Genomic DNA, 70126 nt, shown 5'->3' with positions numbered 1-70126 from the left:
GTGGTTAAACGTAGAGCTCGTCTATTAGTTAGTTGGTAGGGTCGTAATAGCAGGCGTATTGGTGCTATTAGTTGGTCAATATATCGTATGCATATCGGCACGATTATTGTCTGTGTAGGTAGTAGTACGGTACCAGCGCAGGGTCATTTAGGTAGTAGTATAATGCCAGCAACGGGGTCGTATTCGTAGGCGTATCGGCACGAATTCTTGTCTATCCGTAGGCGTATTGGTACGGCAGTTGTCTTATTCGTAAGTTACAGGCATTTAGGGGCGCACGTAGCCACGTAACCTTTATCCATACATTCCAACACTGGCAGTTCTTTCTTTATGCTTGTGGCGCTGTAAAAAGGCAGTAAGGTAGTAGTTTAGCTACAGGTAGAAGCAGCAAAAATCTATTTAGGTGGTAGTACGGTACCAACGGCGGTAGTAATAGTAGTCAAGTATAGAGCTTGTCTATTAGTCAGTAGATCGCAAGCGTATAGGCACGATTATTCGGTTGGTAGATCGCAGGCGTATTGGCGCAATTAGTATCATAATAGCAGGCATAGCGGCGCTATTAGTTTGTCTATGGTATGTGGCAGTATAGTACTAGCGTTAGATAGATTGCAGGCGTAAACTAGCAGTTCTTTCCTTATGCGTAAAACAGCTATCCTAGCAGAGCTTGGTCCGTATCTAAATTCCCGTTTACATCCTTTAGACAACAACATCCCTAAACGTGCTTATAGAGGGTAGTACTTAAGGGGAATATAGATCCGCACTTAGTATATTGAAACGGTTAACAATCTGGCAAGTGTTTAAAGAGCGCTTAACCTAAAGGGAACGTAGTAGAGCACTTTTCGCAGGTTTAAGGTTACGGGGGTTTGCATAAGCCCGGCTGCCGTAGCTCCTTAGCTTTAGTTAACAGAGAGGGTAAATCTGGCAAAGCCTGCGCGGACGGAGCTTATGCGGACAAAGCTTATATAGACGGAGCTTATACGGACGGAGCTTATACGGACGGAGCTTATGCGGACGGAGCTTATATAGACGGAGCTTGCGTAGACAGAGCTTATACTAGTATAGCTTGTTATTGCTATAATTGCTAAACTACACTTTATAACTCCTTAATCTCCTCCTTTTGTTCTTAATATACCTTCTAGACTCTTTCATACTATCGTCAACGTAGGTCTAGAATATCCTGTATATCCTAAATCTGTTTTTAATAAGCGGCTATAGTTAGAAACTCCCATTAGGCTTTATTATTATAGGTGTTAATATAGTAAGGCCGCCCAGTAGCCGTACAGCTCTCGCTTTTGTATCCTTCAGGAAGTTAAGGTAGTGCTATTAAGGGCTTATAGCTGTCGCAGGCGCCGGTAGATTCAAAAGGGTAGAGGATGGGGAGCGCGCTAGCGTTGTAGGCGCGCTATTAGACGTAGTATTCGACGTAGCAGATCTACAAGGAAGCAGACGGTGTCGGGGTTATAGGATAGTAGAGGGTGCCGCTAACGCAGCTAGGTTATTAGATGCTGCCGAAGCTACTAGGTTATTAGGTGCTGCTAACGCTACTAGATTATAGGATACTGCTATAACGCTACTGGGTTGCTATAACGCTAGAGTACTGCATAAGGCTATTAGATGTTGGTTTATATACTAAAACGCGTACTAAATATTAGTTTGCTGCTAAGTTATATTACTACACTAGGTTACTACGTAAAGCTATTAGGTAATTAAATACTACGTAAGGCAGTTAGGTTGCTGTAACGCTAAATACTGTATAAACTGGTATACTATATACGGCTAGAGCGCTACCGTAGTACTACTAGGGTAGCTACTAAGGTAGCTGCTAGGGTACTGCCCGAGGGCTATTAGGTGCTGGGTGCTATTAAAAAGCTAGGGGTACTAGCACTTAGTAAAGAGGTCGTACTGGGTATTAATTTGCGTGCTATAGAATATCTCGCGATATTCTAAACTGGTTGGGGTTGGATACTACCAGAGCTACTAAGTGCTAGTTTTGCTACTAGGTACTAGATTGCTACTTATAATTAAAGCTGCTAGGGCGGCAGTGAACCTTATTACTCTATAGCCAACCAGTAAGGTTAACTATTAATTAATATCAGTATCACCCAAGTACACTTAATTGGCCTATTAACTGTTAAATTAATTTTTATCTAATAGGTATAGAAAGCAGAGGATTATAAGGATCGCGGTGCCTAAGTAGGGGGTTAATTAGTCACTATAAGGGTAACTAATTAAAGACATAACCAACAATACGTAACTACGTAACTTCTGTCTATATATTCCGACAATATATTTTATAATTTTAATAATTTAATTATAAATTAATTATTACTTAAATTCTAATAAAATAAAAATCTTTATTTTTAAAAATAGTATAATTATATAGTTAAAAAAACCCCTTCTAAATTATATTGTATTATATAATTTTAAATAAATATTACTCATTTTTTAAAGTATATAAATTTTAAGCTAATATAATAATTATAAAATATTTTTAAAATATTTATTTAAATAATATATATAATTAATTATAAAATTAGTTAATATAAGACTTATTATTATTTTTAATATATTTTAAATTAAGTATTAACTAATAACTTTCTATAGGTAACTCTATTTATATATATAAATAAGGCTTAAATATATAAATAGTAAAAAGTAAAAAGCAAAATAATAATTTTTTATTAAATAGAATAAAGAGGTATTAACATTTCTTATAGTCTTTTTTTCTATTTTTTTACTATTTAATAGTTATTAGTATTTTGGTATTTTATTAAATAACTATAAATTCCTAGTTAAAAGATTTATAAATTATTAATATATAATTACTAATATATATTAAGTTGCTTAAAATAGATATATATATATAGAACTATAGCGCTATAGTCTAGAGGCTATATATATAGTATTATATATAGTATTAGATATTATATAATTAAACAAGTATAAAAAAAGGCCTAAATATAAGTATATTTTAATAGGAATATAATAGGAATATATTTAGAATGTATTTTATATTTAGTATACTTATTTTTATATACAAGCCTTTATTACCTCTAGTTAAATTCTTTTTTCTATATTCTCTAGCTCCTTTACCTCTAATTTAATCTCTATTTTATAAAGTTTAAGCCTTTAGTATCTTTTCTAAATATCCTAGTTATTACTTAAAGCCTAACGCTTTAGTAACTGTAAGAGACCGGTGCTAATACGCCTAGAATATATTAGTAACTAGTTATATATACGTTAGAATATAAATATGCCTTATAATTCCTTAGATGCTATAGAGGATAACCTAAAACGCAATATAGATCTAGATCTTAGCCCCCTTAAATATTAAGCAGAATTAAATCGTGACCTTACTATACCTAATAATAATACACGGAATAAAATATTATCCCCGCTATTATTAGCAGCGGCCTACTCTAATTCCCCTTAAAGTTATTAACGTTTTTATTTTAAACGTATTAGGAACTAGTTTAGAAGAGGTTCGAAATAAATATATACTCTTTCTACCTATATAGTTTGTATACTAGGCCGATATTAATTTTTTTTTAATATATATTATATTCCAAACTAGCTCTAAATAAAATACTAATTAATATCCTATTAATCTAGTTTTTATACGCTAAATATAATATAAGTATATTATAAACGGGTTAGAAACATATTAATACCTTATAACAGTAGAAAGAAGAAACTGCCGATACTAAATATATATAATTTATTTATTATTTATTCTACTGCATTTATATAGTATCTTAATCTATTAAATAGCTCGTAATTAATTAGAGAGCAGTGCTTATTTAACCCTAAGGCAATAACTAGGTATCTCTTATATCTTACCTAGTTAGTAACTAATTAAGATTTATATACTATGCTATTAATACCTTCTAAACGCATTATAAACGGGTTTAGAATTGCTTACTAATTAGTAAATTATAGAGTTCTTTATATTCTAACTGGCTCCTATATATAAAAAGAGCTTTTATCCGTTTATATACAGAGTAGGCCGTTTTATAGTTACCCGTGGCTTTTAAGATGCTTTATAAGAAGTATACTTAGTAAAAAACTAGTGTTTTCCTAAGATGCTATATCCAATCGCGCCTCTAAGAATTAATATGCTGTAGATACCGCCTAAACCCTTTTATAACATATTAGAAAGGCGTTTTAATTGCGTTCTAGGTATCCTACTAGCTATTTACTTACTATCTATATTAGATATAATAGCTTTAAAGCCTCCCTTATTACTATAAATATATTTCTAACAAATCTGCTTCTAAAGATATTTAGAAAGTAATTAAAAGACTTACTTAAAGTATAACTAGTAAGTACGCCTTGTTTTTATATTAGTAATAATATATATAAGTATAAAAACTATTAAAATATATTAGTATCGCGTTCTAAACGGGTTTATATTATATAATAATACTTTTACTATACTCTTTAAGCTAAACAGTAAATATAATCTCGTTTATATTTCTTTTAATAATACGTTTAAAAGACATATTAACTTTAAATATAGTTTAGGCTAAGAAGATCTTAACTTACTCTTATAGAAAGCAGATTATTATAACTTCGTTTTAATTATTATAGATCTATTAGTGTCGGAACGTTAATCACGTGACGTAGTCACGAGACTACGAGGCGAGGTTAACTAGTCTGACCTTGGAGCAACCCCTTACTTCTAGATATTAACAATTAACTACCAACTTTAATACCGTATACGTACCACTACAAGTGATATTTGTGCACGTTGATAAAGCGAGTATACCGACACTAATTAGTGTCGGTATACTCGCTTTATTAACGTGCACGAATATCACTTATAGTGGTACGTATGCGGTGTTGAAGTTGGTAGTTAATTGTTAATATCTAGAAGTAAGGGGTTGCTCCAAGGTCAGACTAGTTAACCTCGCTTCGTGGTCTCATGACCACGTCACGTAATTAACGTTCCGACAATTAGATATAAGCCTATAATATATTAGTAAGCCTATTAAAACGCGTTTGTAACATATTTATATACTATTTTAAGATTTTAATGCTTTTAATTAAACTTATATACTACCTCTATTAGTCCTTTTCCTTCTAGGTATAGAGTAAGCTTCTCTTTTTAAATTAATCTAGTAATATAATCTATGGTAGTAAAGCTTATATAGATCTGTGCTAAAGAGGCCTTCCTATGCTCTATATAAAACTATTTAACGGCAGGACTTTAAAGAAACTTTCTTATAAAGACGTTAGGTATTTATTCGCAATTAGTTTAAAACATATTTATTAAGAGTAAGATCTAGATTACGCATTTAACAAACTAACTTAATTACCTTATTTAGTATCTCTAGAGGCGGCTTATTTAGGGGGGTAGTGTATAACTATATACCTTATATAAGGTAAAATAAATATAAGGAGTTTCTTCTAAGTCGTTTAGAATAAAAACGTAAAAAGTAACCTCGCAGTCCTAATAGATAAGTTTCCCTAGTCTCTAGGGGTAGTTAATTCCTAGAAATACGTTACAGATATATTATAAACGTAGTTAAAACGCATTCTAAGTAGGTTATATTTTTCTTACTACAGTCTACCCTCCTATAGAGATTTGGTTTAATAACTCCGCATTACTCCGTTACTTTATTACCTATATTACCTAGTTAAATAAGAGATGTTAAATACGTAGTATTATATTTCTTATTTGCTAGTAATGCTTTTTAGAAGTACTCTAAATGTATTTCTATAGTAGCCTACGTATAGGTAAGAAATAAGTACTAAATATTAGTAATATCCTAATGTAATTGGTTCTAAATGTAATTTGGTTAGGTTCTAAATATATTTAGGTAAGATAATTATATATAGAGTATCTTTATTACTTAATTATTAGTATATAAGCCTCTATTTAAGAGCTATATACATTTTTAGCTTAAAATTATCTTTGGGCTGCTAAAAACAAGCTTATATATATTAACTTAAGTACTAAATAGATTTAGAACCAGTTCTGTACCTATTTATATTATATTTATAAATATCTAGGTTGCTTCTATCTAGGGCTGCCCGCTCTCTCTATATTAGACCCTACGTCTCTTTAGAAACCATAGTATATCTTAAAAATTATAACAAATTCTAAAGATATTTGCACTATTTTACTCCTAAATAACGCATTATATATTTTTTACCTCTTACGTTTAAGAGAGCGGACGTTATAGACTTAAAAGCATATACTTATCTAGTTCCGTATTAGATCTAAATATATTATAAACTAGTTATAAATATAGTTAGAGTATAATTTAGATTTTTATTAACTTACCTATATATATTTTTGTGCATCTATGCCTCTTAAGTTAATACAGTAAATATAACCTTTATTTAGCGTCTATAGGTACTCTAAAAGGCTTAAACAATCCTTAATTATAAGTATAGTAAGAGAATTAGTAGATATCTTAGTAAAAAATATAATATAAGGAACTTCGGGCTAAATATATTTAGAACTAAACCAGAACGTATTTAGAATATATTAAAAACTTACCTTAATCTAATCTTGTAGCTATATTTAACTTTCTTCTAGTATATAATCTTCTAACCTAAGAACACTATCTTTTAAATTAATTTTAAACTTATTTTTATTATTACTAGAGAAATCTAGTAGCTAGTAATTATTAGATAGATCTATTTAAATTAATAATAAATTCAATTTACCGCCCGTCCCGGTCCCCCTAGTGGGTCCACGCAGGCTAATACCTTCTATAGGAAAAACTCTACTTAGAGAAAACCCGTTCGCGGGCCGCGCTAGAGAGACAACAGCGTTCCGATATTGGAGCGCCGGCTACTCACCTTCTACCTGTCTAAAAGTCTATATAATAAACTAACTAACCGCGCTTTACGGACGATCTTACTCTACCCCTTCTTCCCTTATCCTTTTTACCCTTATTCTTTTACCAGTCTTCTAAGCTTTAGAAAGGCTAATATCTACTTATATCCTCTATATCTATTACCTTTATAGCCTAGAACTAGGTTAAGGCGCCTAACTATACTAGCTATTTTACAGCCGCTTAAGCGCTCCTTTTATTACTTAAAACTTCTTAAAGGCGTTTAGAGTTGCATTTTGCTATAAAGTCTGCCCTTTAGTAGTGTGGGTACTAAAATAGCATATAGTGGACTGTCTGCCTAATCTAGCTACATTCGCACCGTGGGAGAATTGCTAGTACTCCAATAGATATAAGCCATATATTAAGCCCTATTACCTCTATACGAAGAAGAAATAGTGCTATAGCCTCTGCTTTTATTAGGTCTTTATATAGTGGGATTATAAGACTCCCCTAAGGGGTCCTCCATATAGTTTCTATGCGGTCTTTGGCTTTTACTTGCCACCGTTAGCGCCATTCTAGGTCTGCCCATTTCGCGATAAGGGTAGTTGCCCGCTAGCAGTACTAGTGACCTCCTATATAGTGGCGGCGCTCCGTTTACGCTCTGCCGGTATTCCGCTAGCCGTGCCTATAGGGGTTTATTATAGCTTCCCGCTTTACACAATCCTTCTAGTATATAAGGAAGCCCTATATCTCGTTTTTATAGTCCCTTACGCGGTCTCTAAGCGCTTCTAATAGTGCTAATAGCCGTCTTGTTTTTCGCTAGCGCTTTACTAGTATATTCTAGATACCGTTAAGTACCTCTGCTAATTCTTTTTTTACCTTATTAAGAGCTATTTTAGCGGCTCTTTAGAGGGCTATCGTTTTAATATGGAGCTGGATTAGGGGAATGGCCGCTTCCTTCTCTATTATAGCTATTAGTGTTCGCCGGTATACGCCCGTAACCCTATAGAGGCACTTATTTTGGATCTTCTATAGCGGTTTAATTAAGCTTTTAGCTAGCGTTCCGCCGTTATCCTAAACTCCCCACACTTAGGCTCCATATAGCATCGCTAGTTGGACGGTGGCCGTGTATAGGAGGCGCGAGCGGCGCATTAAGGGGCCCTATATAGACGTAGTGATTCTTAACATTACTTTAAAGGCTGCTAAGCCTTTGCTTGCGGCTTTCTTAACCTATTCTTTCTATTAGAGCTTAAGGTCTACCTAAATCCCTAGGACTCGTATACTGGTTTTCTAGGGAGCTGTCTCGTAGCCGGCGATACGCATAGTAGACGCAAGGTCTGTAGTAGCGTAGCGCCGTCATCTTATAAAGTGCATAAGCTAGTACTTTTTAGGGGCGAACGCCGCGCCGTGTCGGTTTGCCTATACGGCGTAGCAGTTATAAGCGGCCTCTAATCGTCGACAGTTCTCTACCGCGGTATCCCCCTAAGTAATGAGGTTTATGTCGTCTATAAAGCTAAACCCTAGTATGCCGCTATTAGGGCTCTGGAATTCCTAAGAGCTTTAATATAAAGAAGAGGAATAGAATTAGTGATAAGGGAGACCCCTAGGGGATACCTGTTTGTATTTAAATCTAATTACTCTTATAACCTGTAAACTTAATACAGGTCTTACGTGCTGTTAAGAAGCTTTATATATAGTTTATAAGCCACTTTAAAAAGCCTTTTATAGGAAACATTGTTAAATGCCCCTACTAAGTCTAGGCTTAGCATTAATACCACGCATCCGCGACGCGTTCGCCACGCTATCTATACGCAAGAGCTAAGCAGTCCTACCGCTAATAATGTAGATTACTTTCGCCTTACTCCTATCTGGTTTTAAGGGAGTAGCCTATATTCTTCCGCTGCCTCTAATATAATGTTGGCTATATACTTCTTTAGGACTTTTGCTAGCGTATTTTTAAGAGTAATTAGTCTATAGCTACCTAGGAAAGAGTAGTCTTTCTTTCCCTCTTTATATAAAACTATAGTTATAGATTCTTTAAGGCTTTCTAGTATTGTTCCGTTGGCAAAGTAATAGCTAGCTACTTTTACTAGGTCTTTTATAATAACTAGGGCAACTACTTTAAGAACCTTATTTGGTATGCCGTTTAGCCCTAGGGCTTTTCTATTTAGAAGGCTCGTAATTAGCTTGCTAATTTCCTCTATTAAAATAATAGGGCTAATATTAAGCGTCCTTTGTTCCGTTATTACCTCTATCTTAATATCCCTAAGATCCGCTGTTCCGGTCTTAGGGAAAAACTTAGCTATAAGAATATCCGCTTTTATGGTATTATTATCTATTAAGGGGTCCTTAATAGACCTCCTAAGGTCTAGTAAATAGGGGTCCGCCTTTACTACGCTTACTTTTCTACTCCATTTTAATAAGATCTAGAGTCCTTTATTATGCAGTTTTAACTAGTCCTTAGTAAGTTTATGGATAAAGCGCCTTTAGTTATTTTAACTAACTTTTCTAGTCTCTTTCTAGAGCTAGTTGCTTAGTACTAAGTATCTTTAAAGGTCCTAGGGGTTGTTATAGGCCTAGTACTATCGTCGCGCCTAGTGGGCGCCGGCGTGGAGCTATGTGGCGTATAGCAACCATTCTTAGCGGGCTTACTAGCTAGGCCGTGCTTATAGGCAATGTTTTTTAAGTACTTGCTTAATCCCTTCCTAGAGGGCATAAAGTGGATTTTTAGACGTAGCCTAGTTAAGCTGCTAGATACTTTGGAGGAGGCCTTATAAGTCTAGCTTCTTAAGGGCAAGGCGCTAGCGTTCCGCTAGCGGACAGCCGGCGTTATTAATTTAGATATAAATAGGTATATAGTCTCTTATAAGGGCCTATTTCTTAACTATACTACAGAAGTTAACTTATTTATATAGATCTAGTAATATAAATATAAGGTTAATTACACTCTCCTATTATCCTCTTTTCCATATAGGCTCTCCTTTTAGTGTCGCGAGTATAAGACCTCTAGCATCCGTTTCGGCCAGAAGGCGTTCCGCCTGCTCTTTGCTAGCTATGTGCACTCCGCTCTATATTAGGTAGTAGACGTTAAAGTTACCTAAGAGTATAACTTCTCCCTTAGCTTTCTTAATAACTATTTTAACCTTAGGCTATACCCTAATCTAGGGGCCACCTCTGTGTAGGTTATATACGTTAATAATTATAACCTTTAGCCCCTTTAGGTGTAGCTAGAGAGCTATAGTAAATAGGCCGTACTATCTGCGTTTCTAATACGCGGTATTAATATTTTAGCTGATTATAAAGCAGACCTTTATTATAGGGAGGGCGTTATATATAAGCGTAAATCCCCTAGGGCAGTATATTAATTTAGTATACTTATTATATACTAGCTCTTAGACTATAAGGACCTAGTAATCCGCTAGCATAACGCTATTAAAGAAGGGGTAACACGCCCCTTAGTTTACATTTCCGTAATTATACTAGATAATTATTGTAACGGAACCTTGTAGCAAGAACTACGGTAGGCTCATTATTAGGCTAGGTGTGTAGGAAATGCAAGTACAAAAGTCAACAACGTAATAACAACTGGTGGAGTAGTTGCCCAATAGATTAACTCCAATTATATTCTAAGAATTACTATAAGGAAGGAACTATCTAGGTAGGGACTAAGGGTCCTTAAATATATAACTGTACTCCTATAAAATCCTTCTTATACGTAATATACGTCTTATACATAAGGTACGTAAGTTCCTCTTATTTCTCTTATTTAATATATAGCACATTATATAACCTTAGTTACTATTCCTCGTTATATAGTTCTATCGGCTCTATCCTAGACCGTGCCTAAATTAACCAACTAGCTTCTTCCGTCTCTTCTCCAAGTAGTCGTAATATTATACTTAAAGCGTCCGTAACACCATCTCCCTCCTCTTTATCTTCATCCTTAAAGATTTAAAATATCTCTAAGTCGTTTACTAGAGGTATAATATCCATCTAATTAATTTAGTTAATATTATTGCTCATTATACCTAAAGCAATTTCTTCTTCATACGCCCAACGTCGTGCTCGCACTGTTACTGCAATATTATCTCTTAGTAAGATTATACCGTCTTTATATTCTCGTTATTTGAAAGAGGGGTTAGTTTATATTGCGTTAGCGAACCCATCTTCGCAATAACCGTCCTCTTGCTCAGAGTATACTAAAGCGAATGTTCGTTCGTCCTATAACATTCGCTCTACTTCTAATACTAAATATACGCGACCTATTACTCTTAATAGTCATCTAATTCCCTAATTAATTTGTCTTAGGGTTTTATATTTAATCTGCTGCTACGCGGCTAAATAGTAAACTATCGCAAGCCCTTACTAAGTTGGAACGTTCCCATAACGCGGAATAGAAGGCTCTAAATACTTAAATTGCGGCGTCTACTCGTCTGCTTTGTCTTAAAAAGGTTCGTAAAAAGGTTTATTCTAAGGAGTAGAAACTTATAAAATAAGGTTTATAGAAACTAGGCGATAAAAAAACGGATTCTCCTTTAATAGAGAAGGAAATAGATCTAAGTAGTTTGGCAACTGCTCTTTTTAGGTCCCCCTTAGGTAACTCGTTCTTTAGCGATCCTTCTTTATTAATACTACCTAACCTAATCTCTTCCAATACTCCTGTACCTTTCCTATAGCGTTCTTTAAATTCTCTAGTAGCTCCCAGGTAGTCTTAGTATAGCCTATCTACTTAACCTCGTACCATGTTTCGTCGTTAATATCCTTATAATTAACGATCTTCAATACTTACCATTTATCTTCTTCTTATCCTCTATACGTGTCTGCTTTATAAACCAGTGGCTTAACATTCCCATATACTAGCTCTAGTATTGCGATATGCTATATAGGGTAGATCTTTATTTTGGCTAGTAGGTTTAACTTAAATATAACTGGTGAAATCCTCTACGTAATTTTAAAAGGTCCTAGTTTAACGTGGTCTAACTTCTTACTTAGTCGTTAACTTTTAAAATTTTTATATAGTAACTACACTTTATCTTCCTCCTTAAGATCTAGTCCCTTAGATCTCTTAGCATTATAGTACTTTTTTATTCTCTCTTATACTTTCTTTACTAATTCTATAAGGTCTATATAAAGATTTATTAANNTCTTTATTCTNTCTTTNGCTNTACTACTCNTTTTCTTTNCTTACCGTNGTAATAATAATNTTCTTNGCTTATATCCGTAATTTGCCTTAAATGGTAATATACCTATTCCTTCTTAAGGTGTTATATTATATGCAAACTGTATAACTAGTAATAGTAATACCTAATTATTCTATACATAATTAACATAATGCCTTAGATACTGCTCTAGCGTCTAATTTAATCTTTCTATTTAACCGTCTATCTGCGGATAGTATGCAGTAGAAGTTACTGCTCGAACTCCTTACTCTACTAAAAATACTTCCCAGAATACTACTACAAATCTTAGATCTCTATCCGATATAATCTTACTTAGTACTCCATATNTTATAAACACTTCTTTAATATAGATTCTAGCGACATCTTCCGCTAAGATTTCTTCTATACATGCTATAAAGTATCCCCACTTCGTAAGCTTATCTATTATTACTAAGATCACGTTATAATCTTATCCGGTAATAGGATCTTTTAATTTTAGCAATTTAATAATAAAGTCCTATAATATAACCTCCTATAGTCTTTCTGGTATTTTAATAGGTTGTAGCCCTCCATATAGCTTATACCTCATTAGTTTATTCCTTTAGCAATCTAAATATTCCTTTATAATTTTTTTAGCTATCCTCCAGATTCCATTAATAATGTACTCCTCCTAGAGTCTCAACACTAAGCCCATAGCTCCATTATATCCTTAAGTTAGTTTCTTATAAAAGTCTTCTATAAACTACTCTGCTATACTTCTTAGGATATACTTTACTTCTCAATTTTTGTATATATCCGTCTGTAGATCTTCTAGCTATACTTCTAGAATTCTTTATACCTAAAAGCTTTCCAGTATCTCGTAGACTTTCTCTAGTTTATCATCTTCTTAAATTGCTATAATTCTTAGATAATTATACCTAATTAATCCGTCTGTATCCTTTTATAATAAAGCCCTTAATAGCTTCTCCTTATTTTATAGTTTAGCTTTACAGCTTAGAGCATCTGCCCTTATATTATCTGTACCTTTAATATACTAAATCTTAAAATAGTATTCCGTAAGCATCTCTGCCCATCTAACCTATCTTTAGTTAAGTTCCTTTATTATTAAGAATCCTATTAGGTTCTTATAATCCGTCTTAACTATAAATAGTTTCTCTATACCTTATAAGAATGCTCTCTATTCCTTTAATGCTGCAACTATACCTAATAACTCCTTATTATAGATGTTATAGTTTAACTCTAGTAGTGTTATCTTTCAACTATAGTATGCCACTGGGTGCTATCTATCTTAATGCCTTTACATAAAGCATGCCCCTAGTATATAGTCTAATGCATCCGTCTCTATAACCGTCTCTAGTCTTAGTTAATAGATTTTAAGAACTGGCTCTTAGGTAAATAACTCTTTAACTTTCTTAAAAAGTTCTCTTTACTCCTCTCCCTATACCTATAGTTCTTCTTTCTTTATTAACCTCGTAAGTGGCTTAATATCCTTTAACCACTGCGCTATAAACCTTCTATAGTAATTACAAAACCCTAAAAACAATCTTAACTATATAACGTTCTCTAGTTCCTACTAATTTACTATAGCCTCAATCTTCTTTAGATCTATACTAAGTTAGCCTAGTTTAATAATAAATCTAACAAAATCAGTCTTCCTGGTAAAGAACTCACATTTCTCAATTGCTACTAGCATCTATTCTTCTTATAGTCTCTTTAAGACCCATTCAACGTATTCCCTATATTCTTCCTTAGTTATTAAGTAGATAATAATATCGTCAAGATATACCATAACAAATTCATCCAAGTATTCTCCTAATATATTATTAATACGTTTTTAGAACATTACTAGTACGTTTATAAGCCCAAATTATATAACTAATAGTTTATACAGTCCTTCCTTTAACCTAAAGACTGCCTTCCATTCGTCGCCTTCCTTAATCCTAATCTAATAGTACGCCCATCTTAGATCTATCTTCGTAAAGATTTACGCATTACCTATTCTGTCTTAGATTTCGCTAATTAAGGGTAAAGGATACCTATCCTTCCTAGTAATGCTATTTAACTATCTATAGTCGATACACAGCCTTAGTTTGCTATTTTTCTTTAGTACGAATAGTACTAGATAACCCACTGATAACTACAATAGTCTAATGTATCCCTTTCGTAGATTTTCCTGGATAAACTCTTTTAACGCTCTACCTTCTTCTTTAGTAAGTTTATAGATTGGAAAAAACTTTAAACTTATTTCTGGTTCCAACTCTATCTTATAGTCCCATGCTATATATTCTAATAGCTTCTTACTTCCTAGTAACTATAGTTTCTTACCATACTTATAGTATCTCTTTAGTATATAACTTAGTCCTTTTTCTATTTCTTTATAGGTTGCTCCTACTTAGTACTATACCAACTTAGCTTATTATCGCATCTTACGGCATTAAGTATCTCTAATATTGACCTAACCTATAATCTAATTAATCCTTAGATTGTATTCCTATAACTAAGGTATACTTAATACTGCCTCGTCCCGTCCTAATAGTAGGATATTAAAAGACATCTTAATTTATCTCCCTTTAATAGTTATCNNAATAGGTCCTATTTTAAGATTAATAATCCCTCCTCTATAGGTTATTAGATCTCCTAAAATCATAACTAATAGGTAAGATTGCTCCTTTTGTTTATAAGGTAGTCCCATTCTCTTAACTACTACTAATAAGATATAGTTTCGCGTTACTTTACTATCTATTAGCGCTTTAAACTGCTAATCTTGCTAATTAACTCGTAAATTTAAGTATCATCCTTAAATTCCTTTAAGGGTCTAAGGCTCTACCACTAGCTCCCTCTGGTCCCATAGGCCTCTACTTTTCCTAACTATTAGCTACTTAATCCTAGTGCACTTAGCTTACTCTTTAGCTAATACCTAGTTCGCTTTTTATCTTTAATATACCATAGACACGTATTTTCTAGGCATTCCCACCACTATTATCCGTCTAAGCATTCTTCCGTAAGGAATCTTCCTAGTTAAAATACTAAACTTCCTTCCTCTTAGACCTCTACTGGATGCTATCTATATATATATTTAGTATTCCTATACTATTACTCGTCCGTTATTCAGTATATCCTTATAGGGTATTTCCAATTCTTTTCCTTTAGATTCTTATATATTTCGCATATGTCATCCACACACGCAATCCATAATAATGTGTAGTGTGCTAGGTGCTTTAGGTTAACTCTTAGCTCATCTTTATTCTTAAGTTTAAACCTTTATCATACTAATCTAAACGTTGCGACTTCATTCGTAGGTACTAAGATGCGCCTCTTACTTCTCTAGTCCTCTAAACGTTCCTTTAGATCCTTTAATATTATAATTAAGGCTCCTTTAATATACGTTATGGCCTTCTCTATAATTAGGTGGTCCTAGATAACTTTTTTATCCAACCATATATAGAAATCTTCCCACTTATTATTATGCCTTTGCCTATACCACTTTTAGTACAGCTGCTAAAGTATATATAGTCTATCCATAAGGAAGTATCTTCTTATTACTGCATTATAATAACCCTTTATATGTCATTCCTCGAACCTAGTTAGAATCCCTAAATCCTCTTTATCTTCTAGTTTGGTAAGCTACTTAGCTCTTAGTATATCTGCTCTTAGTCTATTAGTAATTCTTTATACTAGTGCTCTATCCTTTATACGTCCTAATATACTAGATCTCTTATCTAGTTTCTGTTCTTGCTATGCAATAATTCTTTATCTAAACTCTTCTATAGTTTCTTTTGGTTTACGCCTTACGCTCTAATCCTTAAAGTCGTCTTGCTTCTTAATCCTAGTATTAATTTTTCAATCTTTAGTCCAAACACTTTATTTAACTAGTAAATCCTCTAGGTCCATATATTCGTCTCCTAGTCTAATTACTATTTATACCGCAGATTCTCTAATTTATAAAGAAGCTCCTTACCTCTTATCTATAAGTGTCCTAATTCATACTCCAAATTCTTAACCCCTTAGGTTCTTTAATCCCAAGCTCGCTTCTAACTTAAGCTTAGCTCCAGCCTTAGTCTAACTAGGCTTACTTAGTGTTCTTATCTTATCTTAAGAGTCTTAAATCTCACTTATCTCATCTTAAGAATCTTATGCCTGTAGGAACTTCTATCCTAAGCTTATTTGTATATTTTTAAACTAAGCTACTGCTCTGCTCTATCGGTTATTGTTTATTATAGGTCCTTAAGCTTACCTCATCTTATTTTAAGAATCTTAGTTATCTCTTATCTCGCTATAAGAATCTTAAGCCTTTAGCCTTTTGCCTTTATTAAGTGCCGAAGTGGTTCGCTATCTTACTTCTCTTACGTCTTGTAAAGCGATAGACATCGTGTCTAGTAGGGTTTTAATCCCTACTAATGTTCCCTATTCTATAGTGGAATCATCCTCTACCTTTAGTATAATATCTCCAAGGTCTACTTGTTCCTAGTAAGCGGCCCTTATTACCTTATCGTTACGGAATATTTCGCCTAGGTCGAATTTATTATTCTTAATATCCGATCTATAAACTGGTTCGTTAGTTCCTTTATATCCTATAGGTACTAGCTCTTATAGCCAATAGCTTGCGCTATACTTAGCATCCTTATAAATTTGGCATGCGTTATTATAACAAAACGCAAAATTTCTAATTAAACATTCTTTTATTTCTTGCAGTATATTATTATCCCTTTATATATATATATTGTCTACTAGTCTCGTACCTTTTACTATATAATAACTCTACCTACTTTTATAATCTCTAATATAATAACCCTATTTTCCGCAATTTATATAAGCTCCTTCTTTAAACCATTTCTCTTACTATAGAGTCCACCTAAATATCTTCTACTAATAAGATCCCTAATTTAGCCTCTACTTCTTAGACCTTTAATCACCTAATCCTTGTCCTCTAGGTTTCTATAGTTTACTTTATCTCTTATAGGCTTCTTTAGTGCCACTTAGGTCTATTAGCTTTACGCCATACCATAGTTTTTAACTTAGCTTTTGTTATTACGTACTCTGCGCCTTATATAACTATAAAACTCTATCCTAGTCTCTCTTAGCCTATTCCCTTTAGTAGATCCAATTATTAATCTTAATCGCCTAATCTATTAGTTCCCTTAGGGTGTCCGCATCTTCTATTAGGATAATTACGTCCTAGACTTTAGCCTTAAGTCCCTATTTATACTGTGCCTTAAGCGCCCTATTATTCCACTCTACTTATATTGCTAGTGTCTGGAACTATATTATATACTTAATTACTAAAGTTTATTACACGAGGTTCTAGAGTTTTCTTTCCGCTATAGTTATTTCTTCTAGGTCTCTAAATATCTACATAAGTCGTTCTACGAATTCTTCCTAACTTAAGAACATAAATCGCACATCTTGGTTAGTAGTCGTTATTCCATTTGCCTGTATCTCCGTAAGGTAAAGTTTAAACTACTTAAGTGCTCTTCCTAATAAGAATAGTCCTGTGTAGGCTATCCAATCCATAGGTATAGATAACTTTACTCCCTCTTATAAGACCTTAAAGTGTATCTACGTAAGGAATCCTTTAAGCTTTAACCTCTTTCCTATAAATCTCTTAATTAATAGTAGCTTAATCTTTACTGCTCCTATCCCATTAAGTCTTTCTTCTAATACTATATTATTAGCTATTAGCTAGTTAACTATTTCCTATAGCTATCTAACCGTCATAGGTTGCTATAAGTTAGTATCTACCATACTAGTATCACCTCCTGTCCTTAAAGTAGTTGCTACCGTCGATGGCGTCATGGTGGCTGCTTTTGGTGGCATGTTGTTTGACTTCTTATATTAATACCGTAACTAGGTAGTGATTATGTAACGGAACCTTGTAGTAAGAACTACAGTAGGCTCGTTATTGGGCTAGGTGTGTAGGAAATGCAAGTATAAAAGTTAACAACGTAATAATAACTGGTGGAGTAGTTGCCCAATAGATTAACTTTAATTGTATTCTAAGAATCACTATAAAAAAGGAACTATCTAGGTAGGGACTAAGGGTCCTTAAATACACAACCGTACTCCTATGAAATCCTTCTTATACGTAATATACGTCTTATATATAAGGTACGTAAGTTCCTCTCGTTCCTCTCGTTTAATATGTAGCACATTATGTAACCTTAGTTACCATTCCTCATCACATGGTTTTATTGGCTCTATCCTGGACCGTGCCTGAATTAACTAACTAGCTTCTTCCGTTTCTTCTCCAAGTAGTCGTAACATCGTACTTAAAGCGTCCGTAACAATTATACACCTACTTATTTAGAGTGGGTATAGGCTTATCTATATCTGTGTCTTATTCCTTATTATTTTCGCTAGTTACTATTATTACTTAGTTAGCGCGAAGCTAGAGCCTTACTTACGGTTTATCTTTACTTACTATTTTAATAAAGGATAGTTTACCTAGTCCCCGTTTAAGTGGTTATTCTTAAGTCCCTAGGTAAGATAGTTCTTAACCTCTCTTTTTATTAGTAATAATTATAAAGTTACCTAGTATTGGAGGTTAGTGTGGTATTACTTTTATAACTTCTTATATGCGGAGCAATTGCGTTAAAAGGGCTATTCTTTTTATTTAAATGCCCTTAAGGTAGCTCTGGAAGGTCCTATACTCCTTTTTTTACTATACCTTATAGGCTTTACCGCAGTTAATATAGGATACTCTCTTCTTAGGGCAATCTGTTGTGCTATATAGTCCCGTATATTACCTATATTTTATTTACTTTCCACATACGCTTTATATATATCCCCACTAGTTATAGCAATAATATTGCTTTATAATTAGGCTGTTCTTAAATAGCCTAATCTTAAATAGCTAGGATTTAATAACTATCCCACTTTTTATAATCTTTTATTAAATTGCCTAAGTTAGGATACTAATTATAAGTGTTCCTTTAGTCTTCTTAGGTTCTCTTTAGGCGCTGCTAGGGTTTACCTAGCGTTTTGCCTACGCTTTAGGGTCGTATAGCTATTAGATCTAGTTAAGAGCAACCCTAGGCATAAGGCGCTTTATAGCTTTATAGATAGATTAAATTAATTCTAAATTATCTATATTTCTTCTGCTATTAATTAAGATCTTAAGCGGGACCCTAGGTACTTTTAGGAGGTAGTCTTTCCTTAGTATCTTAAGTCCTAGCGTGTCCGGTCTATTTAGGATTTAGTCCTTTATTATTTAGGAGGGGATATAGACGTCTATATCCCCACTATTAAGGGTACGTACGGCGTATGCACTTAGTATTAACCTCTAGATGGTCTTAAGGAGCTCCCTTAGTTTATAGCCCTGGGGCTCCTTAAGCCTAACGCGTATGGTTGCTCTCTATAGTGCCGCGACTATATTTACTGTGCGGGCCACCTACGCAGCGACTGCTGCCTAGGTCTGGCCCTATACTAGGGGAACTCTTAGACCTAAGGGTCCTCCTTTACGCGTTTCCTTTTAAATTTCCTTAATACTAGCTTTAATCCGGTTAAGCTGGGCCTCAGTCTCCCTTTCCTGGGTTATCTAGGGGGCTAGACGCGTTAAGAGGGCTTTAACGCGTTAAGAGGGCTTTAACGCGTCATATAACCTCTTAAACAGCGGTAAGTATTTAGTGTTATAGAGTTTCTTCCTCCTCTTTTATAAGATTGTCTTTAATTTATCTAAGTGTTTCCTTTAGTTTTTGCCATTGCTGGTTAGGCTGGCAGCTGTCCTTTTCGCGTTATTGCCCACCTGGTTCGTAGTTCAGCTCCCTCACATCGCGATTCTCGCGACTCCGGCGGGAAGCTTGCGCCCCGCCGTCGTCCCCTATGCCTTGTAGATGGGGGCGACGTGGTTTTATGGGGTCTCTTGGTGCGGGGAGTAGGGTTCCGATATCGGATCGTTTTATTAAGTCGTTTTTGGGCTGGTTTCGCTGCTGTTGCCGCTTTTAGCGTATAATAGGCCTCATCTATTTAAATTAAAATATATTCTAAACACGTGTTTTTCCTCTCATTGATGTAGTACGGATGCTATCTGGAAGTATTACCTCTCATGTTTCCCCTAGAGGTTTTTTGTACACCTAAAAAATGGGGTTTTTCTCAGATAAGGAGGTTTTTTCCCATAGGAATTAGTCTGTGTGGACCCATTAGGGGGACCAGGTCGGACGGTAAATTGAATCTATGATATTCTAAACACGTTACAAATACGTTATAACTAGTTACCCATAATAGTTGGTTCTATTTTGGAGCCAGGAGGTAAGTTATGTGGTGGGATGAGCGATTTGGGCTCGGTTGACCACGTAATCCTATATTTTCAGCTGAGGCTGCCCCGTGCAGGGATTGTGCATTAGCGCTTATGGTAGACCCACCCTTTAGCGTGGTAAGACCGACCTGCATCCACCATCCGACCAGTGCTTATCACCATCAACCCCACATTTGATTTGGTTCTCTACAGAGCAGAGACTTGTAGAAATTGGAGAACACATCTTACGTTGAGGACTTTTTTAGAACCGAAGGAATAGAGAACATGGCAGTCGCAGTAGCACCCTCCTCCGTTCCCACTTCAACCGACTCGACTACATTAGATGAAGCAAGATCAGGAGCCAGCGCCTATCTACAATCTCGACTCTCGAATAAATCCACGTCATTAGATGATCTATTTGAAATTCCCATAATCGACATCTCTCCCTCTTTTTCTCCTTCACTGTCCGATCGTCAAACTGTTGCAGAAAAAATCCGCTCCGCTTGCATCAGCAGTGGCTTCTTTTATATTACCTCTCACGGTGTTCCACTCTCCACGTGCTCTGGAATTCTCCATGAAGCTGAGCGCTTTTTCAAGATACTACCTAAGGAGAAGAAAGAGCTGATGCACCTCCGTAACTCGAAACTGGGCTATGGCTGGGAGCCATCAGAATACACGAGTATTGCTGGGGATGTTGAGACTAAGGAGGGGTTCAACTGGGGCTACGAGGAAGGCTTAGATAAAACCGGGGGTGATGGTAAATATGTGAACCTGGATGGGACTACTTACAAGGGGAATTTTTGGCCGGAAGAGTCAGATCTGCCGGGATTCTATGCTGTTGTAAGAGATTATTATAGTGAGGTACACTTTTTAAATGACTTCTGTCATTCAAGCGAACCGTCGGAGTTCCCCCTTGATATTCTCTATAATATGAGATTAACCTATTCTAGGTCCTCCAACTTGCTCGTCACCTCTTTCGCCTTTTCGCCCTTTCCCTATCTCTTCCTGAAGACCACTTCGACCCCATGACAACCCACCCTGGTGGCATAGCGCGCCTGCTCTACTACCCGCCTGCCAAGAATCCTCGGCTCTTCGACCCCTCGGTCACCGAGGAGGAGATTGGCCTTGGTGCACATTCCGACTACGAGTGCTTTACGCTCCTCCTCTGCTCCTCCTCCCCTGGCCTGGAGATCCTCAGCCCTTCCGGTCGTTGGACGCCTGCCCCACCAGTGCCAGGCAGTTTCATTGTGAACGTCGCAGACTTTCTAATGCGTTGGACAAACGGGGTGTACAAATCGACCGTGCACCGCGTGGTCAATAGGAGCAAGCAGGAACGGTATAGCGTACCGTTCTTCTTCAGCATAAACTATGACCAAATAGTTGAGGTATGCAACGCAATTTTGAAATTCTAAAAGAAGTGACAAGAGAGAGGGTGTTCTGAATTTGATGTAGACTCTGCCTAGTTGCATATCTGGGGATAACCCGTCTAAATATCCGCCAATAAGAGCGGGAGCGTACATTTTGGAACGGCTGAATACGACGACAAAAGATGGGAAGGGATATTATGGGAATTCAGCAGTGCATGAAAATTAGACCCACATAGACGCTAATGCAAGGGGGATTTGAGATGAGCCATTAGGACACTGGAATGAGGTCAAAAATTGAATCTCTAGCATACTGTTGTGGTCCTGGTATGAAAAGATGAACCGGGGGAAGAGAGGGTGATGGCGAGGTGGGTGTAGTGCTATGTGCGGCTGGCTGAAGAATCTCAATTCGACTTAAGAAACCAGGAGAGGATTCTATAACATAATTACTTATCTATAGACTAGAACCAGCGGTGCTGTAAGACGTAAACCACACAGACAAACCATGCATCCAGCCTAATCTGGGTATACCATACTACCCAAAACAGTCTCTCGTGATTCTCCATACCCTTAACCTAAAAGCAAGCGCCTTCACAACACCCAGCATGATGCAACCGGTAAAATTAAGCTCAGACTCCACTCCGATATACCTGCGCTCCCCCATGCCGGATCTGCACTGTCTCCCTTCTCTGTAACACCACTAGCGCCCTATTAAGTGCTTGCTCCGTATACCCTCTGCCGTCCACAAACTCTCTCTTCAGTGTTGCAAGACTCGTGCTCCATCCAATCGGCAGCCGCCTCCTCAACTCCTCCTCAACCTTGTTGGCCTCATCCATCAGCTCCTTGCTACCTTGACCCTCGCCTTGGGTCACTGCGTCCATAGTCGATGCAAGGAACAGACGGATTGCCTCATCGACGTGGTCCTCAGTCGCAATGGGTGAGAGTGAGAGCTTGGCGAGCGATTCAGTGATACGGATGATGGCTTCGAGTTGGCGGACAGTAATGGGAATGGAGGAGCGAGCATTGGCGGATAATTCAGCTGCGTGGACTTGGCGACGGATACTGACGAAGTGGGAGGAGAGCTTTTCTGAGGCTTCTGGCGAGAGGCGAGGGGCACATTTCCTAATGGGAGTTAGCTCTAGATGATATGTGCAAAAGTGTAGTAAGAAAATAAAGCTTGGTAGTAGGGAGGTTGAAAGAGAAATTGTTGGGGACGTACTGTTTGCAGTAGGTAATATATCGCTTCATCTTCTCAACTGGAATTTCAGCTTGAACCTGCTCTTCAATACCACGCCCACCCATGTGGATACCCATAACGTGCTTGGCGATACGCTCGTCGCGGCCTCGTTCGTGCTCGTCTCGTACGATGAAAATCATATCGAAACGAGATAGGATAGTGGTCTGGAAATCAATATTCTCTCCAGGCGTCTTCAGATCGTCATAACGACCAAAAATAGGATTAGCAGCAGCAAGCACTGAAGTTCGCGCATTGAGAATTGTGGTAATGCCTGCTTTTGCGATGGAAATTGTCTGTTGTTCCATAGCTTCATGAATAGCCACACGATCTTCGTCGCGCATTTTGTCGAACTCGTCGATGCATACAACGCCACCATCTGCAAGCACCATAGCACCACCTTCTAGGTAAAACTCGCGTGTGTTATGATCACGCTGCACAGATGCCGTCAAACCGGCTGCCGAGGAGCCTTTGCCAGATGTATAAATAGCAATCGGTGCTACTTTTTCGACAAATTTGAGGAGTTGTGATTTTGCGGTACCTGGATCACCAAGAAGGAGCACATTGATATCGCCACGGAGTTTCATGCCATCAGGAAGGATCTTCTTAGAACCTCCCATTAACAAGCACGCAATAGCCTTTTTGATATCTTTGTTTCCGTAGATTGAAGGGGCAATGCAGTTTGCAAAAACTTCATAGAGGTCCGGCCTCCTGCTCATTTCTAAAAATTCTTGTTCCTCCTCTTCCGAAAAGATTGCGTTTCCTTTCATGGTGTGGTCGACGTCGCTGTGGATGCCTACAGCGCGAAGGTATGGGTTTCGAATCGCTACTGCTGACTTTTGTGCCTGTTTGGACCCTTTTGACTGATAAATGGAGAAGACGCCAGCGATAGTACATCGTGTACCGGGCACTACACGGTTCGCGAGGTATCGGTCTGCGGAGATCAATATATGTCGTGGTAGTTCACCCACTGGAACTTGGTCTGGTGCTTCCTGAAGCTTGAGGATTTGCTGATCGATGAACTGGCATTTCTCATGNACCACGAAATATGGATCCATCGGACATTTCTCTGTGCTTTCGCCCTCAGTCCTGATTCTGCTGCATGTTCGGGGTAGCGAAACACCGGAAAATCCCCCTGTCACGGGAATGTTTTTCTCGTGGCCGCAATTCCTACATTTAATATGTAGTGCAGTGGCTTTGGAAGATAGTGTAGAGGCACCGATTATGATACCTGGAATTCGGACCAGATGAGACACATTCATCGCATTCAGATCGCGGATGGATATTTGAGAGGCGGAAGAGTGGAGAAGGAGTTGGTGCTCAGGGAGAGAGATCGTTTTCTGAGAAGGGTATACGATTCTTTGGGTGCATGTCTTCAATGCCGCTTCAAACTGCACATCAATGGTCAAATTATGATCATGGGGTGGGCTTTCAAGATACGTACAAGGGGTATTATCTCCGCTGGCTCACTTGTCAACCTATGCGCCAACTCTTCGTTGTAGGAGATGAGATGTGCAATGTCAATGTCGCAGTAGTACTGCTTAACAAGAACATTTTCTCGTATCTGATCTCTACAGGAAGGTCAGTAAACCTCATAGGTGGAGTGGGGAGCGGTATACCTGTAGACAAAAATGTTGTCGAGGTGAAACTCCATTACGAAATCAACGAGCGCCTGCTGAATCCGTGAGGGGGAGGCTGAATCCGGGGCATTGTCATCTCTCTGGCTGCCAAAGAGGCTAATAGAGTATGCTGATTGCCTATCTACCGCCATAGTTTCATATAATGGTCGAGAGAAGCTGTGGCGTTGGTGCTTTTGTTAATAGTGCTAATAGGGAGATGGGATGCAATCGCGAAATCGACGTTGGTCCAAAATCGCGTCAAAAACGTCGCGTCGAAGGTAGCGTCGCTTAGCGTGATTTTTCCACTTACGAAGTTTACCCGAATTTACGAAAGGGGGTGCAACAAGAACCGCCAGTCTGCATTAAACACCCTAGGAGGGCTAAACTACATCAATCACTTGATGGACCTTTCATCCTATCCCACCTATGCCGTGACATCGTTAGAGCTAGGAGGCCTTACTAATGATCATACGCAGCTTGACCGGGTGACAAGGGCGAAGGTTCCTCTATGAGTGAGAATCTGCGTCGTCATTGGTATTGCTTACCCAGTGTCTGGATACTTTCAGCATTCGTAAAAACCCGGAATACGAACACCGCTTCCTTCCACAATTGATATTCAAGAAACTTAGCGCCAGGTTCATAACCCATTGCTTCCCCGCGCAAAAAATTGGTTTTTCCCTTCTGTTTTCTGAAGGGCACATTTTCACTTTCAAATATCAAACGATATTAAATTCAAGTTGCATTTACCAGATCTAGTTTTCTCAGCTGCCTCAGACTATTCCCTTGTTTGGCGGTCCCGCTCAGTGTTATCGAAATCTCCGTGAATATGTCATTTCTCTACCCTGACTGGACCCACATTTATCGCATCGATTGTTCTTGGGTGGATTCCGCCTTCTTGTCCTCTGCATTGTGACCGAAGATATGGGTCGGCTTGGCAGGCCTAGAATCCTATTTCTTGCCTTTTTGTAATGCTGCTAGTCGCCGAGTTGTTCTGCAAGTGTCATCGAAACCCATGCATGATTAAGAGCCAGCACACATTTTGAAATGAAAGATTCCTATTGGTGTTGGACTTCGTTCCTGGAAAGCAGGCTTGGCACTCACCAAGTCGGTCGCTCGCCGAGCCCCCTAACGCCGCCATCATCTGGCTTCTAATAGGAAGGTAAGCTTCTAGATCGCGCGACACTGATTAGATCCGCTACACTTCCCAAGGACTCCAAGATACCGAATTTTTCTTGAGCGGCTATCAAGGTTTGGGACTTCTCTAGGCCAGCTTGGTATGCCGAGGATCTCTTTCACGTTTGCATGAACTGCTTGTTAATTGGAAGGCTAGCAAGCTAGCTATGCCAGCTATGGTGTTGAATGGCGACAGCGGTGACATTCCGGCTCACTGCCAGTTCTACGAGGAGAATATAAGTTTACATCTTCCGTATTGATCTGCCCTTTCACCACAGCCAGCCAAGTCTGTACGGATAAGCTCACTACAAGCAGTTAAACCCAGTTGACAGCCTGACACCATGGCGGCCCTCCATCAATATGACTATCTTTTTGCTATCGGTACCATCTTTGCTTTCTTGGCTGCTTGGAACATTGGTAACATCCCCCCACCTACTCTCAGACGTTAGTATTGACACAGAGACCCAGGTGCTAATGATGCCGCAAATTCCTTTGCAACATCCGTGTCCTCGCGGTCCCTCACAATGAAACAGGCCATGTTGATCGCCACATGCATGGAGTTTACTGGTTCCATGGCTGTTGATACTCGTGTGTCAGAAACTATTCGAACGAAAATCATCAGCACCAAACTGTTTGCCCAAGAGCCCTCCGTCCTCATGTTGGGAATGGTTTGCGCTGTCATCGGATCTTCGCTCTATCTGACTGCTGCCACGAGGTTGGGTCTCCCAGTTAGTACAACGCATAGCATTATGGGAGGTAGGTAGCATGAATCTCAGCTACCGGGTTCATTATTTAACATTTCCACAGGTATTATCGGTGTGGGAATTGCCTCCGTGGGCGCCCACGGTATTAACTGGGGCTAGAACGGAGTCTCCCAAGTCTTTGCCGCTTGGGCGATTGCCCCTGGTATTACCGGTGCTTTTGGTACCATCATATTCCTTATCACCAAGTACGAAGTCATGCTTCGCAAGAACCCGGTCAAAAAGGCATTTATTACCGTTCCGATCTACTTCGCCACCACCTCTGGTCTCCTTACCAGTAAGTCTAAGACCTGTTTGTTGCTACCACTATTGTTGTGACTAATGATTACACAGTGTCGATTGTATGGAAGGGTGCTTCCTCAAAAATTAAACTAAAAGATGGCGAAATCGCTGGTGTGATTGTCGGTGTTGCTGCTGGAGTTGCCCTCCTCATCCGTGTCTTCCTTCTCCCATATCTCTACCGAAAGTTAGTCCTTGGTGACTGGCAGCTTCAATGGTGGCATATTCTCCAAGGCCCGCTGCTCCTCAGACTTGGCGAGATTCCTCCTCGCCCCGAAGGGGTATCGGACGTTCAGGACTATTACCGCGGACATCTGACGAAAGAGGAGCTTGAAGCAAAGCAAGCTCAGGAGGGTAATTCTGACGACGTTGAGAAGCACCCTAACGTCTTGTCCTCGGCTGAGGAGAATTCATCCTCTTCCGACGTTGTCGCCTCAAACTCTCAAATGGCACCTAGACTGGGGAATTCGCTTTGGCCAATGTATGCCGACCTCCACTGGGGCCCTGGTATACACCGGCTGTCATGTTCTACTGGGCCAAGAGAGCCGTCCTCCATGGTGTCGAGAAAGATGTTGTTAGTGCCCAGAGTAAGAGCAATATTCTTACTGGTAACCTCGAAGAAATGCATGCTCGTGCCGAAAATTACGACAACAAGGCAGAGTATGCGTACTCGTTCCTGCAGATTATGATTGCAGCGACCGCGTCATTTACACATGGCGCTAATGATGTCTCAAAGTGATAACAGTCCTGAGCTCTTTTGATAGTGTTATTGGCCCATTCGCGACGATCTATTTGATCTAGCACACGAACAAATTGAGTGACAGAGTCCCTGTTCCCACCTGGACCCTGTAAGTATATACCTAGCGTATAGAATTGTAGGACCACTTTTATTGGTCTGTGGACGTATGGATATAACATCATGAGGAACTTGAGTAACCGCATTACCCTCCACTCACCCTCCCGCAGTTTCTCTATGGAACTTGGTAGTATCATCACAGTTATCATGGCTACTCGCCTGAGTGTGAATACCTACCCCCAACCCTCAACACCTATGCATTTTAAGTACGCTTACTAATGGTTGCATAGAGCTTCCAGTATCCACCACCTAGTGTATTACTGGCGCAACCGTCGGCGTCGGACCTTGCAATGGTGACTAGCGAACTATCAACTGGCGAATGGTTGCGTGGATTTACATGGACCGGATTATCACTCTTCCTGTTGCAGGCATTATCTCTGGCTGCCTCATGGGAATCACCATCAATGCTCCTCAGTGGGGCAGCTCTACGTAACTGAGGCATTGCTGCGTAGTGGAAACGTAAGGTTATTCGAGATGGGTCATTTTAGCTTGCAGAACTTCGCCCCAACGCATAATATCCCGCATAATAGCGAGAACTACACTTTCCTTGTATAGATATAAATGGTGAACTAGTATTTCCAAATGGTATATATTTGGGATGCTTTTTAAGTCTGTTCCTGAGAATTGGCTTTGTGAAGGAGAGCACGTGAGACCTAATACCGAAAGCCTTGGCGGTGAGGCCGTCAGCGGGCTAAGCTTTCGCGTTGCGTGTGTGCGACTTTTGTCTAGACACCTTTCTACCCGTTAAATCCATCAATTTAAATCTTGACGCTCTTCTCTTGCACCCCCTTGCCTATTAAATTCTGACCTTGAGCGATATGATACCGCGGTAGTCCTCGGAACCCTCGATGCTATCCCTATGCCTCCACCAGTCAGCTACTCCCCTTCTGCTGCTAGACCATGTCATCTCCCTCCCCCCGGAGATCTGTTGATAGCTTCGAATCGCTGCCTTCTCCTCAACATGACTGGACACAGAGACCGAGTTCAACCGGCAGGTATCAGCCGCGCCGCGGGTCGACAGCGAGCTCGATCCATTCTGTTGGTGGAGTCCTGGATACGTCCTCTCAAGGCAGAATGGGATCGGTGAGGGAGTCTGGGCAAAATGGTATTTACATCATGCACGAGATACATAATATGCCGTAGGAAGAGGCCACTAACTTTGCTACTCAGCTATCTCGACTCTACTTCAACCTCCCATAGTCCGCACAGGGATGCTGCCACATACAGCTGCTACTGTACTCGGTCACAAACCTCCATCTACGAAAGATATACCCCCTGTTACTCTCACCAACATCCCTCATGTGGAACCAACTGCTTTTAACGCATACCTTTCACAAATCGGTTCTTTATATGACGCTTTCCAACGGGCGAAGGCTGATGCTGATGGTGGATCATCCCAAATATTTCACAGAGACTCGGCAAAGAAGGATGAATTTGTTGAGCTACTTGAGCGAGGGTTGCGCATGGAACAAGCAGGCTCAACAACGCCTAGGCATCTATCCGTGACAGCACTATCGCCGGGAGAAACTCCTCAAGCACGAAGGCGCTCTAGTGGGGGGGCATCAAAACGGAACATGCACGTTTTAACGCCTTTATCTACGATACCTAATGTCTATTTTGAAGAAAATTTCCACCTAGAGAATCCTCGCACCTTCGATATCGTCAGTGAACGATCTGAAGTTGTTCGACCACCGCAAATGAAAACGGGTAATGATATAAAAGGCGTGAATGGTTCCGCCGAGATCTCGCAGCCGAGCGGAAGGAAAGCCCTGGCAACTAATGCAATTCTGCAGGAGAAACTGTCGTGGTATATGGACACGGTTGAGGTGCATTTGATATCTTCCATCTCGACTGCCTCTACATCATTCTTCGCCGCCCTAGGCTCCCTTCGAGAGCTCCAGTCCGAAGCTGCAGATTCAGTCACTAAGATCAAAAAATTGCGGGAAGACCTTCGCAATTTAGACAGGCAAATGGCGGTTGGTGGCCTCAAAGTCATTGAAATGAAGCGCCGAAGAGAAAATCTCCGCAGATTAACGGAAGCAATGGACCAATTGCAAGCCACAGTGCAAGCAGTGTCACACTGTGAAGAAATGATAGACAGAGGCGAGTTGGAAATTACAATGAGCCGAATGGACGCAGTTGAGAAACTTATATCTGGGGATTTGGACATCACTGATACACAGGCGGTCTCTTGGCTCCAACCACATCTACCATCAAATATCATTGATTTGCGTGGGCTCAAGGCATTGCATGGACTGGGCGAAGGCATGCAGCAGCTGAGGTACCGTGTTGGCAAAGGATTTGAGGCAAGGTTCCTTGAAACGCTACTCGTAGATTTGCGTCAGCACATACAACGCGTTCCCCATGGAGAAACACTGAAGCGCTGGGCCTCTGCCTCTACCTCTCAAAGATCACGCGGCGATCACAAAAGGATTCAGTCAACAATACCAGCGTTTTTGCAGACTAGTGGCAAATTTCGCTCTGATTTGAGAGCAAATCTTATTGGACTTAGCGGATCGAACTATACAGGCCCAGCAACATCGGCTTTTAGGGATGCAATTGTACGGGAAATGAAACTATTAATCCGGCACCACCTTCCGAGCGCGACAGATGACGATGCGGAATCTGCAACGTCGATATCTACAAGGAGCAGCCGCATGTACAGTGCGCAGGACAAATCTTTGATACTTTCACGCAACCTGCGTGCTTTGGACCCGGCCGATGCTGAGGAGTTGTTTGTCAAAATCTATGCTGATGTTGGTGAAGCTCTGCGGAGACTCAGTATTCAAGTTAAGGTGCTTCTTGATGTTACCAGCGGAGTCAGCACTCCACCAGTGTCCGGAGGAGGGCTACGTTCTCCACCAAGAAGTCCAAACATCGGCAGCATCGATGGGTACATGAATGCAGGTGGCTCAAATCAAGATTCTAATAATCTTCAGGAAGAGTTAATGCAAGCATTAGATATGTCTAGCCTATTGGGCCAGGCTGTAGACGCGGCACAAACACAGATAACGAAGATTCTCAAAGTCAGGTCCGAGTCAACTATTCATTTACCGTTACACCGATTCCTGAGATACTTCAACCTTAATAGGCTATTCGCGGACGAGTGTGAGGCTGTCTCGGGAAGGTCTGGTGCAGCATTGAAGGGCGTCATCAATGGCCATATCGGCGAGTTCGTGTCGCACATGGGCGAGACAGAGAAACAGCAGCTGGCTCAGGCCATGGAGTCAGACCGCTGGGAGGCCAAAGACTTCGGAGATGTAGAAAATTCGGTGCTTTCGAGGATACTGCAGGGAATGACAAGTGATCCCGCTTACTGGTCTACAAGCGCAATGGTTTGGGAAGCCATTGAAAGTACCACAACGAATGGTACGACAGCGACTGAGACCAACGGAACGTTGAAAGACAAAAGCAGAGGCCCGATCACTGCAATCATTGACGAGGAAAAGTATATTGTTTGCGACTCGGCCTTCGCAGTTTTACGAGGTATTGATCGGTTTGAAAATCTGATCGCCGCGATACCAAGCATGACTTCCGAAGTCTCGACGTTAATCTGCGAATATCTTAAGCTTTTCAACTCCCGCCTTTGCCAACTCATACTCGGGGCCGGTGCTATTGCTACCGCAGGGTTAAAAAATATCAACACAAAGCATCTTGCAATCGCCTCACAAGCTTTGAGCTTCATTATAGCCTCATTGCCATACGTCAGAGAATTTGCTCGAAGGCATTATTCTGGATCTAAACCACCTCTAGCCGAGTTTGACAACGTGAAGAGGTTACTGCAAGACCAGCAAGTTAGCATCCACGACAAACTCATCGACATTATGAGCAATCGGGCAACTGTTCACGTCAGAAATCTGAAGAAAATAGATTGGGACGCTGATTCTGAGCGGCAAGCCAGTCCAAATATGGAGACATTGACTAAGGAGACAACAACGCTTCACAAGATCATAGACAAGCACCTATCTGAGATGTCTGTCCGCATGATTATGGTTCCAGTCTTTGAAAGTTACAGGGATCAAGTTGGGAAAGCCTTTGCTGATACTGTTGTTAGAACACCAGCAGGGAAAGCAAGGTATGTATTAGACCATACCCTAAACTGCAACTTCAGATCAAATCTACGGTTTCCCTCGAATGTTGACATTTTTTACGTAGGTTGCTCCGTGACGCCCAACTCTTCGAGTCAAAGCTCGGCCAGATAGACGGCGCAGGTGATACAGCAGCATACCTCATCCGCCTAGTCACTGAAAAGTCGCTTGAATCACCACCTACTACCAGTATTGGAGAAGATCGGCGATCCACGGAAACTTCAACTGTTCCAAATGGTGATGCGGCGGCCTCATGACCTTGGTCACAGGGCTTCGATAGCATCGCAAGGCCTGACCTTACTGCGCAAAATTTCCTGCTTCGCTTCAAATTTATTCATAGCTTTTAGATAAAGCTTCTATTTTTCCATCTACGTCTCTACTGGAAATTACTGCTTAGGTCGGCCTTAAGAGCCTTTATATGAGTCAATTCACAATAACTTCGAAAGACTTTTACTATGAACCGCCGCGAGGATGCAGCGCAACCCCAAAATCTTCAATTTTTTCGAGATAACTTTTGTAATTACATCTAGGAGCCCCTTGAATTCGTCTTCAGCAACTGATCACGATCGAGAGCCCTCAACAGATTAAATATGGAGCCTAATACTTGGGCAGACGTCCAGTTTCATGATCTTTCACATTCTGCGAAGGAGCTTGAAGGCATTCCAGAACCCATTGGAGGCATCCTTTTCTATGAAGGTTGAGCGGCCTATCTCGCTAAAGAAATTATCAGTCGTATTGAGCCGCTATTTGCAGTTCTTCATATCTCCGATCAAGAAGACCACCTCCTTTTCTTAGTCTTTCGATACTCTCGACAGCTTTTGAGATTCCCCGGGGATGCAGTCGCCAAGCAGACTACATTAAGTGGTTCTTCGAACACGAATTCGGCGATGATCTCATCAACAACCCTCTCCCACCTCGCAATAATCGGGATTATTGTGTTGATATGCTGGGACCGTGCCGGATGTTGAGGGAGTGGATCGTAGCCCCACAAACACCTAGATTATCACTGACGAAAAGGAAGAGTGGGCTAGCGATAGGCTGTGGGACTTGATGTGTATCTAGATTGGCCTAGAAGCCTTTTGTGAGGACCCAAATTGCAACAGCGAGGGAGAGTTAGAGAAAGAGATGTTACAACAAAAGCGAATGGTAGACGGCGTCTTAGCGTGCTTGGCTGTAGGACGTTCATGAACCGCGAGAATTATTGCATCATCGGGAGGGCCTGAAGGGTGCTTAGAAGGTTTAAGTTTTTGGATTGGAACCTGTATTACCACACTGATTATTCATTTTTTTGGCAACAGACATATCGCGCGTGCCCTAGTGATGACACGCGTGTGGTGTTCTTGGCGTTCGTTGTACAGATAGTGAATTCGGTTGTCATATCAATTTCCTTTGTTTAGTTCAAAGCATCTGCAGAATATTCAACATATCTCTTTAACGCAACCCTTTGTCTAAAAACACTTTATCGAGAGCACGTACAATGGCATTGTGTATCGTTACGGGGAAGGTAGTATAAGTTGCATCCACCGGAATCTGGGTTTGTCCCGAACACCGCGGGGCTAGCTCACTTCTACCGTTGGATCTGGTCTTGAAAGCAGCTCGTCTAGAGAATTGATTGTGCCGGTCACAAGCATAGATCGTTTTCAAGCAGCAGATCAAAAAGTTTTGAAGCCATAGGTAAGTATCAACACCAGCCGTCTCCCCGCTCCATGTCTCAACACCCTGAAACCCCCACAATGCAAGTCATCATCGGCTTCGCAATCCCAGAGGTCGCGAAGCCCCCAACACCTGCTCTCCGCGCCCGCCTCCGCTTCGCCGCCATCATCCCCCCTTCAGCCGTGCCACACCAGTGTACACGCGTTGCACTTCCAGCATGGGGAAGAGGCCAACGTCTCTCTCTCCCTGGAACGCCTTGCAGCTCCTCGGAGCATCTGCACCTCCATCCCTGCTTCAAGCACCCCTGCTGCATCGCCGAAGGTGGCTTGATCCCCAGCTTCTCGCCCATGGGCGCCGAAGCGTGTCGTGCGTTTCTGCCCCAGCCCCGGCCTCGGCGACTGGCCGCGCAGCAGCCAAAGCCAAAAGACGACCAGTCGTGGTCCTGGGAGGGCTATTTTCGCAGCGATCTGCCGTGGTATGAGCGCTATCTAGTCCTGATGGCTAGGCAGCCTCCTGTTGTGCCGCCGCGGCCAAAACGACTGAAGATGCTGGGTAAGTTGGCGCGGAGGGTCAAGGCTGCGGTTGCAGGATCGGCGCCAGCGCAGGTTGGCGGTGCAAACGCTGATCGGGGTAATGATCCTTTTGAGAACTTTGATGGGGTTACCGAGTTCGGCATCAAGGAGATAGTAAAGCCAGAGAAGGCGGCGCCGTTCCCGAAGGTTGAGATCAAGAAGGCCAATACGGTAAGTCTGTTGAAGGAGGTGTTCATAGCGTATGCCTTGAGGCCTGCACCGGTCACGGGACGAGACTTCGGGCATCGTCAGCCCATCCTGACGGCGGTAAATATGAAGTCGGCATTTTCGACATACGGCAGTGATGATGGCGGTGAGGATAATGGAATTTCGGTCTACAGTCAAAGCGCTTCGCTCAACAGCAACTTGACTGAAGTTCAAGAAACGGGTAATGTGGAACTGCGGGCTTTGAGCGATAGCGAAATGCGAATTCGACGCAGGCCAGGTCTTCTGAATCTTGGTAATCTGCGCACTCAGGTCGCTCAATTTAGCCAGATTCAGAAGCTTTCTCCGGTCATTCGGCCAACAGTTAATCAAAAGCGCCAAGAGGTAAGCCGTATAATGCGTCCAGTAGACGGCCCAGCGCCACCGCCGATTTATCTCGGCAGGCCGCTTCTGCTGCCTAGCCTTTTCTCGGGAGGCTCACTGTATCTCGGTAGGCCACCTCTACGAGGCTCAGGGGCCGAGAGTAGCATTGGCTGGGAGAGAGATAGAGTAGATGATGAATTCCGAAGTCTAGCGGTTCAAATCATTCAGCAAGATATAGATCTTCAGAATGGAGAGCAGCATCTTGCTGCGAGCTCTGAGACGTCACAGCCGAGCAACGTTTTCTTTACTGGTAGGTTACTTGCTCGCCGTGCCCGAAGATTTTCAAACCGGGTAAAGCGAACTTTAGGGGGTTGGGCTCGTAGATTCTTTCAGCTGGCGCTGGGCAAGTGCGGAGGTGTTTGAAGGTAAGTTTTAGGAAGCCGGTGAGGTTGGTATGAGGTAAGTGTAGGGGAGATTTAGGGTCGAGCCAAGTCCCGTAATTGTTTTATTTTGCCTTTACATTTTGTAGTAAGACATCAGTAGCCTCATAAATAAATAAAAAATCTTTTCTTGGTGGAATTCGAGTAAATAAAGGGTGAATAATGTTTCATGCCCCAGTAAGTGATTTAGAAAATACCGCTGACAGTACTGAGAGTTTACCTGCTTTCGAAACTACGGGTATAATTGAAAGCACATTATTTGGATAGACCCTAGTCAGTGAGGCAGCGACTAGTGAGTGGAGTAAGCAGGATGGAGTTGCTTGTGACTCTCTGCCCAGTTTCAACTTTCAATCCTCCGCCATCGAAGACTCTGCCCAGATCTGGACTCTGATGCCGTACTGCCACACCGTTCAACAAGTACCGCATATGTACACCGAAAACTGCTTGCTTGCCGCTGAATGATGCCCAACAATGCGGCATAGCCTCAAGCTAGGCGGAATATGCGGGATTGCTCCGCTGTGCTTTGTGGGTGACAAGGCTGAAGTCGAGGGGAGGCTTTTTACCTATCACCAAATGGGTTTAGTGAAGATCGATCTAGCCGATTTAACAGACGAGTTAGTGGTGCAGCAACTTTCCTGCTAACGATGACTACTTACTCTCACTCGGTATAGCAACATGTTTAACAATACTATGTTTTTCAAATAGGCTTTATGGATCTACTTAGGAATCTCAGCCATCATTATTCGCATCAGTAGCACTTGCAGCTGGCCCACTTGTCCGATGCATGCTCAGCCTTTACTTCACTCAGGCTGTTCCGTCAAGGTCTGCCTTGCCGTAAGAAAGTTACGAGGCATCAAGATACCAAACAGTCGGGACATCTTGAGGGACAGCGAGCACGCTAATCTTACCACATGCTCCTAACAAGTATTTCGATATGTTGAATGATAACCCAACGACGCCCGACGCCTCACACTGCCCTTGAAGGGCGTACGTACTCCGAACGTTTTCGACAACCGGTGGGCGCCTCACCGCATTATCATAATAAGCCGCCTTGTGTGAATGGCTAGCAATAAATCCCCGAATCTCTTTACTTTTGCACAAGTGCTTCTTTAGTTTAGAAAGCCACTGCCTATATGCCCAGGTGTAAGAGCGAAACTAACCAGCAGCTTGGTCTTCTTGCTTTTCCCATGTATACCAAGGGTGGGTCCTCTAGTGGTGTAATTTCCAGAATATTGCTAATTTGAGTAGAGTCAAAACGTAGACCTTCTCATTCGACCGCTAGTGCCCTTGGCATTCATCGTCACAGTGACCCAATGATAGAGCAGCCACGACGTGGCGAGCCTGTCTTTGATCCATCCGAGAAAGCTCTACCGAGCCACCTATCGCCCGTTGAGGGTGCGCATACATCGCCTGGATCCCCAGGAAGATCCAAGCCATCCAACCCCTCGAAAGACTTGCACGGGCGCCATGTCGAGGAAGATAATCGCAAGACCATCCCTCCTACAGAGTTTGAGAATGGAACACGAGAGAGAAAAGACGTGGAGGGCACGGTTGGACATGCTGATACCAGTCTCAGCAATAAGCTCAGAGCAGAAGCCGCGGAATTAGACGAAATCAAAAACACGCCTGGGCTGGGTTCTTCCTCGTATCTTACGGCCGAGTCCAGTTCACGGGGCGGTGGTTGGACGCGTCACAGAAATGGTATGAGGGGAACATANAAGCATGTATNNCTCAAAGGAACGAACGTCCCAGGCCAAGTAATTCACCAAAAAAAGAGAAGTGTCGAAGAGCCCAGNCCAGTAGGGGTTGGGGAACCCGAAACAACAGGCGCTAGAGAACCGCCAGCCGATGATGGTGTGGGAAATGCTGATGCCAAAGGTGAGCTGATAGTCTATGCTTAAACCACCGGATAAAGTTGACGAGAGATCCAGACTCCGAACCCCCTGGTGAACAGCCGCTCGAAGAACAACAGCCTAAGGTTGCCCCTGGTATGGCGTTTACGAGCTGGAAGAAGTTCCTCCTCGTCCAGGCATTGTTGGTTCAGATAGTTCTTCTGATCCCTTCGATTCTCTGGGTGTTCCTATGGATCTTGCAGAAGCTTGATTTAGGACGTGTAGCATTTTTCGTAATAGTGCTTTTTCTGCTTATCAGTGCATTCATCTTGGTGTTTTTTGCCGATAAGCCTTTCCAAGAGCTGATGAATGTGGAAGTAGAAGCCTCAAAAGCGGCAGTCCGCGAACTCGTTGCAAATCTCAACGGCAATCTCTGAAATTTTGGGAGGCTGGCGTTCTTGGCATTTCCTTGTGATGTTATTTGTGCTTAGTCATATTCGCGTATGTCATTTACGTCCAAATCTATTTCCCAGCATCGAGTACCGTCCCGAACTTTCACATTGATGTATCTCATATTTCACCAAATGATAATGGAACCAAATAATTGGCTTGGCTACCACCTATATGGAGCCTTCAACTGCGGTTTGGCATCTTGCTGTTTTTACTATTTATAACTTTGTTACAGAATTTTTCCAATTTTGACATGTCTAAAAACCATTAATAGTCTGAATCAAAGGCGTCAAAGTTGGTGGTTGGTCGCGTTTGTAGTGAACCAGCGCTCTAATCCCTATTTCGAACCATCCTCCCGAGTATCACCATTCTATCTATATAATAGCCGCTACAAGCACGTTAGAATCTATACAGTCGTCCTTTATATTCTCCCTAAGCACTGGTCAAGTGAGCAAGCACTCAATTCCCAAACTCATTCCCATTTCCCCGCTAGCAAAATTTTGTATCAATATAAGCCATATAACATAAAATAATGGCCATCATCAACCCCTCCCCACCTGATATTGTCGATCGAGATCGTATTTGCTTACACTATTTCCATTACCTATTATCCAGTTTCTATTACCCTTCTATTACCTATTACCCAAGTCGATCAAGTAGCAATGAGGTAACAGTTTCAAATCGACGTCAGTGTCGACGTCAGTCTTTGCCACCTACTTAGTGTATATAGTGAGGCTCTAGGGCCTCTTAGAATGAGACAGAGTCATCATTCTTTTTATCTTTTGGTTTTCCGATCGACAGATATCCAGCATGGCCCTCGCACCTAGGCTACCCTAACACGGACTAGCCTCGTCCCCTTCTTCAGCCCTCCCCTCTTAGCTCCCATGTTTAAAAAGTGCGGACTACTACGTCCATAGGTTTTGGTTGTTCCATAAAGAAACTCGAATATTACGCTTCCCAGATATACCACAATCCAGTTATTGCACAGTGGCCGGGTCGAGATAGAGATTTCGGAGCTTCTAATCAACCGCCTGGACTATTTAATGGTGGTGCTACCAAACGGATTGGCGGTGGTGGTACCTGCTCAGGTTTACACTTTCGATCGACTGGTAATGCGTAGAACATTCAAATTTGGCAAGATCAAGTCATCGGATCGATAGGGTCGAAGGAGATAAAAAGGGTCACAGAAGTTGAGAATTGGCGCTACTTTCATAGGCAAGGCTTTAATGTAGGATAGTTATGGAAGGGATTATCCCGAATTCATATAAACATTTCAAGTCGTTAACCTGGATGGATAAGTTCTAAAGAAATTTACACTTGCGAAAACTCCCAAATCCCAGGGTGGCTCGTATTCATCTTCGTCACCGTCATCGCCATCGCCTTCGTCTTCGGACTCTGAACTCTCTGACTCTTCCTCCAAGAATGTATGATTGCCCAACGCATCTTTTCCCGCCAGGAAATCCTTCTCACCAAGCACTACAACGCAAAATGTGTCTCCCTCATCCACTAAATGACCGAGCGAACTTTCGAGGGCTGAATGGTCTACTTCCAGCTCCTGATGTATTCCTTTATGAGCGATTGAGAGGTTGGGAGGAAGCGTAGGAGACCAATCCATCATGAAGTCATCTGGACACGGGCTTTGAGTGGAGTTTTGAACTGGAAATATCTCTTCCATTGTCTCGTCCACCTGAACAAATCCACTTTGAAGCCTGAGGAAATACAGAATTCTCAGCACAGGTCGACCGCCAATTGTAATCACCTGGAAGCGCTGACATAGCCTTTTTAAGCGGCTACCTAAGCGCCGGCCTCTTTGGCGGGAAATATCTGCTCTCCGTTTCGAGATGCGAGCAATCTTCCCGGTTATTCGGATCTGATGAAGTTGCTTGAACGTTACACGTTGGGGATCGTAGCTGGACTTCTTCAAGGCATGGTTGCGTGGAAAGCGGGCTACCATTTTAAGGCTCTAACAAAATCGATTCGGATTTTCGACTACTACGATGCTTGATAAGTCAACGGATATAGTAGCAATGTTTTATTGGTTTCCTACATAATTCAACGCTGTTTATTCGTGATAGCAACAGAAATTGTACGAGCGCCGGGCTGGAAAACTGGATGCTCTAAAGGTTTAAGATGGCCAGACTAATGGAGCTTTTTGTACCGCAAATGCTTGCCACTGGTATGAGGTCGAGGAATGGCAAGTGCACGAAAACTAATGAGTCGGAGAGAAGTACCATCTCAAAAAAGAGATTTTGGGGGACTCTTTAAACCCCTAAAGTCCTACGAAAACGATAAACATATTTTCAGTTCCTAAGACTTAATAACGAGAACCCGTTTTCGTAATACGGTTTACAGGAATTAGAAAAATTTTGCGAAAACTCAAGAACGGAATCAGAAAACCGCTTTTCGGTTTCAGAATTCTGGAATTGAAAATAGGAAAGGAAAATGGAAAATAGGAACTAGAAATGGCACATAGGATACTAGAAACGAGAAAAGGGAAACGAGAAATTGGAAACAGGAAATGGGAGATAAGAAACGGGAAACGGAAAACGGGAAACGAGAAGCGGGAAGCCAGAACCCGGAATCTGAAAAGCAGAATATAGAAAATTCGAGAATGGAAACTTAAAGGTGCAAATTAACAATCTGCAAATGCCGTGTAGAAGATGCCGAGTAGAATCTGGGCAATGAAGAATTGGAGTGGTGGAAGGTCGAAAGTGGAATGTAGGAAACACGAAACGAGAAACGTGAAATGGAAATGAGAGTCGGGAAACGGGAATAAGCAACAGGCGGCAGGGAATAAAAAATACACAAATCCGGATATAGGGAGTAGACAATACCAAATAGGAATTAGGAGATTTGCCTGTCCAGAGAAACCGGAAACTAGATATCTAGGTTTTCGTTATCTAGTATTTAGGATTTGGGATTCAGGCTTCAGTCACTGAGTACTAGTGCCATACATCGAATACCAGATACCGAATACCAGATACTAGGTACTCGCAACCTAGATTGAGAAACCGGAAATGAGGCCCCCAAAGCGAGAACCCGAAAATCAGGAAGTTAGAAGCTAGTAGTCAGAAGCCTAAAGCCAGACTTGGGCCAATTACAAAAAGCCAGAAGGCTGTTTTCGAAAACCGCAAAGTTGGTTTCGAAGCCGGCTAACCAAGGCTGAAAACATGTGTCCACACAGTGGCAAAAAGGAAACGAGAAACGAGAAACGGGTTCCCAAAATTTGAACTGCTGTGCCGTCCGAGGCTCAGCTCTTCGACATGGTGCGGATCGCGAGTCACGCTCTAAGGGCATCATGCACCCTCCATCCCAGCGTCTCGCTGCCAAATGAGCAGAATGGCCCACCCATCACCGTCTTCAACACGGTTATCTGAAACCGCTAGAGAGCTCGAAGCCTAGATACAGGAAACCAGAAGCGGGATTCCGGTTTTATGAAAGATCTAATGTCGAAAATGGTTTTCGAAATCCGACATCTGAAACAACTGATGATTGGCGGAGAGTCGACAAAGTGGCGTAACATCCAATCACGGTGTTGAGCGCGCGCTTGCATATCTCAGGCACATTCGCACTTAAAAAATTGAACTAGCAGAGTATATATACCTCCCAATCTTTGACCAGGGGTTGGGATTGGCAAGACTATTTTTGGCTGGAAGGATCATGAAGACGGCTTTGAGGTGCTCTGAGGTGAGGTCGAGCAATATATGGTCTGTGCTCATTGTGTGATTGTACATACAACCTATCATTGAGCAAGGTCCAAAGAACTTTTCGGTGAGCCATGTGTGATTCAAAATCGAGTGTACCGATCCGGATGCTCTCAGAGGGAGAAACAGGCCTGGAATCTAAATCACCTAAAATCCACAATGGAATGTAAACTGAAAGGGGGAATGCTCGAGTTGCTGCGAGCGTCACTGTGCCTCAGTGCCTTACAGCGCATCTAACACCACAGAGCGTCAAATGAAACATCTTCAATCCAATGGCATCCTTAAAAACCAAAACTCCAACCTGCATTGCCGATCATCTATGTAGATTTCCACCTTGGCCCCAAAATCATGGTATTCTACTCTCGGATTCGCGTTTACGAAAAATCAATCTTCCACCCCTTCCCAACTGCGACTTTGGGATCCCTGACCACCGCCCACGCCGCCTTCTTGCCTAGCGCTGGGTGAAACGTAAACTCAACCTTCTTCTTCCTGGCACTCTCCTTAGCGCCCTCCTCACTGACTACTACTTCCGTCTTACCCTTCCACTCGCTCGGCGCGCCTACGATGATAACTCTCTCTACCCTCACCTTGCCCATCGTCTTGTGCCAGGCGGCAGTCTTGGCGCCTGTATCGCCAATGTTGATGGATGTGAGCGCCTTGGTCGCCTTGTCGAACTGGAAGTGTCGGTGGATGTAGGCACCTTGCTCAAAATCGAACGTCTCGCCGTCATCAACATAGAGGGTGCCTTCCGCGTTGCCAGCCTTGTCGAGAACTACCACAAGGGTGAAGGGATCCCATTTCATCAAGCCACTGCTGCGGCGGGGGCGATCGCGGCGGGGGATAATGTGGCCGCCTTGCATGAGCAGTGGGATCTTGTCTAGTGGCGCTTTAATGGTGTGATGTCCGGCGCCAGAGTAGGTTGTGTAGTCGAAGTAGTCATAGTATGGTTGATCGTCTGCGGTGTAGATCGAGACACTATCCGCGCCTTCCGCAACGACTGGCTTGGCCAGGAGACCAGTTGAGCCAATGTACAACTGGTCATCAATTGCGAAACCCTTGTCATCCTCTGGATGCACGTAGAAGTTCGGGCGCACGATGGGTGCGCCGGTCGTGCTGGCTTCGTGGAATGCGGTATACCAGGCTGGGAGGAGTTGGTATCTGAGCCTCAGCGCTTGGGTAATGATCTCTGTATAGGGCGACCCAGGGATGTAGGGCTCGCGGCGCCTCGTGTCGATGTGGGCATGGCCACGGAAGAAGGGGTAGAAAGTACCGGCCTGGTACCAGCGAGTGAGGAGCTCTTTACTCGGATTGCCAAAGAAGCCACCAACATCTGCTCCTGCAAACGGGAAGCCTGAGATACCTTGGTTGAGGACCATAGGGATAGAAGCTGCAAGATGGGACCATTCAGCTAAGTTATCACCCGTCCACATGGCGCCGATGCGTTGACTGCCCGCGAAGAAAGAGCGAGTGAGAGCAAATGGTCGACGGATATCACCCTTCTTTCGCTCAAGGAGAGCATCGTAAGTGGCATTGTGGAAGGTCATGCCATTGATATTGTGCACATCGCGGTGTTCCCAGTTGCCATAGTGAAGATTGTCTTTGGGCATAGTGGTTTCAGGGCCGTTGAAGACCGAGGGCTCGTTCATATCGTTCCAGATGAATGTATTTGGGCCTGTACCTTTGAAGCTGTCATACTTGAACAGGGTCTTCCACCAAGCGATAGATGCAGGGTTGAAGCAGTCGACCCAGTAAGATGAACCAGGCCAACACCATCCTTCGTAATCATTACCGTCCTTGTTCTTAACGGCAAGCCCTTTACTCTTTAACTCTTCCACGACGGGGTATTTGTCGGTGTTCTTGATATGTGGATCGATGATGGCAACAAGTTTCCTTTCGCGCTTATTCAAGTGCTTGTGCATCTTCTTAGGATCGGTGAACGTCAGTGGGTCCCAGGTAAAATATTTCTTGCCATCCGTATACTCGATGTCAAGCCAAATCACATCGTATGGGATCTTGTGCTTATCAAATCTACGGTCGACATCCATAACATCCTGATCGCTAACGTAGTTCCACCTGCATTGGTGATACGCAATAGCGAACTGCTGAGGAAGAGCTGTGAAGCCAGTCAACTCGCCATAGGTCTGGCTGATGTCCTTGGGAGTTGGTCCAAGTAGAACGAAGACATCCAAGATTCCGCTTTCGGAGGTCCAGTGAGTTTGGGTGTCGACGGCCGATTTAACACCGAGACTGAGTGGGTTCGTTCCGGATTTTGCCTTGGTCACATCAATCCAAGTCTCAGCCGCATTCAACCAGAAAACTCCAACAGTGGAACCCTTCCGATGAGCCTGCATAAAAGGGATAGAGCCATAAAGAGTCATCGGGCTGTCAAGCTCATACTCGAACACGTCGGCGTTGTAAAGACGGTATGGCTCGTTATAGTTCCCATCGCCTCCCCTGCATAAATTCATAGGTCAATGGAAAATATTAGTATAAAGAAGATTTTCTTACCTTGTCTCCTTCAAAGCCATTTTACTAGCATGCTCTGGAATGCCATACACATGCTCATAACCGGGGAAGGAGATATCCAAAGCCACGCTTTCCGGTCCTCGAGGCTTGGTGTCCGTATTCCCGCCGAAAGACTCATCCCACCAGGTGCTCTCGTCTTCATCAGTTGCCTCAGCCGTTTTGAGTGCTTGTTCTTCTCCTTCCTTCGGTTCTGGTTTCTCAATCTTAGGTCGCCAGTGTTCCATATTCATAAATCCTCTCTCGTTAAATTTAATGTGCGTTTCACCGTCGCGTTTAAATTGGATGCTGAATGGCGAGTGATGGATGACAGCCTCATGCTTTCCGGCGGGTCCATAGTGCACCTTTGTGGTGCCAACCTCGGTCTCCCTGCTCAAAGCAGCGCCAGAGCTAATCTTGAGGCCACCCACAATAGCCCATTTCGACGCCTCATTGTATCGCTCTTTCCTTGCCTTGCTATCGTGCCGCAGCACGATGTCGCCCTTTTGGCGCTTCTCTTCGTCAACAGTAACCCTTGCGGTTCCAGATTCTAAAAACGTTACGGTGAGCGGTAACCGGACCGTCTCACCAGCCTTTCCCACTGTTTTGAGTATTGTTCCAGACAATTGCCCATCTTCGAAGGTGATGGATTTCGCGTCGAGGTTGTAAGGAGATTTCCAGTTCGAAGAGATTTCTGTTGCGACGTCTGCATATGCCCTATTGCGTTTACAGAAGCCAGACTGGTCGCATGTCTTGAAGTTCTCATGCTTTACCATCACTGAGAAGCTGATCAGCACATACAGGAAGCTGATGAACAGGTTCAATGGCTGATGAAGGATGGTGTAGACGTACCCGCCGGCGTAAACAAGGAGCAAAATGCGGTAAAAAGAAGGAAAACGCCCGTCCACCTCAGGGACGAGGCTGTAGGGGAATACATGTTTGCCTGGCAAAGACTCCTCCCCCGATCTGATAGGACGTAGGGGGAACTTGTCAGTATTCGCAGGTGCTCGTGGGTCTAGACTGGACAGGTTGCAAGCGGTGCATTCTGAATTGTACAGAGTCTAGCGTATATCCCAGCCCTTATTACCTTAGTGGCTTCTCGTGCACGGGTGGGCCTGAGCTGCAGACCCCGAGGGGCCGTCTGCGCTCGGGCCAAGCCCGCCACTTTCCCCACCAGACAACAAACATTTTTGATGAACCCAGACAACTCGTCCACCACCCCCTCAGACCCTCTCATCTTCAGCCGTGTAGGATTCAAGGACCGAGGATACCTCCGCAAAACTCTCGAAATACAAGCAAAACAACAACAAGAAGCCAACATGACCTCCAACGAGCAGACGTATGTTTCTACTGTTATAAGAGGGACAGGCGGTGAGACTAACGCTCTAGTTCTTCAGCTTCATTGCTATCAAGCCTGATGGTGTCCAGGTACGTAACTGACCGTTATAGAGACCAATAGCCTAATACTGCTCGAGTCAATTGGGAATGAGCCTGCTAACAACTATTGCAGCGTGGCTTGATCGGCCCCATAATCACCCGCTTCGAGAACCGTGGGTACGTTGTGCTGCGACTCCAATACAGCCTCCCTATCGTTGAGAAGCTCACTAGCGCTGTGTTTCAGCTTCAAGCTTACCGCGATCAAGCTCACCACCCCAACCAAGGCTCATCTCGAGAAGCACTATGAGGATCTCTCCGACAAGCCATTCTTCCCAGGTCTCATTGCCTGTACGTCCCTCAATCCCACCATTCGGTGCCCCACTTTTCTTATGATAGGATGGAAATGACTAACGCATTCAACACAGACATGAAAAGCGGCCCAGTCTGCGCCATGGTCTGGGAAGGCCGTGACGCTGTGAAGACAGGACGTTCCATCCTTGGTGCCACCAACCCTCTCGCCTCTGCTCCAGGCACCATCCGTGGTGACTATGCCATTGTGAGATGACCCCTTCTTTGATGCCTGAATACTGTAATCGGTCATGAGGCTAACATCTAATTTCCTAGGATGTCGGCCGCAACGTCTGCCACGGTTCCGACAGCGTCGAGAACGCCAAGAAGGAGATCGCGCTCTGGTTCTCTGAGGGCGAGCTGCAGACCTGGAAGTCAGCTCAGTTCGACTGGGTCTACGAGAAGCCGTAGGCGTAGATACCTAATACAAAGGAAATATGGTGTGCATGTGAGGTCTTTGGATTAGATCGAGCGATGAAGGACACGTTTTATGAGAGATGAGTGATCCTTTATAGAACCGAAATGGAAAAAGTATATTCAATAGACACTTAGTCTACTTTCAGAATACGAGTTCGTGTTCATTTGACATGTTTGTGACGAAGAGAGCTAGAAGATGGCTAGAGGATATTTGGTTCCTTAGTACAGGGATTTATTCCTACATGGCTGTTAAATGGTCTTGCTAACTTAGATGCATCATATCGTGCATGAAATCATGAAAAAAGCCCTCCCAGAGAGTATAGCCATGCCCGATGCAATACAGTTTAGCAGATCTATCAGCCATTTCAGCCAAATTCTCCACCTACGAAAACAAGTCAAGCTTTTGCCGCCCGCAAGAACGCTAGTCAAACACTAGTCTCCGTCGCTCCACCTTCATTCCTGCCATTCGCGACGCTCTCACTTTTCTTAACACCATTTCTTTCCTCCACTTCTATCTCAACCGTGCTCTCCCACCACCCTCTCAACCGTTCAACTTCCATCCGCTCCTCCCTGCCCAACTCAATCGGCGGTCCCTTAACCTCCTCCCTTGTTTCTAACTCCCCAAATTCCCCCCTCTTCATCCCCCAAACCTGCATTCCGAACCGCCACACACACCACGCGCTCTCCTCAGTGCTCAAGAGCCCCGCTCTGCCCTCCCTGCTCCTAACCCTGAATCCGCGAAGCAGGACCACGTCGCCTGCCTCTGTAATAGGGATGGCTAATTTCCACGGCCGGAAGACCTGGACCTGGATCTGCTCAGGGTAGGTCGAGAGGTCCGTGATGGAGAAGACGGTGTGGTAGTCCCGCGGCCCTGCTTTGGCGCGTACAGCAGGCGTCGCGTCGCGAGTTACCAGCGCCAGAACATCGAGCGTCGAGTCCGGGGACTGGGAGGGGAGGTTGAGGAAAGGCGGGATGGAGGCCAGAGGAGTGTAGAACGAGAGCGGGGTCCGGAATCCCTGAGAAGGAGGCTCTGTCGCTTTTGCTGCGTGCTTAGCGTGCGTTAAACCGAGGTCGTGGCCGTGGCCGTTTGCGATTGACAAGGCGAGGCCTTCGGTGTCTTCGCCGGAAACGACGCTTTCGCTTTCTTCTTGGCTGCTGGCGGAGATTTCAGAGTCGGAAGCTGCTGCGAGGCTGGAACGTGGGGCGAACCATGCGCTGAGCGCTTCAGGGACGTCGCTGAGGCGGGTTTGGGGGGTCTGGCGCTGCTTTTTCTTGGTGTGAGGCTTGCGCTCTGCGGAAGATATTGTGAGAGCAGCTTCGGGCGACATGGCTGATTGGAAAGATGAATTAGGCGGAAGGTCCGTAGACGTCCTTTGAGTAAGCTGAGGGGTGGGCGGGAGAGTGTTTTCGGTCTGGGCCGGCTGGTATGTCTCTTGTGACTCCAGGGCTTGCTGTTGGCTTGGGTCCGGGGTCATTGGGGGGTTGCCATGTGTGAAAGGTTGGTAATTGATTGTGAAATCTTGTTGATTGGAGTCGAGCTGAGTGGGGGGTGAACTCGGCGCTTCAAGAGCAATTGGAAGTGGAGGGTAGGTGACTTCGCTTGGCATAGTATCCGGTTTCGTCGAATTAGTCTCAGCGAGAGCACCTGCCTTGCTGAAGGTCTCTGCTGGCGGTGATGAACTCACACCTTGCGACAAATTTACGGCGTCAGCTTCTGGAGACGATTGAGATTTATAGGCGCTGAAGTCCCGCTCTGTCGATGGAGGTTGAGAAAGCTGATCAGGTATTTTGTTCTCAATAGTACCCATACTTTGTGAAGATACTTCAGGGAGCTCCTCCTCATCAGATCTCGAAGTCATTTCAATATCATCTTGACTCGTAGCAGGAAGTTGAGGGTATAGCGAGTCTGGTACGTGTATTTGGGTCATAGGTTCCTCAGATTGACTTGGATAATCATATGTTTCCATTCTAACCGTCTCGATGCCGTCAGAGTATTGAACCGTGGATATTGATGACCCAGAACGTAAACTCTCGTCCTCCGAATCTTTGATAAACGATACGTTAGCAAATTGAGAAGCTGACATTGCTGGGGCTCCTCGAGCATCCCCACTTGGAAAATCAATCGGTTCGAAGGCAGACATATCAATTTCTACTGACGGCGTCTTCGATAAAGTTGATATCGGTGAGGGAGTAGGCCGATGAGGGGTTGTGTGTTGACCATGGCTCTCAGTTGGCGGTTTAGTCCTTTTATCCGGGGTAGGTGTCTGAGTTCTGCATCGAAGAGATCTCCCGACTTGCTTTCTTTTAGCTGTTGAAGTATGTGTTTTGGATCTCGTGTTCATGGCAGGGATAGTAGGAGAAAGACTCTTCTCTAATGGTGTCATCGGTCGCTTAATTGATTCTGGCGGTATTGCAGGAGGATTCTCTGGATCAATTATCGTAATGTTTTCGGTTGCATGTTTGTTGTTGGGGTCAGGCCTATGGGGATGCGTTTCGATATGTTCAAGGTGGTCTTCGAGGGGGTCTTCTTGCTGGCCGTCGGTAGGCTCACCAACTACGGGGGCGTGCGTTTCTTCTGCGATTGCCGGGCTATCTATTAATTTTTGTTGGTCGGCCATTACTTCGTCCTCATCGCTCTCGCCATCGCCCAGATCGATAATTTGTGTCAATCGCTGAACCGGCGATGCCATGCTTCGCTTTTCGGGCGCCGGTTCTTCTTGGATATATTCCTCGAGCGGTTTTGGAGATGAAGATTCCATTGCAGCCTGGACGTTAGGTTCCTGGACATCCCTTATTTCTTGCTCGTTACTCTCCTCCGGGGCTTCAGCAAGGCGTGAAATCCCTAGAGTTTCATTTTGCTCGGAATAACCATCAGATTCCTGGCTGGTCGTATTGGATGAATCTACTGACTCTTCGTGTTGAGAAGATGACCTGTCATACATATACCGATCTTCAGGAGGAATCCACCTGGATCTATGCAAGATGGGATTATGGTATGGACTATCTTCCTCGCTTTCTTCTGTCTCTCCCACCTCGTCTTCCGTTTCATCTTCCTCCTCGCTCTCGTCATCTTCTTTCTCATTCCCCACATGCTCAGATTCTTCATCTGAGGATAGATCAATAATGATTGGTCCTTTCTGTTGTAGAGACCGGGCCGAAGACTCTTGGTCAACGTTTATCTCTGCACATATTTCCTTAGCAGGTATTTGCTCAGCTGGCTCTAGGTGTGATTTCTCTTCTTTTATTGCAGGCAGGTCTGAATATAGTTCAGTTTTGTTAATGACCTCAGGGTCCTGCCTATCCTCGTTCACCACGCTCTCTGCCGCAGGGATACCCATAGCCACTGTACTCTCCAGTTGAAATTTTTCCTGTGAAAACATCGAGCCATCCAAGCCAAAGGGAAATCGTATCTCATTGAAAGCTGTACTATGCATTCCGTGCCTCGTATTCATTTTTGGTGTTCCCATTCCGTAATGCATGCTAGATTCGACGGTATGCTGCTCCACGTCATCCACCGATCCTTCCGTATTGGTGTCTGTCGCTAGTGCTTGAATTGTAGGCCGGATATTTGTAGAATGGCCGAAATATGAAGTTGCAACCGCGTCGCGCTCGCCAGGGAACGGAGAAGGGAGTGGTAGCGTTGAAGATTCCAGGGGATGAATTACAGGGGTGAATGGTGCATTACCTATCGGCGTCTGAACCTTGGGTAAGGTCGTAGAAATGAAATCCGTTTGCAGATAAGGAAGATGTGGAGGAGGCATCATAACTTCGGGAGCTTGGTCCGGAACGATAGGACCGTCTTGAGTTCCAGAACGTTCTCGATGTCGCATTTCGTAATCATCGTTTTCTTTTCCTTTGCCCCTTCCCTCGAATTTAATTGATTCATTGACGCCGTCCTCCTCGGTAGAGCTCAAGATAACCACCACTTCTGGTGGTGGAGCGCTCTCTGTATCTGACTCTTCAACCTGATTAGGCTGCTCTAATTTTTCCTCGTAAAGCCCAGATACTTCTTCCTCTGAATCTATTTCAGTAGCACTAAGTTGGTTTGCATCTCTTTCATGGATCTCGGCTTCGTCATCCTCTGTATTTGGCCGCGTATCGCCTTCGAAATGCTCTACCTCTATGCAGGGCTGATAGATTTCAGGTTCGGGGTAAAGCTCATCGTCTTCCACAATCTCTCCTGTTGCCTCTAATTGAAATTCACTCTCGGAAACTATAGGCCCCTCTGGAGGGTTGAGCACTTCTTCCGTACCTGCACCGACCGGAATCGGCTCTGTGATAGGATCAGTCATTTCGATGTCATTGGAATTTTGTATCAATTCCCGTTTGTTTGGTTCCTTTCCACGGGATTTGGCGAGTGGGAGACCTGCTTCTGAATGAATAGCTAGGTCCTTAGAGGCCGAAATGCGCGACTGCAAAGGCTCGGCGGAGGGTGAGACGGCGCGCTCATCGAGTGAAATACCGCCTTCTTTCTCTTCTTCCATCGTTCGATCACCTTCTTTTTCTAGAGAAGGCGTTATCGCCGAGTATGTCCATACTCTCCAATCTTTATATGACTTCCTTCGCCTCTTCCGTCCGTTTTCTTCAAAGGTATTATCGGAACCGTCCATGAAACTGAGAGGATCATAGCCCGATTCAAAATATGGGCCGTCTGGTATCCTTGTGCGCTTGAGGAATGCCGGAGATGACCATAGTTCAGGCGTGCTCCGAGCACTATTACGCTGTACAATAGGAGTGATGGTTTGCGGCTCAGCTCTAGAAAGACCAGTAATTGGAGGGTCTGGCTCAGGGGATGGAGTAGGGTGATCTATATCTAGTCTGACTAGTCTTTGTCCGTCTCGAAATATCTATATCTTGAGTTTTAGCCGCTTGATGCTTCGATGGTAACTCTCCAGACTACCAACCTGAGTTACAAGCCTCTGCTGGAATGATAACTCCCACTCCACACTCTTTCCTGGTGTCCAAACGTCGCCCACATCATTGATGTATTGTGCGCCTCGCAATGCTAGTATAACTTCATCTCCAATGCAAATCCCAGAGTTTCCGAGGGCTTGTCCGGCGGGACCCGAAAAGCGAACCCTGACCTGACCTCTCCGACGTCGAAGACGAAAATCTGGATCTGCCAATAGAAGCGCAAATTGGCGCGTTGAAGAAGAGTACGGCCATAGGAGGGTCACTACGGCTTTGATGACCTTAGTATCCGGAGAGGGCAGTGAAGGTGCCAGCTCGGCGATGGGTATGCGCTCCATTACTCCTCGCTCCTCTGGTGCAGTATTGGCGGCCGCGATCTCATGGTGGAAATGCCCGCATATACAACGAAAGTCTATGCAGGGTGGTTGTTGGTGGGCATTGGAGTTGTGTTAGTGAGCTCTTGTGATCGCCGCTATTGTCACAATGAGCCTGCTCCCTGACGCTTATGCCTGAAACGTATCAACAGGAGCACTGACCTTGAGATGAAAATATTGGTTACCAACACGCCACTTTCTTTTAACCAATCAGCTATCGTTTACTTAGCAGCGGCCAAGTAACCGGTATTTAAGGGTAGCTAAGGTACTACCTAAGCACCTATTTTACTAGCAAATAGAGTGTTATTGTCGCTGCATTAAGGAATAGAGGTTTTGTTACGGACCTTATAACAGAAGTGTCACGGATACAGATACTTCTTAGTGAACTGGACGCTACGGGACGTAGCACGGGCGGAACCAGTGGAGCCATGTGACGGATGGTAAGCGAGGTCACATGAGGGACTCTGTGAGCTCTGTGAGATCTGTGAGGTCTGTCACGTACCATGAGGGACTCTGTGAGCTCTGTGAGATCTGTGAGGTCTGTCACGTACCTCACGTACCTCACGTAGCAAAGGGATTTCTTAGGAGTACGGTTGTATATTTAAAGGACCACAGTCCCTACCTAGATAGTTCTCTCTTTGTAGTGAATCTCGGAATACAATTGGAGTTAATCTGTTGGGCACTTACTCCACAGTCAGATCTTGTTGTGTTTACCTACATACCCAGCCCATTGACAAGTCCACCGTAGTATCTAACGTAAGTTAGGGGGTTATGACGGTGTCGGTACAAGGGGTGCGGCCGAGTGCGTAATCAAGTTCCAATCGAATCTGATTTTCTGCCGCAACCGTGCGCAGCCAATCGGAGCTTGCACATCACAAGGCGGTGAAGGACTCAACCCATGTTTTGACGCGTGATTTTGCCCAGATAGATGTAAACAACACGCTTAAATGCCACACTATAGCTAAGGGGGCCACCCAATTGGGGCTCCAGACATTCCCATTTAAATAAAGGCAGCTATTATTACTATAAGGCTTTTTTTTGGCCTCAAATATAGAGAAATTAAGGCTAAAACCGGTGTGGGAGAATTAACCTCGCATCGCATCTATAACAAGGCATTAGACGCTGCTGGCAATGAGGATTTCTATGATATAATGGCCACTCTTTCGCCTAAATTAAACCGGAAGGGACGGGAGCCAAAGATTAAAAACGGCAGTAAGCTGTCTTATGAAATTCGCCAAGATATATTGCACTGGGAGGACTACAAGTTTGAGGACGCTGCTATACCGGCTCTTCATACTGCAGAAATAACGGCAGCTAGGTCCACAATCGAAAAGGTTGCTCACGAGCATTAAGATCCGCTCTGCCAGGTGCCAATTATACAAGGAATCAGGCCTAAGAAACCCCCTCTCAATGCCCAGCAGAAAAAGTTAAGATTTAACCACTATATGTGGCTACAGGACATCATCAAACGAACCAACGGCGACGTTATTTTTATCTGCTTAGACAAATCACCTAAGTAATTTGGCCCTGGCCAGTCTGGAGGAGGAAAGGCTAGAGTCTCAAGGCCTATGGGAGTTAATACCAATAAGTACGCTATGCATAATCCTCCGGTCCAATTCTCCTTCTCTTTTTAGGGTGCCATGTGCTCAGATCCTTCTATTCCAAGGCCTTGCATTATATAGGAGCCTAAGTCTCAAGAGCAGAAGAATGAGCTTCAACGAAAAGTTATTATTGATAATAAAGTTGCTAAGGAAAGAGTTAAGGAAAAGCAACGCCGGGCTTCTATCCAAGGGACAGCAGAATACAACCATATAAAGAAAGTTAATGATAAGATAAATGGCGACAATAAGCGCCTTAAGCAGTAAGGAATTCAAAAGGGACGACATCATCTACGTAAGCCTAAACAAGAGTTTAAATATAAGCTTTTTATACGTGGAAAAGGTAAAGGGATAGACGCAGCTTGGTACGCAAACTATATACTTAAGCCTCTTCTTTATCCGTACTATAAAGCAGTAAAGGAGGCAAACCCCAGCAAGGAAGTCTATTTAATTAAGGACAACGTCTCCCTTTACAGTTCAGCTCAAAGAAAGCTCTCTTATCTAGCTGAAGAACTAGGCATTCTCTTTGTAGATCACCCTCCTAATTCACCTAATTTACACCCAATTAAGCGCTGTTTTGGGAAATTAAGCTATAAAGTAAATGTATACGATTGCCACAGCACTTCAAAGGAGGCTAAAAGGCAAGCAAAGGAGTGGTTATTAAAAATGTGGCAAGAGGATAAAAATCTGGGTAATTACATCCTCTCCAGGGCCTCAAATGACACCTTTCTATCGGTCGCAAATGCGTGCAAATCGCACGGTGGAAACAACAACTGGACGGGATAATTTGGCACTTTGTTTGGTGTAATTCTATATACAATTGAATAAGTTGTGGTGGTGCGAACGTGGATGCGGCATTTTGGTGTTCCTGCACGTGATTCTGAGAACTTGATTTTGCACTCGGCCGCACCCCTTGTAGTTCCGACGGATTTTCCTACCGCCTGCTTAATTGGGTATACTGCCGCACTAGCGGTGGTTTTAGCATTTGGTGTTCCAAAATCCGTCGGAACTACCGACACCGTCATAACCCCCTAACTTACGTTACTACAAGGCTTCGTTACAGGCTTCCTTTTTAGGTAAAGCGCCTCGCTTTTCGACTATGGCTCCGCTAAGACTACCTCTCGACCTTTAACTATAAAAGGCCGTTTCCCTTACTACTTTTCCTTTTATCTGCTATCTTTCCTCCCTCCTAACGCTACGCTGCCTCTTCTTTCTACTGCTGGTCCCTAACACGGTTATATTAAGGTATTTCTGCCGTCCCTTAGTGGTTAAGTCTAGCCTGCTTATTCTTCTTCCTTAGACCAATAACTAATGTGGTAAATTACGGCTTTTCTAATAGGGCGACTCTTTTACGGTAATATGTAGACGGTTATCCCTTGGCCCGTCAATTTTCGTCCAACCGTTATCGATAAGAACTAGCCAATCAATCGTGCTGAATTTAACGCCTGTACTGGGGGGTGTAGGGCTTTAGTTTTGTGGTAATTTAATATACGCGCCTGGTTTGAGGAGTTAAGTCGCTCAATATAAAGTTGCTAGCACCTACCCTTCCTGCAGAACCGTATTTTGCATTGTGGTGGGCAATTAATTGATGGTGCACGCGTTGTGTCGAAACTGATGTTCTCGCACGGACCACTTGCTCGTTGGACGCTGACGGGCCAAGGGATAGCCTCCTTTTCTAATCCCTACCTCTAGTACTAATAGCCTTAACTATTATTAAACCCTTTTACCGCTACCTCTATCCGCTAAGCGCGTGTATATCCTTATAATCCTATTTTTTTTTCTCTTTCGCACTTCTCTCGCCTCTAGATAACGCTTATCCGTAGCCACCCCCCACCAAACAGGCTTAGATCTTTCCTCTTCAAGTTAGAATATCACGTGTGTTTAACTTGTTTACACCCAAATCGCGAAAACAACACCGCACGCCTATACCTAAATCAACACCTCGCATTTGCTTTACCTCCTTATCCAAGAGCCTGTAGTTGTAGAGTGTCGTCACAGTCACCCGGGTGGCTCCACGGCTGGCTCTACAAATCGCACTAATAACTCTGCTCAGCGGGAGGTTTCAGCGTTCGAGTGACCCGTAGGCGGGCGCGGGCGCAGAAACGGGCGCGGAAGTGGGCGTGCTCGTAAAGGCAATCTACAGACATTAAATAGAGGCAGCACCCAATCTAGTTCTTACAGCGCCTCGCAGGGCACTCCGCAGTCCTACCAGTCATTAAGTATAGGCGCGTGGTGTTGTTTTCACGATTTAGGTGTAAACAAGTCAACACACGTGATATTCTAACTTGAAGAGGAAGGATCTAAGCCTGTTTGGTGGGGGGTGTACGCGTATCAATTGTTGGCCACGGAGGTAGCTTTCGACCGTATTACAATTGTCTTTGATATCTAGTACCCTATATAAAGACTACCCTAGTGCTTACCCTCGTATTTCGTATGTCTTAGTACGTATCTCTATTGCCTATACCTCCCTCCTTTCCTATTCTAGCATCTTCCTCGTGTATATATAGACCCTTAAGAGCCACCTTAAATAGAACAGATCACTCGTACAATTCTGTGTCTCTACCTACCAGCCAGCTTAAGTCATTTCGTGATACCTGCCTGGCTGAAAGTTATGAGCCCGGTAACCTTCTGAGTACCAGGGAGATCTCAGTGGCTAGACAACTACCACTAAGCCTCTTTGAGCATAGTTTGTCACGAAATATCGCGTGCCTTACGCATAAGCGCGTCTCTTTATATAACCTTAAAAGAACCTCAAAATAAGAGCCACTATGGTAACTAAGGACTCTACGAACCCTCTTTTGCTAACCCAGAAAGACTAGCCTATATAGTTTTAATTTATCCGTCAAGAAGCAAGTTTTGCAAAGATCTGGGACTATATTAACCTAAATAAGACGGAGAACGAAATTAAGCAAAACACTAAGCCAGCTATACCTTCAATAGCAGCAGCTCCTGTAGCTCCTGCAGCAGCACCGGCAGCTCCTACAGCACCTATAGCAGCACCTACAGACCCTACAGCACCAGCAGCGGACCCTACAGCTCTAGCAGTAACTCTAGCGTCTACTAGAATAACTATACCTGGGTTATCAAGTCAATAAGAATAATAACCTTAGCAATCTCTAGAGATATAGAGAATGCTCTTTAAGCTCTATAAGCTATAATAATAGGACTACCTAAAGCGGGAAGAGAAGCTCTATACGTTCGCAGCACTTTTATATACCACCATAGGCACCAACTTCTTAGGGTATCTTAAGAACCTCACCACACTACATTTAATTATAAGATAGTTAAGGAAGGTAGCAAAGCCATCTTAAGCTACGCTACAGCAGATAGTATTAGACGATCTTAAAAAAAGAAAATAAGGGCCTAAACGTTAGACTCTGGAATTATGGCTTTAGCTTTATATTACTATTATACAGAACAGCAAAGAGCTAAAGGAAGGGCTAATAGAGGTAACAGAAAGCAGCGTTATACGAGCCTTTATCCAGGACTATAAGGAGATCTATCCAGCTCTATACTATACCTTTATCTAAAAGGTAGCAAAGAGGTTAGAGAAGCTTAAAATATTAATAATAATTAAGGAATTTAACCTCCTCTATAAGCATCTAAATATAAAATATAACGCCCATGCTACACTATTAGGGCAGCCGTCTATAGATCCTACAACGTCTACCACCCTAGCACCTTCTTAATTACCTAAAGCAAAGTGTTTTGCTTATAGTTTACCCCATAAGTTAAAGAATTATAAGTAGCTATTTTAGTCTCTTCAAGGTCCAAACTTTATACTAAATAACGAGTATCTACGGAGGTATTAGGAATGGCTTAAGGGCCCAACAAATAAGCAGTATTATAAAAAAAGGGTTAAGCAGATTAAGAAGGAAGGCCCTAGGTTAAGGACGTCTCTAGCTTCTGCTAAAAGGATTAAGGATCTAAATAGGCCCCGAGCTATAGCGGCTGCTGTAACAACATCCTACTCATCGTTATTATTATAAAAACATCCGGATCTATCCTTAATTAACGCCTAGGGGTATAATACTATAGCAGACACCCACTTCTGCAACAATATTAGATACTTCCGTAACTTTAAGCCAAGCATATCTACAGTAATAGCTAGAGATTCTAGAGCAGAAATCTATAGATACAGTAATATTAACTTAGCTATTAAGGTAGGCGAATAACGTCTAACTAGGTATCTAATATTGAGGAACATAGCATACGCTCCTTATTTTTATACCAATCTAATATCCATAGTAAAGCTCCACAGGGTTAAAGTAATTATAGACCAATCTACGAACTACCTATGCTATAAGGATGACGAAAGCCTATTTACCAACCTTATAGAATACGGAGGTCTCTACCTTATCAATACTATTGCCTACTTACCACCTACTCCTACTACCTATACTACGTCCACCAGATTCTTTAAGACCTTAGCATATAATAAAGTATAGTATTAGCGCTTACTACACTGCAATATAGAGTCAGTGGATTATCTGCCGACTGCGGTAGATGGGGTCAAGGTAGTTAAGACGGACAGAGGAAGAACTCCATACGGTATACCACTTTATAAACCATATATTCTTAGAAAGATAATATAGCAGATATCTTATAGAATATCTATAAAGGGAACTTACCCTTTTAAACGTGTACACTTTAATATTATTATAGAAGAAGACGGGTTCAATAGAGATATATATATAGCTTATTTTTGGTATAATTATATAAAGTACTATTATGCCTTTCCTATTAAGAACCATAAGCAAGAGACGCTATTTCCACTCTTTAAATCAATAATAGCATTTACGAAGAAATTTAATGCTTAAGGTATCCGTATTTGGCATATAGATAAGGAGTAAGGTATAGGCGCTAGGGTAAAGAACCTTATTTAGCTTAATAGAGGTATTATTAAGTAATTAATACTAGATACTCCTGCTTAAAATAGACCTATAGAGAGGTTAGGGAGAGCCATTTCCAAATAAGTAAGGACTGCTGTCATTAAAGCAAAGTTACCCATAGATCTATAGCCCGAGTTTATGCTCCTTATAGTGTTCCTACTTAATTAAACTCCCATTAAGTCCATTAACTAGAAGACCCTATTTAAGATACTATATAAACGGAAGCTATAGCTAGTAGGGCTTCATATAGCCGGATCTTTAACCTACATACTTATTAAATACGGCATTCCTAAAAAGGCAAAGTTTAAGCCATAAGCCTAAATAGGCTATCTCGTTAGTATAGAAGCGTTAAATATCTATAGGATATAGATACTAACTACTAACCGTATTATCCAATCTTGTAATATACAAATTAATAAGTTAAAGAGATATTAATCTCCTAAAATATTAGAACACCTTATTATCTCACAGGCTTAAAAGGACCGTTTTTAGTAAGTCTAGGACCTACTAAATAATCTTTAAAATGGCAGCAAGGACTAAATAGAGAACTTTAACGAAGAACTAGATATAAGACTGCCGTATTTAGCAAGTATTAACGTTACTCCTACGTTAAAAAGCATTCAGATCTTAATAGAAGAACTCCATTAGCTATCTACCCTAAAGCTAACTCTAGAACCGTCTATACTATTAGCGTCTTCGGCGCCTTAGCAATTACCATCTACGGTAGCATCTACGCCATAGACATTATCTACTACTTAGTCATCTTCTAAAGTCACCGAACTACTATTTATAGACCCTATACCTTATTCCAAACCTTAAATAACAGCAGGCTTATTATTAGGGGGTGAGAGACATTTTAGCCGTAAAAAGCGGCCTACGGCAAAGAAGAAAGATATACCAAATCAGGATCTATAACGACGAGCCTTTACGGTTCAAAATAGTGACGGTAATAATATTATTAATCTAGATACAACACCATTAGCTTACGCGTTCTATACTGCTGCTATAAAGACATATAGACATTAAGACGACTTTCCACCACCACTAAAGTTATAGAAAGAGATGCTTAATTATAGGTACGCTACGGAGTTTAAAGTAGCTGCTTATACTAAGATAAAGGCCTTAATAGAAAAACACACCTAGGATAAGGTACGACTAGTTAAGAAGGTTTATCGACTTCCTACTATATAGGTCTTTACGTATAAGGAAGATTTAGATAGCTTTATTATAAAATTTAAAGCTCATTTAGTCATCCGCGGAGACCTTTAAGTAGTCTTATAAGAGGAGGTTAAAGCTATTACGGTAGCCTATCGGACCTTCCGTCTACTCTACGCTTTTATCGCCAGCTTCAACCTAGACATTATACAGATTAACGCCGTCAACGCCTTCGTCAATGCCTTGGTTAACGATAAGGTCTACCTTATTCCCCCTAAGGGTATAAACCTACCACCTAGATTCTCTCTCCGTCTAAGAAAGGTAATATACAGACTACAGAAATCTCCAAAATTATAGTTTTTAGAAATATCTGCTGCTCTACAAAGCATGNGTTTAAAAGCGGTACCGGATAAGCCATATCTCTACATATACCCTACCAAACCTATCTTTATATTCTTCTACGTTAATAACATCCTAATTATAGGACACCTAAGCTGTCGACAGCAGATGGAGGATATCCTAAAGTAGCTATAAGATCGATTTGAGATCCGCAAAATACCTCAATTCACGTCATTTCTAAATACTTGTGTCGTGCGAGATTAATAAAAGGGAAAGCTCTGGCTCTGTCTAGATCAATATCTTAAGAAGCTAGTCTTAGTATACTATCTAGAATATCTAAAGCTATCAGCTACACTACTATCAGGCCAGGAATTAATACCGTATAAAGGAGAAGCTACGCCGAATCAGATAAAAGGATATTAACGCCGTATAGGTTCTGCAACGTATCCTACATCTACTACATAACTAGACGTTACTTTTTCTATCAGCAAGCTGGCTAAGTTCTTGTAAAATCCGTCACTAGCTCATCTTGCGGAGATTAATAGATTGCTTACCTATCTCTACAATACCAGATACCTCGCTCTTAAGTTCTCTACTATTATGCCGCATAAGATAAACTAGGTTCTAAAAGCTGCTTCTAATGCTAGCTTTACTAACAATGCTCTAACACGTTGGAGCTCACAGGGCTTCTTAATAAGCTTATTTAATGGGCCTATAGCATAGCAGGCAACTAGATAAAAGGTAGTAACTAAGTTTACTACAAAGGCAGAACTCCTAGCTCTCTTACACGTCGGTAGGGAGGTCAAGCATATAGTGCGGATATTTAAGGCCATTAGATTCGACCTAGAACAGGACATCATTATTAATTATAATAATTAGCAGTTAGTACGGATTATAATAAAAGAGACTCCTATAATATCTACAAAGCTCCGACACGTAAATATCTATTAATTCTAGCTTCGCCAAGAGGTCTAAAATAGAAGCTTTATCATACAGTGGGTACTAACAAGCGAAATGGCTGCAGATGGACTAACTAAAGCTCTCTCAAAGCAAAATTATCAAAAATTCGTTGATGTAGTAGGGCTCCGCGATATCAGATATCTAGTAAATTAACACTTAGACAGCAGCAAAGCTCACCACCAAGTTATCTATCCCAACTGCCTAATCCAGTAATCCAGCTCTGCCGCTCTACGTCAGATCTAAGGGGGTGTGTTGGCCACGGAGGTAGCTTTTGACTGTATTACAATTGTCTTTGATATCTAGTACCCTATGTAAAGACTACCCTAGTGCTTACCCTCGTATTTCGTATGTCTTAGTACGTATCTCTGTTGCCTATACCTCCCTCCTTTCCTATTCTAGCATCTTCCTCGTGTATATATAGACCCTCGAGAGCCACCTTAAATAGAACAGATCACTTGTACAATTCTGTGTCTCTACCTACCAGCCAGCTTAAGTTATTTCGTGATACCTGCCTGGCTGAAATCAATTAGGGTGTATGCGTATCATTTAGGGGTGTACGACTAACAGTGGCCATAAAGGAAACGGCCCGCGTAATGCGGCCGCCACCCATTTAGAGTTAGCGCCGGGTACAGGCCTACTACCTCTTAAAGCATCCACTAGTGTACCTAAGCTAGCACGGACAAACCTCGATGTCGCCGGTGGAGTGGGAAGGATTGTCCATCGCTCGCTGATCTATAAGTCATGGAGTTCTTCCTCAATTGCACATCCAACTTCGTCGATTTAAGGCGTTGTTGATATCAAATTGGAACGTCTCGAAACCTGGCGATTCTCGACCATGGCGTCTCATAACCAGTAATTCAGCATGACTGAAATGGTTCAGATATCGAAATCCTAGTTGCCGACGCTGAGAAGTCGTCCCAATTGCACGACGCTAGTTTTGACGAGAAGGCCAACATGACGGTTGATAGTGAGCACAAAGCAGAGTCTGGTGAAGAGCAGAAGCCAAAACAGAATCATAAGGAGAGGTTCAGGCGCATGATTAGACGATGGAAGCCTGTCATTCATGTCTTCATCTGGATGCTGGTCACAACGCAAGTTTCTCCACAAGTTCACCTTTCAATATGCTAACAGGACCCAGATGGTGGATTGTTGGGCTCATTTACCACAGACATGACTACAACTGGGTTGAGCCGATGCTGCTGTGGATGTTCATCACTATTCGAATCCTCACCTTTTACATTCCAGCTCGCTATGCCTTGGTGTACGTTTCCTACACAGAACCGGCAAGCTTTAATGCTAATATCTCATCAGACCACTCCAAATCGGGTGGCGCCATGGTATGGGTATGGTGGAAAAGGTTGTCCCCGAGGGCCACCGTACCATCACTGGAGCTGGCGTTGTCCTTGTTGCACTCTTCCTTGGTGTTTTCATCCCAGGAGAAACGCCATACAACAAACGCAGTGACAGGGCTGTCAGTGTTTTCGGATACCTCGTATTCTTAGCGGGACTTTATATCACTAGCAGGCACCGAAAGCACATCAACTGGAAGCCGGTTATTGTCGGCATTCTCGTTCAATTCATCATAGGATTCTTCGTCCTCCGAACTACCCTTGGCAAGACAATCTTCAAGTTCATTTCCAATGCTTTGACGACTCTTTTGACATACGCATATCAAGGAGTCGTGTTCCTCACAGCCAGCTCGGTGCTGGAGCTTGGTAAGCCGCCTCCTCAAGTCAAAAATGATAACTAACTCCTCGCCAGGATGGTTCCTCGTCAACAGTCTCTCTATATTCGTCTTCTTCGTCGCTCTTGTCCAGATGGCGTACTACGTAGGGTTCATTCAATGGGGAGTCTAGAAGCTTGCCTACTGCTTTGGATGGGCTTTAAGTCTCTCTGGGGCTGAAGCTCTCGCTGCTGGAGTGACACCGTTCTTGGGAATGGGTGAAGCTGCGATCATTATCAAAGGCTTCATTCCCGAACTCACCCAGGCCGAGATTCACCAAGTCTTGACCGCTGGTTTTGCAACCATTTCTGGATCGCTGATGGTGGTTTATATTGGGTAAGGCATTCTTACTGTTTTACATGGTGGACTCATGTACTGACATACTTCTAGCCTCGGTGCAAGTAGTCAAGCTGTCATCTCATCCTGTTTGATGTCAATCCCCATCTCTATCGCCATTTCCAAGATGCGCGTGCCAGAAACGGAGGAGCCGCTCACCCTCGGACACGTCACCATTTTAAACAACGATCCTGAAGATGGAAATTCCGAAGCCAACATCCTCCACGCAATGGCCAATGGAGCTTGGACTGGTCTCAAGGTCGCTGGAATGGTGGCCGCAAACCTCATCGTCATCATTTCCATCGTCGCACTCTGCAACGGCATCCTTCAATGGTGCTTCAAATACATCGGGGCACCCAACGTCACAATCTCACAGATCTTCGGTTACATTTTCTACCCGGTCGCCTTCCTGATGGGGGTTCCCCGCAACGAACTCTATCTTGTAGGCCAGCTTATCGGCATGAAGACCATTCAGAACGAATTTGTCGCATTCGCTGCCTTGACTGCACAGCCCAAATTCAAGGCTATATCGCCGCGCGGCACCATTATCGCAACGTATGCGATTTGCGGCTTTGCCAACATCGGTTCGATTGGTATTATACTCGGAATTTACGGACAGCTTTCACCCAAGAGACGAGGGGATTTCGCAAGGGAGGCTCTATCGGCATGTATTTGTGGTGCATTGGCGACATTCATGAGCGCAAGCTTGGCCGGCATGATTTTTTCGGGATAAAGTATCCATTGCGGGGCGTCATTTACATTTTGCTTTCACGATACTGAGCTGATTCATTTTATTTAACGGCTGAGGCTTCCTTGCACGGAAAATATAATATTTTGCTGCTCTTGACTTCCTCATCCGTAATTTCTATTCCCAATTTCTGATCCTGAGCGATAATGGCGGCAAGTTCGTATTGGTTTAATTGCCTCTTTTGTTTTCGGCCTGTTTCCCTGGTTCACTAATTCACCGACGATCTTTGCCCACTGTGCGAACGGATCCGCACTACCGTTCTTGGGTCCAAGTTACAACTCTTCCATCACCCCCCCGAAACTACGAAGTAACTGCCGTATCTGTCGAAATCCCGGTAGACTAGGAATACGTGCTCTGAGTAGTCGAAGCCCCTTGCTCGGGCTGCAAGCTGCTCTAGACACTATAGAAAGGGGTGATCGTAGAAGGTTCGAAAGGACGTCAAGGCCTAAAGCCGCAATTTTTATTTGCTACACGCCCCTAGAATAACGAAGAAACCCCATAGATCTCTAGTAAATACGAGGATTTGGCAATTATTTAGGGAAGGGAGAGTAGAAGAGCCAAGAAGCCTGTCAAGGCTTAGAGCAGCAATTTCTACAGTACTGCGCTGTATTCCTTGAACACCCCTTGGAGTGATTCCCTTAGATCCTTTGTATAAATACAGGGTTTGCTAGACATTAGAGGGTGCGTGAGCAAGGGAGGTCTGAGTTGGTATGATACGTCCGTTCGGGCACGGCGATCCTACCTTGCAACCTCGGCGGTGTTAGGCTATGGCTCATGGAGCGATGAGTGGATCTGTGTAACTCTGTCCCGCGCACCCAATCAAGTGCATCAGAAGACAAACCCAATCTCCATTGCGGCATTGCGGCATTGCGACACCTTGACGACCGGCCCGTAAAACAATACGGCCCGTCGCGCGTAATCTCAACGAAGCATCTGAGCCGAAAGCCTACTTTTTTCGGGTTCGTGGGGGGTGGGAGAGACGAGGCTCTAATTTGATTCGAGTGGAAGAGGGCTGGATGGCGTGCAGCTGTGAGACTTGGATGCCTTGATCGATCGCCGGCAAAGTGGGTTGACCGCAACCAGTAGAACCTGGCCTATCAGTCAACAGGTCGTCATTCGTTTCAACTTCAGTCGATCTTGAATTTCTTTCATGTAAGAATCAACCTTGTTGGCCATCGTCTTTCTTATTAACTTTGATGTCTCTTTGCCAAGTTGGAGGCTCCGTGAGAGGGGTGATGATTTGAGTGGAGAAAGCATTGCCTGTACCCTAGCACACCATCTGCCACCGCGGCTCATCTGGACCAAGAAGTGGAGGCGGAGTTGAACGAACGATGTCGTCAACAAACATGTAGCGACGAAGGACGATGACGACCTGTGCTCATTGTCATCATAGGAAACGAAAAGTGAGTTAGGGAGGCATATATTGGTGGTAGGGAACCTGCTGATTGAAGTCCATCCAAGTGCGATAATAAATTTCCAAGGTGCTCGTCCTCGAGAGGCGGGCGTGGAGTGCAAGGGATTGAGTCGCGCTGCTAGTAGATTTAATTCTTATTTTATAAAACTAGTAACCTTAAGATTATATAACTATAACTCCTTAAAAAAAATTAGGAGAGTAGAAAAGTATTTTATTAAGCTTTTAAATATAGTGGTATTAAATACTGCGAGTACGCCTATAAGGATATTCTTTATATATACTCCATATATAATAGGGTTAAAGTTAAATTAATTAACAACCTCTAAAAGCGTAGTAGTCGTCTATATTAGGTAGTAAAGATTAATAAAAAGCTTAAGTAAAGTATAGAGAAATAAGCAATATCTATATTTATTAGGCATATACTTATAATATATAGCTACTACTATAGTATTCTATAATTATAGCGGCAGTATATTTACTCTGGTATATAAGAATATATATATAGTAAAAGTAGACTAATATTTTTTTTTAGTATAGAGTATATATATAGCTAGTATATACGCGATATATACTTACTATATATAAATAGAGTTTATTAGTTGTTTTAGTAGTAGTAACAGTAAACTATAGTATACTACCTGGCCTTTATTACCGATAACCGCTTAAGTAGATATTAAATATTTTGATTTATTTGTTAAATATAGAGTTTAGGAACTTAAATAAGAATATACCTATATTAGATATTTAATATTAAAGCGAAAATATTATAGTAAGAGATATATATATTATATATGCGTTATATATATGCGTTATATATATGCGTTATATATATAGGATTTAACCACCTATAAGGCCTAAATAGGGTAGTAGGCCAAATATATACTATACTATTAGATTGCTATATTCTTATTAATATAGTATAGTATCCTTATATTTGCCTTATTACGCGGAATTCTTATATATATTATTTACTATACCTAATAAAGCTACTAATTAATTTTGCTAATAATAGAGTTAAAGTAATAAAATAGGTAGAAGTTTTAAGTCTTACTATATATAAATAAAACTACTAACCGCTATATAGGTTAATTTATCCTATCGCTATAATACTATATTTTATATAGAAAGTATAGTATATAGACACTACGTATAGTATATAATAGTCTTAATATTAAAGATTAAATTACTACTTTAATTTAAAAGGAAAGGATACTATAATTTCTAGGGGGGGGTAGTATATATACGGAGTATATATATAATGAAAGGAACTAAACTTACTAAAGCTCTTACCTTTACTATAACAGCCCGTTGTCTTTTTGCTTACTAGTGCTAAATATTAGCTATATATATATAGGGAATATATAAGGCAAGTTTACCCCTTTAGTGGCGGGTAGATAGTAAGGGGGACTCCTTATAGTTACTCGGTAGGGTTAAGCCACGCTATATATATAGTTAGCGTATATTAGGTATATATAGGTAAAATACTAACCCTATATTTTAAGCTAGTAGAGGGAGTAGATAGGCTAATACGCTATTTCTCTTTTATTAGTATATGCCTAGTATAGGTATATATTAACCTATAGTTAGTAAAAGATATTAGGGGTTTATATATATAAAGTATATACGTATATAAGCTAGCAATATAACTAAATAGTAGTTTTAGTAATGTATATATAGGGCCTATATAAAGTTGGACTTTACTAGTCTTTTAGATATAGAGACGAGCGTTCGTTTCTAAATTAGGTAGTAGTCCTAGTAGTAGCCATGCTTATTCCTCGTATACGCTACCCTTAGGCCTATAAGTACTTTAGGTTTAAAATTAAACTTAGGGGAAATAAGTATATAGATAGATAGATATATTAGGATATAGCGCGTATATATAGAAGTGAAACTAGTGCTCTTACCTTGTAATGGAATTGCCTACTAAATTAGGTAGTAAACCCCTAGTCTTAGGCACTATATCTAGTTAGCTTAGGCTAGATATATACTAAGTATAGAGTAAGTATATATAATTAGAGTATAGGCGTTTATATACTCCAAAATCCTTAACTTTAAAGGGCCACGGCTATATATTATATGTATATAACATACTTAGGCTTATATAGGTACCTAGTATTTTATTAGCCACTAAAGAGAATAAAACGCTTTAGAGCACTACGTTATATTAGCATTATATATATATATAGCATATACTTATTACAGGACTGCCGTTCTATATACTACGCTATATATATAGCTGGCGTCATAGAATTCCTTTATTTATTTATTTACTCGGCGGATAGTTTATCCGCCCCAATTACCCTATATAGATTCGTCGCAGCTTTCCTTTCGAGCTTTTTAGCAATCCTCTTAAGTATCTATAACAGCTGTATATAGCTATTAATTCTTTAAATCTAATGCTTGTTCATCTAGCGTTCGCATATAATACTTCGTCATCGTAACAATACTAGGCATATACTTCTCCTCCGCAATTAACTCCATAGCTAATATATTAGTAGTAAAAGGGTTAGCTACTATATATAGTAAGCATATACCTTTAGTAAACTACATAGTAATATATATAGGCACTGCTGTGCTCGTTGCGGATATAGCGGCGGTACTATAACTATATTAGTAAAAGACGTAAATACTATATATATATGCGGAATATACGCTTAATTAGGCCGTAAAGACCTAGCCGTATATCTGCGTGCTATTTATAGCAATATCGTAGCTATGTTTATTGTTAGTATATGCTATATATAAAGTATAGATATGCGATCTATACTATAGGGTTAATAGTAGATAGGGCGAAGGTAGGATTGAGTAGATCTAGTTTATGCTTAGTATATATATACTCTTTATATAAAGCCTTTCTAGCACCTACTCGCGTTATATTAGACTGTTATAGCTAGGGCTGTATAAGGCTAGCATATACTATCGGTATATGGCGCTAGATTTGCATACGCCTTCTACTTATAGTAGCTACTACGGCGCGTGCTTTATCTATTATAAGCATATACCTTATATATGCGTTCTCTATAACTAACCTAGTTATAGGTTAATAGGGGTTAGGGTTCTATATATAATGGTAGGACTAGAATATACTAGGAAATTAGCTTAGAAAAGTAGTTAATAGGAAAATAAAGAGGCATATTAGAATAATAGAAACAAAGTAAATCTTAATAATATATTAAAGATATGTCTAAAATTAGACGAAGGTTAATAATAGGAAGTAAGGTATTAAGAAAAAGGATTAAGCTTAATAAGTAAGGTATCTTTATAATTTACCTCCTAATACCCTTTTAGTATATAGCCGTAACCTTACTAATATAACTCCGTTATAATAGCGTAATTTAAAAAAAAAGAAAACACGCGTATAAGCTATTTAACTACTACTTTCTTATAAAGACCAGTATAAAGGTTTAGAAGTAGAGTTATATAAAAACCCTTATATTAGCCTAGGTAGTTACTAGTATACTTTTAATAGGCATTTAATAAGTCTTCTAGCAATCCTTATATCTTTTCTCTAATTATATTTTTTCCTTATTAAGGTTTTTTAGAAGTTTAAAGTAGGGGTTAGATAGATAGATAATATATAACGGTATATTAATATTTTTTAAACCCCTTCTAGGATAAGCCCTTATAATCTCTTTCTACTATAAAGTAATAGCGATTAGGGGCTAACTATAAGAAGGGGGGGAGGGGCAATATAAGGGATATTATTGTGGTTACCTTAGGTTGCCCTTAGGACAACCCCTGAATACCCCTTAAATAGTCGCCAGTTACATACCAGAGATACATACCCGTAGTATATAGTCTCTACAATCCTAGAGGCCTTACCTCCTTAAGGATTTGTCTCCTCTATAATCTATTTATTCCTACAATCGTGCCTTATCCCTTCGCACGGTGGCGTCCACAGCTGGGCGCCAAGCATAGGAACACCGTGCTCACCTGTACGCGACCGCATGTAAACAGTTCAATATATAGTCAATTCGCACCCAAATTCAACGATTTCTGGACCAAATTGATGCTACAACATGCCTGCGACATTCTCCAATGATATTGACTTTGTGAAGAAGGACCCAAAGCCAAAAAGAAGCCAAAGCAGCCGCCCCCAGCGCCTCAGCCAGTGCCTGCATTCGAACCCCTCTAGATAGACGACTATGACGACCACGGAGCACCTAATATACCTGCCAGTCTTGATCAGCATAATCCTCTTGCCCTATTCCACCTATTCTTTAGCGATATAATGGTGGATAAAATGGTAGACTGGACGAACGAGCACGCCGCTTCTTATCCACCCAGCGAGGACACATAACTAGGCCGCGCGCGCCCGTGGAGGCCTATAACTAGGAGAGAGCTATATGCATATTTTGGGGCTGTTATATATATGGGCGTGGTAGTGCAGCCAAACATGGAGGACTACTGGGGCCGTCGTGAGGAGGGGGCATCTAATTATCTAAAAAGCTTCATCTCTCTTATTAGGTTCCAGCAACTAGATTGGTACGTACAAGCTAGCTCTATGCCGGAGGATGGTTTCTAGGCCACATTTAACCGCGTAGATGAGCTCTTAGAGCATCTATAAGTACACTACCGGCGCTTCTGGGCCCCAGGACCTTATCTAGCTGTGGATGAGACGATTAAGAGGTTTATAGGCAGAGCACCTAAGATTATTAACATTCCGTCAAAGCCGACGCCTAAGGGCTTTAAGATCTGGGTTCTAGCTAATCAAGGCTATATTCTAGATTAGCTATGGCATACTAAGGGCGATAAGAAAGGCCCAGTTAACCTTAATAAATCTTTCCTTAATAAAGGCTTTTTAAAGACTTAAGCCGTGGTGTTAGATCTCCTTACATAGCGCGACCCCAATACAAACCTCCCCCTCTATCCTCTAAACAAGCACGTAGTCTGGCTAGATAATCTCTTTACTAGCGTAAAGCTATTCAAACGACTACGATCTCTCGGCATAGGAGCGGCAAGAACCGTAAGGACTACCCGTATAAAACGAGAGGAGATGGGGGATAAGGCTATGGATATACAAGAGGCCGCGGAGGAGAATATATAAGGGAGGACAACGAGTAAAACGAAGGTGCCTGCTAAGAGATTCTCTACATCGCTTACCGACCTTAAACTCGTCCATAATACCCAAATTCTATAGGGCTAGCTCCACACAAAGCTCTCTAAAAGTCGCCAGGTAATGGAGTTTGCTTAAAAGGACGCTATAGTGGTTTTATTTATGTCTACAGTCCATAATAGTGAGCCAATCTCTTATTCTATGGCATCCTAGGTCTCAACAACATGCCGCAGATCCGCTGACGTCATATATCGCCAGGTTAATCATACGTTGCAAAGCTTTAAAAGAAGCCCTCCACCACAGCTACAGGCTACGCATAGACTAAGAAGGCGTTCGGAGAGGCCACTAGGAAGTGGCTTAATATACTAGAATATATAGATGAGTACAACCTCTATATGTGCGCCGTCAACAGAGCAGACCAGCTACGGTCCTACTATAGTACCTAGCGTATCCACCGGAAGACCTAGAAGCCTCTATTTTTGTTTCTCCTAGATACAACTATTAGAAACTGCTACCTACTCTCATCCTATAAGCTGACACTAGGCATGCAAGGTACCCGAAAAGAGACACATCTTTAGTTCCGCAAGGACCTATACAAGGCCCTTCTTGGCGCCTTAACACGGCCACGAGAGCCAAGAGGGAGGGCAATAGATAGGAAGGCTACAACGGATATCACGTGGAGGCCCGTGAGAGAGCATTAGCTTGTGAAGCTTTTTAAGAAGCCAAAAAATTGCTCTGCGTGCGTTAAAACCGGGCGGAAGGTTATAAACAAGAACTACACTAGCCGGAAGTCTCTCGCGGACCTCTCGGTTAACACAACACAGAAATTAAGTAGTAGTAAGGACTGGAAACGACCTCAGCGTCCTCCACGGACTCGGTACGGGTGTGCAGCTTATTATATTCCTTTCTGTACGGTTTAAGGCGATAAGGGCTCAATTTGTACGGGCTGGCAGGAACATCAAGCCAGGCTCAACACTAAGGAATAAGCTATATAGCTCTACGCGTTCTAAGATCAATTGCTTCATCTACGTGTAGTCCTTATCACGAGCCCTAGAATCAGGGCCTCTGATTGGCTAAGTCCTTATCGATAGCTGTGGACGCAAACCACCGTGCGAAGGGATAGCCCCTTATCTATAAAGTCCCCTTATAGAATTAGTATATGTAACGATTTTACCAGAAAAAAAGGCCCTACCCGGTGTTAAAATCTTCGTGTTTTTGGCGCGGGAAAACGGAGAAAATTGCGGGAATT

At 42.3% G+C, this 70126-nt stretch overlaps 12 protein-coding genes across 12 annotated transcripts; 7 read left to right on the top strand and 5 right to left on the bottom strand.

Annotated features, from left to right (window-relative positions):
• The first annotated feature begins 20366 nt into the window (after window positions 1–20366).
• Window positions 20367–21933, top strand: K441DRAFT_616699 (Clavaminate synthase-like protein). Its single transcript, XM_067645754.1, has 3 exons — window positions 20367–21035; window positions 21125–21559; window positions 21627–21933. The coding sequence occupies exons 1-3, from the start codon at window positions 20460–20462 to the stop codon at window positions 21765–21767; spliced, it is 1152 nt and encodes a 383-aa protein (XP_067500633.1). The 5' UTR covers window positions 20367–20459; the 3' UTR covers window positions 21768–21933.
• K441DRAFT_707379 (MCM-domain-containing protein) lies at window positions 21916–24613 on the bottom strand. Its single transcript, XM_067653719.1, has 4 exons — window positions 24392–24613; window positions 24217–24343; window positions 22758–24163; window positions 21916–22660 (listed from the first exon to the last, which is right to left on the bottom strand). The coding sequence occupies exons 1-4, from the start codon at window positions 24541–24543 to the stop codon at window positions 22168–22170; spliced, it is 2178 nt and encodes a 725-aa protein (XP_067500632.1). The 5' UTR covers window positions 24544–24613; the 3' UTR covers window positions 21916–22167.
• Window positions 24614–25905: 1292 nt separating this feature from the next.
• Window positions 25906–27428, top strand: K441DRAFT_698662 (phosphate transporter; the record flags this gene model as incomplete). Its single annotated transcript, XM_067653090.1, has 6 exons — window positions 25906–25981; window positions 26033–26320; window positions 26372–26410; window positions 26444–26602; window positions 26659–27085; window positions 27148–27428. 6 exons carry the CDS (start codon window positions 25906–25908, stop codon window positions 27341–27343), a joined length of 1185 nt encoding a protein of 394 aa, XP_067500631.1. The 3' UTR covers window positions 27344–27428.
• Window positions 27429–28360: 932 nt separating this feature from the next.
• On the top strand, window positions 28361–31805 carry K441DRAFT_576119 (Vps54-domain-containing protein; the record flags this gene model as incomplete). The annotated part of the gene is made up of 3 exons (XM_067644190.1): window positions 28361–28565; window positions 28631–31535; window positions 31616–31805. The coding sequence occupies 3 exons, from the start codon at window positions 28361–28363 to the stop codon at window positions 31803–31805; spliced, it is 3300 nt and encodes a 1099-aa protein (XP_067500630.1).
• Window positions 31806–33726: 1921 nt separating this feature from the next.
• K441DRAFT_665145 (uncharacterized protein) lies at window positions 33727–34347 on the top strand (the record flags this gene model as incomplete). The annotated part of the gene is made up of 1 exon (XM_067649450.1): window positions 33727–34347. A coding segment is annotated over exon 1 (601 nt), but the record flags the coding sequence as incomplete, so codon positions are not given.
• A 1077-nt stretch (window positions 34348–35424) lies between these two features.
• Window positions 35425–37217, top strand: K441DRAFT_698659 (uncharacterized protein). Its single transcript, XM_067653089.1, has 3 exons — window positions 35425–35941; window positions 35990–36619; window positions 36673–37217. Exons 1-3 carry the CDS (start codon window positions 35875–35877, stop codon window positions 37008–37010), a joined length of 1035 nt encoding a protein of 344 aa, XP_067500628.1. The 5' UTR covers window positions 35425–35874; the 3' UTR covers window positions 37011–37217.
• Window positions 37218–38296: 1079 nt separating this feature from the next.
• K441DRAFT_679845 (uncharacterized protein) lies at window positions 38297–38977 on the bottom strand (the record flags this gene model as incomplete). The annotated part of the gene is made up of 1 exon (XM_067651313.1): window positions 38297–38977. One exon carries the CDS (start codon window positions 38975–38977, stop codon window positions 38297–38299), a length of 681 nt encoding a protein of 226 aa, XP_067500627.1.
• A 1678-nt stretch (window positions 38978–40655) lies between these two features.
• K441DRAFT_665143 (glycoside hydrolase family 31 protein) lies at window positions 40656–44236 on the bottom strand. Its single transcript, XM_067649449.1, has 3 exons — window positions 44082–44236; window positions 43236–44007; window positions 40656–43181 (listed from the first exon to the last, which is right to left on the bottom strand). Exons 1-3 carry the CDS (start codon window positions 44164–44166, stop codon window positions 41102–41104), a joined length of 2937 nt encoding a protein of 978 aa, XP_067500626.1. The 5' UTR covers window positions 44167–44236; the 3' UTR covers window positions 40656–41101.
• A 312-nt stretch (window positions 44237–44548) lies between these two features.
• On the top strand, window positions 44549–45365 carry K441DRAFT_679843 (nucleoside diphosphate kinase; the record flags this gene model as incomplete). The annotated part of the gene is made up of 6 exons (XM_067651312.1): window positions 44549–44568; window positions 44627–44657; window positions 44740–44783; window positions 44851–44954; window positions 45032–45162; window positions 45231–45365. The coding sequence occupies 6 exons, from the start codon at window positions 44549–44551 to the stop codon at window positions 45363–45365; spliced, it is 465 nt and encodes a 154-aa protein (XP_067500625.1).
• A 192-nt stretch (window positions 45366–45557) lies between these two features.
• On the bottom strand, window positions 45558–50774 carry K441DRAFT_698655 (uncharacterized protein). The gene is made up of 2 exons (XM_067653088.1): window positions 50276–50774; window positions 45558–50218 (listed from the first exon to the last, which is right to left on the bottom strand). Exons 1-2 carry the CDS (start codon window positions 50618–50620, stop codon window positions 45797–45799), a joined length of 4767 nt encoding a protein of 1588 aa, XP_067500624.1. The 5' UTR covers window positions 50621–50774; the 3' UTR covers window positions 45558–45796.
• A 1487-nt stretch (window positions 50775–52261) lies between these two features.
• K441DRAFT_224886 (uncharacterized protein) lies at window positions 52262–52716 on the bottom strand. Its single transcript, XM_067640610.1, has one exon. It carries the CDS (start codon window positions 52543–52545, stop codon window positions 52303–52305), a length of 243 nt encoding a protein of 80 aa, XP_067500623.1. The 5' UTR covers window positions 52546–52716; the 3' UTR covers window positions 52262–52302.
• A 7838-nt stretch (window positions 52717–60554) lies between these two features.
• K441DRAFT_689064 (NupC family nucleoside cotransporter) lies at window positions 60555–62392 on the top strand (the record flags this gene model as incomplete). The annotated part of the gene is made up of 6 exons (XM_067652260.1): window positions 60555–60691; window positions 60739–60861; window positions 60912–61315; window positions 61362–61434; window positions 61489–61659; window positions 61714–62392. The coding sequence occupies 6 exons, from the start codon at window positions 60555–60557 to the stop codon at window positions 62390–62392; spliced, it is 1587 nt and encodes a 528-aa protein (XP_067500622.1).
• Between the last annotated feature and the right edge of the window lie 7734 nt (window positions 62393–70126).

This window comes from Cenococcum geophilum (genome assembly GCF_001692895.1).
Source record: "Cenococcum geophilum 1.58 unplaced genomic scaffold K441scaffold_41, whole genome shotgun sequence".
Taxonomy (NCBI): Eukaryota; Fungi; Ascomycota; class Dothideomycetes; order Gloniales; family Gloniaceae; genus Cenococcum; species Cenococcum geophilum.
Note: the sequence above shows the minus strand (reverse complement) of the source record. Positions and strands in the feature narration are given on the sequence as shown.

Coding starts and splice junctions, on each gene's coding strand:
- K441DRAFT_665143 (XM_067649449.1), bottom strand. CDS start 44,166: ATGTATTCCCCTACAGCCTCGTCCCTGAGGTGGACGGGCGTTTTCCTT. Junction 44,008..44,081: donor CTCCTTGTTTACGCCGGCGG/GTACGTCTACAC, acceptor TCAGCTTCTCAG/TGATGGTAAAGCATGAGAAC. Junction 43,182..43,235: donor ATGGCTTTGAAGGAGACAAG/GTAAGAAAATCT, acceptor GAATTTATGCAG/GGGAGGCGATGGGAACTATA.
- K441DRAFT_224886 (XM_067640610.1), bottom strand. CDS start 52,545: ATGATGTCGTCCCTTTTGAATTCCTTACTGCTTAAGGCGCTTATTGTC.
- K441DRAFT_698655 (XM_067653088.1), bottom strand. CDS start 50,620: ATGGAGCGCATACCCATCGCCGAGCTGGCACCTTCACTGCCCTCTCCG. Junction 50,219..50,275: donor AGCAGAGGCTTGTAACTCAG/GTTGGTAGTCTG, acceptor CTCAAGATATAG/ATATTTCGAGACGGACAAAG.
- K441DRAFT_616699 (XM_067645754.1), top strand. CDS start 20,460: ATGGCAGTCGCAGTAGCACCCTCCTCCGTTCCCACTTCAACCGACTCG. Junction 21,036..21,124: donor TAAGAGATTATTATAGTGAG/GTACACTTTTTA, acceptor AACCTATTCTAG/GTCCTCCAACTTGCTCGTCA. Junction 21,560..21,626: donor ACTATGACCAAATAGTTGAG/GTATGCAACGCA, acceptor AATTTGATGTAG/ACTCTGCCTAGTTGCATATC.